General features: G+C 37.8%; 3 protein-coding genes across 5 annotated transcripts; 2 read left to right on the plus strand and 1 right to left on the minus strand.

Annotated features, from left to right (window-relative positions):
• Nucleotides 1–1,698: 1,698 nt before the first annotated feature.
• On the plus strand, nucleotides 1,699–4,142 carry LOC148855327 (putative xyloglucan endotransglucosylase/hydrolase protein 27). Its single transcript, XM_088985784.1, has 4 exons — nucleotides 1,699–2,217; nucleotides 2,367–2,467; nucleotides 2,560–2,768; nucleotides 3,280–4,142. Exons 1-4 carry the CDS (start codon nucleotides 2,037–2,039, stop codon nucleotides 3,794–3,796), a joined length of 1,008 nt encoding a protein of 335 aa, XP_088841910.1. The 5' UTR covers nucleotides 1,699–2,036; the 3' UTR covers nucleotides 3,797–4,142.
• A 1,841-nt stretch (nucleotides 4,143–5,983) lies between these two features.
• On the minus strand, nucleotides 5,984–27,556 carry LOC148855328 (anthranilate synthase beta subunit 2, chloroplastic-like). 2 transcript variants are annotated; one of them, XM_088985785.1, is made up of 8 exons: nucleotides 27,380–27,556; nucleotides 27,092–27,258; nucleotides 26,265–26,335; nucleotides 26,056–26,093; nucleotides 25,866–25,976; nucleotides 25,547–25,646; nucleotides 21,552–21,687; nucleotides 5,984–6,196 (listed from the first exon to the last, which is right to left on the minus strand). In XM_088985785.1, exons 1-8 carry the CDS (start codon nucleotides 27,507–27,509, stop codon nucleotides 6,074–6,076), a joined length of 876 nt encoding a protein of 291 aa, XP_088841911.1. In that variant the 5' UTR covers nucleotides 27,510–27,556; the 3' UTR covers nucleotides 5,984–6,073. The 2 variants fall into 2 exon arrangements, with proteins under 2 accessions (XP_088841911.1, XP_088841912.1); XM_088985786.1 differs by having other exon boundaries at nucleotides 27,365–27,548.
• A 28,227-nt stretch (nucleotides 27,557–55,783) lies between these two features.
• LOC148855329 (hydroxyproline-rich glycoprotein family protein) lies at nucleotides 55,784–65,765 on the plus strand. 2 transcript variants are annotated; one of them, XM_088983825.1, is made up of 8 exons: nucleotides 55,784–57,236; nucleotides 58,327–58,446; nucleotides 58,686–58,780; nucleotides 58,937–59,054; nucleotides 63,029–63,151; nucleotides 63,261–63,373; nucleotides 63,463–63,617; nucleotides 64,686–65,765. In XM_088983825.1, the coding sequence occupies exons 1-8, from the start codon at nucleotides 56,618–56,620 to the stop codon at nucleotides 65,440–65,442; spliced, it is 2,100 nt and encodes a 699-aa protein (XP_088839951.1). In that variant the 5' UTR covers nucleotides 55,784–56,617; the 3' UTR covers nucleotides 65,443–65,765. The 2 variants fall into 2 exon arrangements, with proteins under 2 accessions (XP_088839951.1, XP_088839952.1); XM_088983826.1 differs by having other exon boundaries at nucleotides 63,032–63,151.
• The last annotated feature ends 6,324 nt before the right edge of the window (nucleotides 65,766–72,089 follow it).

A 72,089-nucleotide genomic window follows, 5' to 3' on the forward strand; every position in this document is an offset into this window, starting at 1 on the left:
GCCGCATGGGACGAGATTGGACACGTGGGTGGGGATTATTTGGTGGACACCACCAAATGAATAAGCTCTATTTCTTAGACGGCGGGCAAAGGCAGCATCGCAAAAGTACTCTGTTGCTGCTTTTTTTCCTTCTTTTGCTTAATTTCTTTTTCAGCTTTCTTTAATTAATATAAATCTTTGGCTTTAGAGAGGGAAAGGCAGCATCGCAAAAGTACTCTGTTGCTGCTTTTTTTCCTTCTTTTGCTTAATTTTTTTTTCAGCTTTCTTTAATTAATATAAATCTTTGGCTTTAGAGAGGGAAAGGCAGCATCCTTTGTCACATCTCATGATAATCTGCCTCGTTGACGAGATTCACAACCTTTTGGGTTTCAACTTTTCGGGGGCGTTATAGTCTTTTCCTGTTTCCATCACCAATTCCAACCCGACTAAATTAATCCTTCGGGATTATCTCCAAATTAAGAGGATTAATTAAACAAGAAGATTGATCATGGCTAATAATGGCCACCTCGATTATGGGCTCACACCACACCCTAATCAAGGATACAATTGGCAACCCGTGCCTTGATCTGCCACGTTCAATTGGTATCTCAGTTCATAGGACATCGAGCGATACCCATCACACTTCGCACTCGATGCAGGTGATGCTACGCAGTTCAATGCAAAGAATCGCATCGGACGGTGGAGATTACCTGGGAGGCATAAGTTTAGGGATGTGCCACCATTTGTCTACGGGCGATGCGTGATGACCATGAAACTGACGTGGCGTAGGGAGCATCGTCCTCAATGTACCTAGAGATCAACTCATCAATGCACAAGGCCATGAGTGGACCCCTCACGCATACGTTAGACTATCCAACTAGCCTAGGCTAACCTACGCACATAGGAGGGGAGCTCACTAAAGAGCAGCAAAATTTTCCGAGCCCAATTCCCGAGAGAGGTAAGAAACGTTCTTTGTTTTAGGCGCGTGAGAGGTGGGGCCCATCCGTGGGGGGTCACGGGTACAGAAGAAAAATGACGGACGTTAGAAGCGAGGGATTTCTCTGCTTTAATTCACGTCAACGGCATTGACTGCACAATTAACGCCGTTACCATCGCAGTAAAGACGAAAATCAGCCCCTTGAATTACGCTGTAAGCAAGTATATGACTCCTCTGCTGCTGGTGCTGCTGTTTTCTCTCTCTCTAGCTGTAGGCAACGGCTAGTTTCTGTTGACGTGGAGGGACACGCTGTCACATCTCCGCTGATAAATATTCCGAGACCCGACTGCGACACTCCTCTTCCTCGGCGATGAATTCCCGATTCTTTGGTCCTCGTGCAGAACTTGTCCAGGTGCCCGCCACGTTTCACTACCATACGCGCCGCTTAATTAAATTACGGCCTTATCGTTTCTTTTCTCGTGGTCGAACCGGCCGCGTGCGCGTCGTCCATTTAATCTCCTAGTTCCTCCATGTTATTCACGAAAATGCCGCTCCTCCATTTTCGTAAGAAAGGATGGGCTTAAGATAAGGTTAAGCACTAAACCAAAATGGGCCGGCGCCTTGGGCGGTTGCCTTATCATAAATGCAACGAAGCTGCCCCTCTTCTTTCTAAATATTAATTAAATATAAATTAATTATTGAAAATGAGTAAGAAACAAAAAGGTTAGTTAACGCTAATGCAGTGATTAGCAATAGATAATTAATTTAATCAGTTTAAATTTGTCCATAAATGAACAATGCTAATCTCTCTCTCTCTCTCTCTCTCTCTCTTCAAAGGCTCCAACCCAATAAAATGACCTTCCCGTGTCTCTCTTTCTTCCTATCTCTCTCTTGCTGCTTCTTTTCTTTCTTTCTTTGTCTCTCTGCCTTTTCGGCTTCCTCCATCGCCATTTATGTAGAGATTCGAGCTCCTCTTCCAGAAGAAAGGAGGAGAAAAAACACTGTATAATTATAAATACATAGAGAGAGAGATACAGAGTTTGTGAAAATATATACACAAGGATTCGTTTTTTTTTTTTTTTTTTTTGAAGGGAAAGAAAGAGAAGGAAGGAAAACGATAATGGGTTCTTATTTTCTGGGTTGGTTGATGGTTTTCTCTGCTTTGGTTCTTGCTTCTGCTACTCCAAAGAATCTGCCGGTCCTGTCGTTCGATGAAGGTTATTCTCAGCTATTCGGGGAAGACAATCTGATGCTCCTTAGAGATGGAAAAACGGTTCATCTCTCTCTTGACGAAAGAACAGGTACTTAACTTTCTTGCTCTGTTTTCTATCATTCTTTAACTTTTCTTCTTTGCTCGGTTTGCTTTTCTTTTCTTTGTTTTCTCTTTTGTGGAGCTCTTTTTGGGGTTTTGACAGAGTTTCTTTTTTTTTTTTTTCTTTGGAATACCCAGGTGCTGGATTTGTATCCCAGGACCTTTACCTGCATGGGTTCTTCAGCGCTTCGATCAAGCTTCCGGCTGATTACACCGCCGGAGTGGTTGTAGCCTTCTACGTGAGTGCTTCGATCAGAAAAGCTAAGAAAATCAATCAAACCCAGAACTCGTTTTATTTTTCATTTTCTTTTAATAATCTGGTCTTCTGCAGATGTCGAATGGGGATATATTCGAGAGGAACCACGATGAGATAGATTTTGAGTTCCTGGGGAATATTCGAGGGAAGGAATGGAGGATTCAAACTAATATATACGGCAATGGAAGCACGACCGTCGGGAGGGAAGAGAGATACAGTTTCTGGTTCGACCCTTCCGAAGACTTCCATCAGTACAGCATTCTCTGGACTGAGAATCACATCATGTAAAGATCAAACCACCTCACCCACTTGGGGATTCTCTTAGATTTTTCTATTTTTAAATAACCACTACTGCGTTGCAGCTTTTTAATCCTAATCGAATGGCTTATAGCCGTTCTTTCCGTATCTTCTTTAATCTCTCTCGCATGGAGTCGACTTCTTTGGCTTTGGCTCTTCGATGACGTGATGTGCTTGTTAGCATAAGAAGAAAGATACTTTTTCTGGAAATCTTCAGAGAGCTTCACTTTTGCTCCTCCATTTTTGCTCATCCCCTGTTCTATTCATAATTGATCATATTCAAGTTTCAAACTGTTCTCTCAAAAGACTCAATAATCTGTCTAAAAAAAATTCTTTTCTTACTCTGTTCATCTCTTTGTTTTTTCTGTATTAGGCTTGGCCGCAAAAGGAGCTTCTTTATTTGCTTCTTCTTGCTTAATTTTTCTACAACTTGAAAAGATTGCTGTTTTTGCTTAATTTCTCTGCTAATCCAACCATTTTTTTTGTTGAATTCTGCAGATTTTACGTTGACGAAACTCCAATTAGAGAGATACAGAGGACTAAAGAAATGGGTGGAGATTTCCCCTCCAAACCGATGTCTCTGTATGCAACAATATGGGATGGGTCCAACTGGGCTACAAACGGGGGCAGGTACAAAGTAAATTACAAGTATGCCCCCTACATTGCCGAATTCTCCGATTTAGTCCTCCACGGCTGCGCAGTCGACCCAATTGAGCAGTCCCCGAAGTGCGACCAGGCTGTTCTCGATACCCTCTTCGCCGGGCCGTTGTCGGTGGCCGGAATCACGCCGAAGCAGCGAGTCGAAATGGTGAACTTCAGGAAGAAGTACATGACATATTCGTACTGTTACGACCGCCTGCGGTACGTAATTCCGCCGTCGGAGTGCGTGATTGATTCACGGGAAGCCGAGAGGCTTAGAGGGTTCGACCCGGTGACATTCGGCGGAGGGCGGCGCCACCGTGGGAAGCGGCATCATCGGAGCCGGATGAGCGGGGATGAGGGCATCACAATATGAGTGGGAGGGGAGAGGGTGTAATGTAATTGATGTGATTCGATTTGGGCTCTTTTGTCAATTCCATTTGGTTGGGTCTGTGTTCTTTTGTGAATAGAGAGTGGAAGATTTATTTGAGAATTGAGGGTGGTGGGTAGGTCAATGGACTTTTCTTTCCTTTCTTTTATGTTGGTATATATATATTCATAGCTAGTCTCCAGTGATTTTCTATTCTGATAGTTTTGAATTTTGATTTCTGTTGTCTTCCTTACCCCCCCCCCCCTGTTTATAGTGGATGATTTTTGTACTTCCCACCCCACCAGCTACTTAAATAATAAATAAATATATGAACTATGAAGGTGGGCATTTATTTTCTTCTTGGCCATTGATGTTGCTGTTCTTGTTGTTCTTTGCTTTGTTTTGTGTTTTTGAGGAAATGGGGTGGGGCCATAAGGGCATTTTTGGAACTGTGGGAGGGACAATCAAGTAGGGGTTTGGAGCTTGGGACTTGCAAATGAGTAGGGCATAGGTGGAGGGACCTAGGCCCTTGGATTGTAGTGGGGGGTATGTATGGATTTGATGGGGTTGCCAAATGCCAATCACTGGAGCTATTGAAGAGAAGAAAAATAAGAAATCCTGTGATGTGAACTTGTCGTTAATGAGAGGGAAAGGATGGTTCCAAGAGTTGTTTTTGCTAGTGGGTGGCAGTTGGGAATCTCTTGGAAGTACTTTGGGGTGGAGGTTAGGTTTAATGGTTTCTGTTTTGTTTTGATTTGTCTTTGTTTTTGTTCTGTTTTGATTTTTAAGATTTCTCTCTCAATTCCTTTCATTCATGGGGAGGAAAAGGAGAAGATGGAAAAAGCCAGTTAATACAAACCCTTGTGAACGAGGACATCGTTTGGGGGTCCCACCCACATACTAGAATTTTGCAGTTTGTACAAACTATGAAAGACAGCTCTATCTCATCAGTGGGCCCTTTGTCTAACAGTGCAATAAAGTAAGGAAATTAAAATCAAACGTCGGTTGCTTTTGTATTTGGTCAAGATTCCACAAGTGTGATTTGAAAGCTCAAGGCAGGATGCGGCTTCAGATATAGTGGAATGGCAGAACAGGAGGATTCTTATGGATGTGGGTTTTTCATTTTCGAGCACTAACGCAACAACCCAGGTGCTTTCACTCATCCTGTTATTTTGTCTGGGTAATTTCCACGTTCCACCCATTTGTTACGTGGGATTAGGTTAAAGCTTTATAGATAGGATTCCCATCCAAAGGCTTGATTGCTTTGGAGGACAACCCTGACTATACACTACAGCTGCATAGTGTTAGCTTCAGGGCTTACTTTTTCTTCACGTTTCTGACTGCATGCATGTTCTTTTATGGCCGTATTTTTATTAAATCCCAACCGGTCCGCTGAGACATCAAGACCAGCAACAGGGGCCCTCATCACAGAGACTGTCTGAAGAAAAAGGTCAGATATTGTCTGAAAAAACAGGCCAACTTGTCTGAACGAGTAAAAGCCAACTCAAACACGGACAAATTAAACCATTGTAGGCTTGTAGCCGTTGCCCCATCCACAGAGAGTGTTTAGGGTTAGGGCCCTGGATCCTGAACATGCTATGGTGCTAAATTCTTGATCTTAAAGATTGGAGTCGGGGGGCAGAAATTCTGATAATGCAAAACCCAAACACAAGAAAACTGGGCAATAGGAGTTTTATGACGTCCACATTTCTAACTGGATGGACTCGATTCATTTCTTTGGCCTTCTGGCTAGCTCCTATGAGTGTCATACTGGAAAAAAAATAGCAGTTTCTTTGTTTGCACTAGAAAACCAGTTCGTTGTTCAAAACAAGTATCATGGCCTAGGACTAGAGTATCCTCAGTCAAGTGAGGCCTAACACCAGTGACTATCTCAGTTCTCTACACCAGTCACTCTACCTAAGGTTACAAGGGCTCGGGGGTATCTGCTGGAGCTGGACCCATGATTTGTTCATTTGAATACCATCTTGACATGATTCAAGATGTGGTCCCTGGGGTCATAACAAAATGGGTCATGGCCTGCAGTATCAGACAATTCCTTCAAGCTCTGGTATACTAGCACATTTGTGTGGGGTTAATTTCCACAAGTTTTCAGAGGAGATGATAACGGCAATCAATCACTGCTTGAAAAAATTGAAAGAAAAATAGCAGAGAAGAATGGAGCATAAGAACAGATTACTGGGTAAAAAATTAATCTTATTTCTTTCAAGAAAGATAATGTTTACAACAATTTTCTTGTTGCTTCTACAGATTATTTTAGACCTGTTAAAAAGTTTTATACGCCTCATTGTCCAATTTGGCCTCCATTCTCTCGATCATTTTGATGAAATTGCGGACAATGGTTTTTCCTTCTTTAGTTATAATGCTTTCAGGATGGAATTGGACCCCCTGCAATTATCACAAATACTAGTCAACTCAGGTGAAAACAACAAAGTAAGATGAACTTGTCAACAAATTGGACCCCCTGCATTTATCACAAATACTAGTCAATTCAGGACAAAACGACAATGTAATATGAATTTATCAACAAGGTGGTAAGGAAAGGGGTAAAAGCAAAGCTTTCAGAATAAAGCAGGAAGCTGATTAACAGCATCCAAAAGACTAGTAAGTGAAAAAGAATGACAATAGACGAAGCTTAATCCACGTGAATGTGCATAGATGTGTTACTAGGATTTTAGACTAATATGAGAGAACCAGATGCAGGAAAACCATTTCTGTTCCACAAACCTTTTTTACTTGTCCCTTTTTCTGGGCTGTGGTCTTAAACCACATGTCCAAAAATCTAGCTTGGTATCAATGAAGGGGGGAATAAAGCCATCAAAAGATGTATCATTGACATGAACATTCCACCCCTTCATAGGTCACATGTGATGAGCACTGGCCCTGCATTTTGATTTCAAACAAGTATATTTATGAGACCTGGTCCACTATAGTTCGGATGTTTATGTCCTTTCATCCAGTTGGTCCTGTTAAATTCTGTAAAAACTTCCAAGATTGATTGATTTGTCCAGACTGCCTGACTACTTTCTTTGGTCCCACATGCCTAGGTGCAAAAACAAATCCCTAGAGACCACTCACGAATCACTACCATGCCAAAGCATGGGATAGAAAAGTTCAACCTTATTCTAATCTACAACAGGGAATTTCCACCCTTTCAAGGAAGCCTGAGTGAGGAAAGAGTGCTGCAGCCATATAGGCAAGGAGGCACCAAACCCTTCTTTAGTTCTTTATCTCCCTTTGCCTAGGGGGAGGGGGGACTTAAATGTGATACACCTGTATTTTAATGGTTTTTATTAGTAACATTCAAAATTTCGTTATAGTTCATGTCTATAATACCACGATTCCCCACTATCATTTATAATCCAGCCTACAAGCAAGTTCTAAAGTTTAGGACCTTAGCCAACCTCAAATCCTTGTTGAACTGCCAAAAGTTCTACATTTATGGAATCACCATTGACCATCCTCAATAGGGCCAGAAAACACTGCCAAGATATGTCCTCCATAGTTTCTAAAGACTCCACCCACTCCTGACTCACCTGGATTACCAACCAAGGCTGCACCCATCGAAATTCATCTTAATCAGATTGAGAGAAGGAAACCACAATATGGTCAATAATCTCCTACGATAGAGGATATACAACCATGTACCAATTATTGATGATGTCATGATAAGTGTAAACAAGGTTCCAAATGTATCTTTGGGTGTGAAACCACGAGAGCAAGGCTTAAAGCAATTCTTTGTAATGAACAAGCTCAAGAAAAACACTTTGACGATGATTGCAGAGTTTTTATCTGTGAAAGGAGTGGCTGGTACAAACGAGGCATTCCAAATGATGGACACTGGTAACAATGGCAAGATCAACCTTGAGTAACTGAGAGCTGATATGCAAAAGTTTGTCCAGCATATCAGTGAACCTCACCTTCAGATTTCTAATGGAAGCTGCTGACATAGATGGGGATGGAGCTTTGGACTATGGGGAGTTTGTCGTAGTTTCAGTTCACCTAAGAGAGTTGGGCAATGATAAAAACTTGCGGAAAGCCTTTCTTTTGAACTGAAGAACTATGGGAAGCATTGGCTGATGAAGAGGGCTCCAACAATGAGGAAGTCATTAATGCCATTACCCATGACATTGACACAAACAAGATGGGCACATTAGTTAGGAGTTTGCCACAATGATGAAGGCCAGTACAGATTGGAGGAAAGCATCAGGCAGTATTCCAGAGAAGAGTTCAATAGTCTCAGCTCAAAGTTGACAAAGGACAGGTCTTTGCAAGGAGCAAATGATGGAAATGATGGTAGATAGGGAAGCAGAACTAATTGTGGCCCCCAAAAAAAAAAAAAAAAAAAACAGAAGCACAGAAAAATTTCTTTATTTTTGTAGACTCTACAAATCATTTCTTCATTTCATTTTGTTATTATCATCTTGAATGACGATTCTTTTCTTCTTACATAGTTCCAGGTTTTTTAGAGCGTTTGCTGGAGGAGAAAAATGGGTCATAGAAAATTTTAAGGCATGGGAAGGTTGTTATTAACATTGAAAATATGTCAATTTGGCTGATACACTCCCCTTTGATTAAAAATCATTGTCTGGATGCTGCTTATCTGCCACCCACCTGTCTTGTAGGCTTAAAGAGAGACCACATGAAATTGTTTGGTTAGTGTTCTTATGGTTTTATTAAATACTGCTTTTCTTGGCCTTGTATGTAGGTTTTATTAAATACACTCAGTCTAATATTCAACTTCGGAAAAAAAAACAAAGGGTAAAAGACTTAAACATACCCTGAATTTTCATAAATTGACTTAAACATACCCTGAGTTTTGTAAATAGACCTAAATATACCTTGTGGGCTGTCCCATTGAACTTAAACATACCCTCATTTCTTCTCCCCTTTCATGAACCCGTTTAGTATTCTAAAATCCTATTTTACCATTTGAAAATATTGACTGTTCCAAAACAATATTTCTTACTCTTTCCGACTTTCTGCAAGTGCAATTGCAACAGTTTTCAGATTAAAATAGGGGGCCTGTGGATGGATAACGTAGTAGAGAGGTTAAAATAGGGAGACTGGTGCTTGAGCATAACAGCAGAAAAAAGAGAGGGGGAGAGAAATAGGGAAGATAAGCAAGAAGAGGGAAGAGAAGAAGACGAAGACGAAGAGAGAAAAAAGAGAGGGGGAGATAATAAAGATGGAGGGAGAGAATGGGGAAGATGAGCCAGCTGAGATCTCTATATTTGAATGGTGATGTTTGGGAGAATAGGAGATGATGAAGAGTATCTGGGTCTTTTTGGTTCTTTTTGAAAATTTAGAGTATGATTTAGGGTAAAAACGTCATTTTTTAGCCAAAATGTATATTTAAGTCTATTTTAAAAACACAAGGTATGTTCAAATCTTTTACCCAAAAACAAAAAATAGTGTAAGGGGAGAAAGCATCCAATAACCCAAGGAGCCACATTAACAGATTTTTTTTTTTTTGATAAAAGATTGAATTTTATTCAATAAAATCAATAAGATATTACAATACAGCCTTCCCAAAGGAGGGGCACGAGCTGGCACCTCACCACAATAGCAACAATGTACTACCTCAGACTAGTAACAAAAAATTTACAAAGCTGCCCAGAATAACTGTTCCCTTGATACCCCTTGTTTAGCTAACCCATCCGCTATGGTGTTAGCTGTTCTACCCACCCACTGAAAAATAACATTCATGTTCCTTGAGAACCATTTAGCTTTCCTCATAATACCCCTGTAGCACCAGATCACTGAATCTGGATTTTTTAGCCAACCCCCAACAAGTTTGGAGTCTCCTTCAATAATCAAATTTTGAACTCCTAACTGATCCGCAACCTGAATGCCTTGTACTGCCGCTAGAAGCTCAGCTCTAACTGATCTGCAACCCTAACAGAAATGTTTTCTATAATAACTTATTATGTTTGTGTTTTCTCTCTGAATATTTTGGCATTCCTTTCTTACCACACACACTAAAGGATGGATGCTCTACTGCATCTTATAGCAACTTGCCCCTCATCTTAGATAGAGAGAGAAAAGAAGAGCTGAAAACGGCTTTGACGTCCCCAAGAGCATTTCACCTATAACCAAATAAAGAAATAAATACTCCGAAATGCTTGAAGTGAGTGAACGGGAAGATAGCAGGTGGTGCATGGTCTCACAACTTGCTGTAAAAAGAAAACTGTTATGATCCCGAATAGGATGTAACATAAATTTCGTCTTCTTCAAGGGAGACGAGAGGCCTCCGATAAAAACCAAATGGTTTTAGGTAAAATTCTTTAATTCATATCCTCAAAACGGTACTTACAAGAATATATATAGACTCCAATTAATTACCATGACTTTCTGAACTAACTAACCCCCCTACAAATAAGGCATTAAACACTAAACTCAGCCATGTACTAACACAAGCACCATAGACATGTTTCACATACAATTACAAAAAATCAAATTAATCCCTACACGTCACTAACAATGTGTCCCACTTAATTTGTCCTACTTCTACTCACCCGATTTTACTTACCCACTAACCACCTTCAAATCTTATCCCATTATCTAATATCTTGACACGTGGACTCCCCTTAATAGACATGTGACATTCCCAACCCCTTAAGATTGACCTTGTCCTCAAGGTCAAAGCTTTCGTTAGTGACCCTTATTTGTTCCTCAGATGAAGTTCTTCAATCTCTGAAAGTAGATGGCAGATCAACACTCTTTGGTCCATAGAACAATCACAACTGTTGGATGTTGCAAATTTCCAAAAGATATATTTTACCAAGGTAAGATTCTTAGTTGGTGCTTTCGAGCAGCGTAGGATAGCCCATGATGCATCTACAAGAGCAGCAGTGTGGGTCCTAATGGTGATTCCATGTGGTGGTAGCATATCTAGTCCATCCACTGAGAGAACAGGTGGCTTTAAATTCTCTCCACAAGTCATCCATTTGGCTTGCTTTGCATAAAAAACTAATTTGTTGTTATTTACCTTCATTGCAGCTTCCCCATGGTACATTTTCCTGCTTGGATGAAGAGCCGTATTTTGATCCATGTCCTTACACCCCTTTATCATGGACACCAGTGAATCATCATCCACATCAATGATGGCTGATGAAATAACAAGGACTGACCACAAGTCAATGAAAGTAACCAAATATACAGAAGCCTCAGTATAGCCACCCCTTCTCAAAAATCCATTTCTGTACTTAAGGTGAAGCATATGACCTAACTTCTTGAAATCCTCTGGATTAGAATTAGGAGATGAAAAGGTAGCAATTATCTTTGTTCCTTCAGTTCCTGATACTCTAGTAATCTCCACAGAATGGGCATTAACAGTAACCATAAAAGCTGAACCTTTATCTCTGTTTTCTAGTGACATCAATGGTAGCATCCGCCTCCCTAGATTTTCTTCTATACCTATGGATGCAATTCTTGACCCATACTTCACACAAGTAAAAAGCTCAGGACTTGAAACAACCAAGATACAACCTCTAAGCTGTAAATAAGCCATATATGGACTTGAGTTTATGATTCTCAATTCCCTGTATAACCCAAACGGGTCTGCAATTGCTTGGAATGGATAATTGTCACCACTGTATACTTCCCTTGGAGTCTTTTCATGTGACAAGAGATAGTGAAGCAATTTTATTCCATTCACCGTCTCAGGCATCCCTGATGTGTTCTTGTTTTCATCGCTAATAATTAGAAAGTCACGAGAGGCAGAGACTGAGATAGAACCTCATGAACAAACTATTTGCAATGGAAGAATCTCCATAAGTTTTATACTGGGATTTCAATGGAGTTGTCGAGATCTTACCAATTTGTAACTGATTCATAGATGTGACCACATCATTGACAGTAGGAATCCAAAAGTCTGAGTGATGAGATGTTAAGCGACAGGGGTGCCAAGTGGGAATCCAAAAGTTTGAGTGATGAGATGTTAAGCAACATGGGTGCCAAGTTCGATGGTGGGGACATGGATATCAGCCCAATCTTCTGGAAGGAAGAATTCCAGTTTTGACAGAGTGGTGATTGGTCATACAACTCAAGCAGCAGACGTCTTTGGACTTTGTCGGGGTGGCACTCGTAGCTACTCCAGTGTGTGAGGGAACTCCACCCCTCGTGAAGTATCACCAAAGAGGGTCCAAGGAGGGACATGGGCCATCGGATTTTCTTGGATTCCTTCTCCGATCAACCTCCTCGTAATTGTCTTTTTCCCAACGTACTCAGTGAGCCACCTGGTGCATTGAGGGCTCATAATATTAACATTCATGGAAAAACTCATTGCAGGAAGTGGATGAATAAAGGATGATGCAACCGAAGGACCACACTGTACTGCTTGACTAGCTTTGACAATGGCATGGACCGATCTTCATCTAGGTTGCCAGAAGGCCCAGAATTGGTTGTCGAAACTTCAAGGACAGAACTAGAATAGGTGATGATTGCAGCTTTATCCTTCACTGTGTGTTCCTCGCTGTCAACATCTTCGATGGCATGCTCTTTCTAATCATTGTAAGTGGCTTCTAGTCGACCGAAACGAGCCATGAAAGATTTGAACATTTGTGTAAGTCGTTCCATCATCTGCTCTTGGTCGGCTACCAATGATCAAACCTTTCGTTGCAGTTGAGCTAATCGGTGTTCAAAACCGGAATTCATTGCCGGTTCTGATACCAATTGTTATGATCCCGAATAGGACGTAACGTAAATTTCGTCTACTTTGAGGGAGACGAGAGACCTCCAATAGAAACCAAATGGTTTTAGGTAAAATTTTTTAATTCATATCCTCAAAACGATACTTACAAGAATATACATAGACTCCAATTAACTCTCAAATTACCATGACTCTCTGAACTAACTAACCCCCCACAAATAAGGCATTAAACACTAAACTCAGCCATGTACTAACACAAGCACTATAGACATGTTTCACATACAATTACAAAAAGTCGAATTAATCCCTACATGTCACTAACAACATGTCCCACTTAATTTGTCCTACTTCTACTCACCCGATTTTACTTACCCACTAACCACCTTCAAATCTTATCCCATCATCTAATATCTTGACACGTGGACTCCCTTTAATAGACATGTGACAAAAACACATATCAGGTAAGAGATAAAGGCCTTCTTTGGAAATTCTCATAAGTGTTGATCTTCATGTGTATGGCTTCTCAGAAAAAGGCACCTAACTGTAGGACGCACCAGACCACACCAAACAACACTCACAGGAAAGGGTGATAGGGAAGAGGGGAAAGAAGGCAACGCCCTAAAGAGAGAAGAACAGGTAAAAGAGCCAAATAAATTGATAGTCCAAACTCTACTGTAAGAACAGTTTTTACCGATACAACTGTTAATGCTACAATCTATGAAAAGAACCAACTGCTAGAAACTGTCAAACCCAATTTATGGAAGGAAGCTGCTCCAGGCTTAGGAAATTCAGAAAACCTGGTTGCTTTGCAGATTATGTTGAATGGTTACTGAGAAATTCAAGCAATACAATAGCTACTGAGAATCCCAACTACTAGAGATAAAAAGGCAACATTTACACTGAAATTTATTCCTATCAAGTTCTCCAATGCTATAAACTCACTCTAGCATGTCTTTTCCTGTCGAGAGCTAACAAAGTTCTGGGATTTGCATATCTTGAAGATCGAACTTTCCCCATGATTATACAACTTAACAAGGTAATAGTTCAATTTAATCACTAAAGCTAAAAGCAACATTGTGAGAGACAAGCATTAGGAAAACCCAAACCATCATTAATTAAGACCAGTGTTTCCCAACATAGATATAAATTCTTCAGCTTCACCCGTATAACAAAGGAAAATGTCAAAACTCAACATTAATTAGGGCTTTAACAGATAGACACCAGCACAAGAGAACACTTATCTTGGAATCCTATGTCGAATTTATAGGCACATGATTCAAAAGGCCACACCTCTTAATTCATGAAGTAAACTAAGGAACCTCAAATGCTTTGGAATCTGATTCCAATATCAGAGTTCTACTAGGCTATTGGCACGATTCCATTTGCTTTTAAATAGGTATAGTCTGCCAATACCGATAGTATTAATTACATGATTTATTCTGAAAAATTTTGCCCAAAATTAATTTGAACAACTTATATCTTTATCCAGATATATGTTTTAACTTTTTAAAAAATTTTCAATTTTTCTATTTCTGTTACTGAAATTATATTTTTTCCTTCCTGCTTAATTACTGAATTTTTCTTGCAAAATTGCATGTTCACCAGGTAAAAAGAAAGCCGAAAAGTATCCAACATATTTCAGAACAAAAAAAAAAGTGTTTTCCCTTGTTTCAGCTTCCAATCCTGAATTCCATCTTTCCCCCATTATATTACACTTTGTTAGGAGCATTTTTTAAGTATTTATATCCTAAAAACATATTGTTCAAAATACCAGTGTTTTCGGATTTTTAAGAGGCATAAACCTCACAACGTATTCAGTGTAAGGTATTCCTAAAAAAACTCCCCCAAAGAAGATATGGTATTCCCACATTCTACCTAGAGCCTGCCTCTTTGTTTGGGAAGCTTGTCTAAAGAGAATAAACACATATGATATCATTCAAAAGAAAATTTGCGGTAGGCTTTTTATCTCCCCCATTCTTGCATCTTTTGCCTCGGGAATAAAAATCTGCAGATCACCTCCTGATCCATTGTCAGGAAACAAGGAAAATTTGGAACCATTTCTTAAATCTCATCAGAGTTAATTGGACAGCTCCAGAGTTTGCCTTAGATTTTCTCCAGCAGTGGCAGGGTGGAGGTTTCAGCAAGAGGAAAAATTTAGGGTAAATCAGATAGGTACCCTGTACTTTGGGGGTAGTGACAGATAGGTACCCTGAACTTTCAATTGCAACGCTTGAGTACCCTGAAATCTCAAAAAATAGACACTTGGGTCCATCCGTTAGTATGAGCAAAATTATCACCAGAGAATGCCATCATCGGAAAAATTTGTATCTGTTATTTGTTGTCCATGTGAGAATGTCATCATGGAGAGACATTCGGTTACTTGAGAATGATCTCAGAAATACATGAGAAGGGTATTTTTGGCATTATGTAATGTTTAACTGACGGAATATTAATGGATGGACCCAAGTGTCCATTTTTGAAAGTTCAGGGTACTCGTGTTGCAATTGAAAGTTCAAGTACCTATCTGTCACTACCCCCAAAGTACAGGATACCTATCTGTAATTTAACAAAAAATTTATTGGGCAGCAGTAGTTCATGCTTTATGTGGGGTGTTTGGGAAGAGATAAACAGTTGTATATTTTATAACAATGACAGAGCAGTTGAAGCCCTGATTTCCCACATAACCCACCTTTGCAACATGTGGGCTGTAAACTCTGAGGTGTTTGAAGGATTCTCTGAAAGTGACCTGTAGAAAAATGTTATCCATTTCTTGAAATCCCCTAGATCCTTGACCATCCCCTGCCCAGGGTCCTGTTCAGCAGGAGGTAGTAAAATTAAATTTTGATGGCAGTGCACTAAGGAATCCTGGTCATGCTGGTATTGGAGGAGCGATCAGGGGGAGAGATGGTAATATCTCTTGAGCTTACAGCAGCTCTATTAGGATTGCTAACTCTACAAAAGCTGAGGTGCTGGCGGTTCTTGCTAAGATTCTAATTGCTAGAGGCTTGGGTTTTATGATCATAACCATTGAAGGCAATTCTTCTAATGCAATCAAATGGTTAGGGGGAAAGGATGGCAGTCCTTGGAAGCTGGCACATTACCTGACTGAGGCTAGAGATTTGATGGGTCCCATCGATGTAAACTTTGTTTGAATCCCTAGAGAATTGAATACAATAGCAGATAGTCTTGCATAACACCAGGGTTAACAGGGAAAATCTATATAGTGACAGTAAATTACCCTTGTAAGTGAAGTGTGTTTCCTCTGTTTTCCCTTTTGTACATCTTCTCATGTACATGACTTTCCCCAATGAAATTTCAGTTAACTTGTCTAAAAAATTTGGTATTAGTAAAAAACCCTCAGGCTCCTAAATAACCCAGAGGCAAGTTTCAGGATGGCCTTTGAATTATTTAGGGTTGCCATTGGGTGATAACGCAAAGAAAGAGAGTTTCTGGAATCTGGTGGTGGAAAGATTTGAAAAGAGACTTGTCTATTGGAAAAATAATTACCTTTCCCTAGGAGGGAGGATTACACTGATTAGGGATACTCTAGCCAACTTACCCATTTATTTCCTATTGGTGTTTAAAATCCCAGCAAAGGTATCTAATAGATTAGAGAAGATGATGAGAGACTTTTTTTGGGAGCCGGGAGAGGAGAAGAGGGACCATAGGGTGAGCTGGGAGGTGGTAATTAGGAGCAAAAACCAAGGTGGGTTGGTGCTTGGGAATATTAGGAAAAGGAATTTGGCCCTTTTGGGGAAATGGTTATGGAGGTTCCCACTAGAAAAGGAGAAATTACGAGCTGAAGTAGTGGTAAGCATCCATGGGCTGGAGCAAAATGGATAGGATGTTGGAATCCGAGCTAGGACTACAAGCACGTCACCTTGGAAAGCCATTCATGATCTGTTACCAGTCTTCTCCCCTCTTATCAGGTATGATTTGAATTCAGTTAACTTCATAAAATTCTAGGAACAAACCTGGGCGGGGAATGCCCCTCGAAAGGACCAATTTCCTTCTTTGTATGCCCTATCTGATTTGAAAAATGAGCCAGTTTCTTCTTTCTTTACCCCTTCCTCTTCCAATTCTGGGTTTGGGTGGAATTTGGGTTTGAGGAGGGCTGTGAGAGACTCAGACCTTGACAGTATTTTGAATCTCCTTGGACTTCTTGATAGTGTTTTTTTAGACCCTTCTAAGTTGGACACTAGAATTTGGACCCCCACCCCCACTAGCTCATTCTCTTGTGCCTCTTTCTTCAAAGTCTTAAGCCAGTCCACCAGCCCTGTAGCCCTCCCCTTCCCCGTTAAAGAGGTTTGGTGCAGACCAATTCCTCCTAGGGTTGGTAGTTTTTGCTGGGAAGCTTTTCTGGAAAGAATCAACATTGGTGATCTGCTCCAAAAGAAGAGACCCAAGACATGTTTATCCCCTCACAGGTGTGTTCTCTCATCTCTGTAAAGCTGATGGGGAGACTGGTTTTCACCTATTAGTGTCATGCCAGTTTGCAAAGTCTATTTGGGAGTGGGCTTTCTCCCTCTTTGGGTGTATTTGGAACCCTCCATCAAACTTGTAAAGTCTTTTTCCCCTTTCTTTAGGTGGCGTATGAAAAGGGGTAAGACCATGTGGAGATGCCTGAGGGCTGTAGTATGCTGGTCTTTATGGGAAGAAAGAAACTCCAGGATCTTCTCTGAAGTAGAGAGAGGTGCTTAAGAACTGGGAGAAATGATCCATATAAGGGTTGTACAATGGCTGAAATCCTCAGAGCTATTCACAGATTACACAGTGGATGACATGTTGAGGAAGTGGGGTGAGATTGCTAGTTGCTCCCAGACTAAAACAGTAATGAGTGTGTCTTGGACCTCTCCACCAGCTGGTTTCTTAAAACTAAACTTTGATGGGAGTAGTAGATGGAATCCTAGACACTCGGGGATTGGGGGGTGTTTAGGGATGAGAATGGGATTGTTTCAGCCCTGTTCTCAGGCACAATTGGAGTGGATGACTCTGTCAAAGCCGAGATCTATGCAGTTATGGAAGGAGTCCAGAGAGCTAAGAAGATGAATATAAGAAAACTTATAATTGAAGGGGACTCAGAGGTGGTGGTGGTAAGGTGGCTGAATAAAGACAACAGTGGGTTATGGAACTACAGCAATGAGAGGAGGAATTTTAGGTGGCTGGTTCAAGAGATGGAAGTCAAGATCAGTTGGGTGAAAAGATCAGCTAACTCTTTTGCTGATGGGTTAGCTAAACAAGGGGTGGAGAGGGAGTCTATGCTTTGGGCTCAGGTGTAATTCATTTTTTCCTTTCTTGGGGGCTCAAGCCTCAGCTGGAAGATAAGAAAGTTCATCTTCCCCTTTGTAATTATTTCTATGATTAATTAATGAAATGTGTTATTGATAAAAAAAACAAATAACCCAGAGGCATATGGAGCATAGCCTCAAATGTGAAGCTTTTACAAGGCATACATTTATCTGCTTCTACACCATCATGGATCCTTGATTCCAGTGCCTTAAATACTAATGGATATTTCATCGATTTTTCTAGTTGCTCCATGTGTTCTGGTAAAACAACTTGGGTAGCTGATGGATTGCCCTCTTTTATTGCTAAAAAGGGTGTGATTCTTGTCATCAGAATTTCTCTATGCATTGTATTGGCATGTTTCCGTATCTGACTAGTGAGTACTATCTTGTTATATATTAGTAGTATTACCGAACCATTGAATTGTAGCATTATTTTTTTCCTTGACATTATGTTCTTTAGGACCTGTACTTGAAGAAGGTAACTAAGGGTGGTTGTGAAACTGAAAGCTTGTATCTCTTGGAGACTTCAGCTAGATCTACAACAGTTCATCAGCCTAGTAAACTTAGCATCTCTTCTAGTCAAGGTTCAAAATTTTGAACCGATACACAATGTATCTGGCAGATCGTATTGTATATCACCTGTGGTGCCTATTTTAAGGCTAATCCCAAAAATAACTGTTTTAAATGTTAAACAAGGTTAAACCTACCTCCTCCCTATTTTTGGAAAAGAAAAACTAAATAAACTGGGATGTATGTGGTACAAAATACTGATACACCCCTTCTGTCTTATTGGGGCATCTTTGAACCTTGTTTCTAGTAGTAATAAAGACCAACTAATACGTTGGGATTTTAGACTTGGTCAAGGTTTAAACCTACCTCCTCCCTATTTTTGGGAAAAAAAAACCTACACAAACTGGATGTGTGTGGTACAAAATACTGATACACCCCTTCTGTCGTATTCGGGTATCTTTGAACCTTGTTTCTAGTAGCAATAAAGATCAACTAATATGTTGAGATTTTAGACTTGGTCATGTGTCTTTTTCATATTTAAAGCAATTGTTTCCTATTTTGTTTGAGTGTGATCCTTTGATTTTTCAGTGTGAAATCTGTAAGTCTACTAAACATTATCAAAAATCCCATATCGGCATATCCATTAAATAATAATAATAGTTCAATTCTATTTGCAATTGTTTATTCTAATGCTTGAGGCTCTATCTTTGCTTACTTGTTTGTAGGGGTGGAGACAAAAACCGAGCTTTTCAAGCTATTAAAGCTTGGCTTGTGAAAAGCTCGATTCCTGTTCGATCTAAACCTGAGCTTCAAGCCTAGCTCAAGCCCAATGAAGCTCAATTCGTGAAGCTTGTATACCTAATTGAGCTTATATTATATATAATGTTTTTTAATTTTTACATGTGGATATAGTTCTTTACATGTTTAATTTTTTATTTTATATGAAGCTTGGCTCACTGTCAAGCTCGAGCTGAGTCGAGGTCAAACATATCAGCTTTTGAGTCGAGCTGAATTTGAGCTTGTGTTTATAGCTTGACTCAAGCTTGATCTAGAACCTGAGCCTCACATTTTTCTTTCGGGCCGAGCTTGAATAACCAGATATTTGGCTCAGCTCAGTTTGAATAAACCCCTACTTGTTTGGATATCGCACTTTTATCACATTTGTTGATGATTATACTTGATGTATTTGGGTTTATTTGATGAAATTTAAGGTTGAAGTTTCTTCCCCACTTCAACTAAGGATGAAGTTTATAATATCTTTAGAAACCTTCACAAAATAGGTGCATAGTCTGAGCAACCCTTGAAAATTTTTCATTTCGATAATGTGGAAGATATATGCATTCAATGCCTTAATTATATATTTCTGAGCATGGGATACAGCACAAACCAGTTGTTATAGATAATGTAAAACCTCAATTGTCAAATGCAAAAACAATTCAACATGATTTGCTAAAGCACATCTCAGTAGTTCAGAGTACAAAATCAGATGTTAATCATATTCAATTTCATCCATTCGCAGATAATCCTGCAAATGTTACCATTCAAAAAAATTGCAGTTGATTTTCAGTGTTCTCCATTTTAAAATTTGAGGGTGGACTTTCTTTTGACTGATGGAGAATTTTGCAGAACCTAGGGATGAAAAAGGGAAGAAACAGTAACATTTTTGTCTAAGTTTGTGTAGATCTTATAGGCCTTTCATGGGTCTCATGATGGGCCAACTATCAAGTTTCAATAGGCTCAATACAAAATGAGCCAAATACATTGGGCATTAGCTACCTATCCAACCACCAAGAACAGCAATGGTCCCCATAGGCCTCACAAATAACTCTTTAAATTTAATATGAAAACCTACAAAAGTATTCTATAGATTTACTTTCTGAGTTTTGATCATTGTAGAGATTTGCTTTCTAACTGAGTTTTGGTCATTATAGAGAGATTTTATTTGCTTGGACCATCGTTGGATAATGGCCTTTTTTATCTAGAGATTTTATTTGCTGTCAAGTTAGGAGATCTTAGGAAATAATTAGAGATCTTCAAAAGGTCCTACAATATATTTTTGTTTCTTTTTAGTTTTAGATGTCAATATTCTCTTTTTTTTTTTTTTGCTAAGGTAAGTAAACAGTACGAGAAGTGGTTCCTTTGGCCATTTTCTGGGCTATATGGAGTGAGAGGAACTTGCATATTTTTGAAAATAAGGAAGGGGAAGAGATGGCGGCAAGGAAGATACAAGGAATGCTATACTCATGGTTAGGGGGATAAACATCTAAAAGAAGTCAATATTCTCTTGTAATATGTAAGGATTTCACTTCATTAATAAATTTTATGAGAAATTCTGCTTCTTTTGTTTGTTGCAAGGTCCAAACATTCTTGAAGGCATAGACTCCTTCAAATAGACCCTCTAGACACCAACTCCTACAGAAGCCTAGAGCCCTAGATGTGGCTCCTTGGTCATTCTATCCTTGTTCTCCATTATTATTATACAAAAAATAAAAAAAAAAAAAGATTTTGATTTGACATTTGACATTTACAGTCCTACATGTTGCTGCTACCCACACAATAGAAATCATAATGGCAGCGGCCACTGGTAGCACAGATCATACATATGGATATTGCATCAATGATAAACTATTTTTACTGAGATATGGCAAGGACATGGCATGGAGAAGATGTCAAATATGGAGTATAAATAAAATTTAAATATCAACATCACAGCATGGAATTTGGACCCATTTTCAAGTGGTGGTTTAACATGGGCTGGCATAGCAGATGGCAAAAGATGTAATGTACCTGAAGTGAACTATTACCAAAAACATCCCGAAGTGAGGATAGCTACTCTAGAAGTAGTTAATGCAGCCGAATCCACCCCAAGCTTAATTACAAACCATATAATCAACAATATCCACTGTTCCTTCTCCCATTTGTACACCAACAATACACATTCAACTCCATAATATGTTAGAACTAATAATTCACTCAGGAGTTCATTTCATTACTAGAATGCATATCTGGCACAATACATCTTTGGAAACCTTAAAGAACTAATTGCACAAGCCCTGACCAACTGCTCCAACTTCAATATCGAAAGATTCATGATAAAAAATCAAGCAATTGTTACAGTATGAAATAATTAGTAAAACAACAAATAATAACTATTGACTAGGTACTGACTGATGAAACATGAGACCATGAGCAACATGTAATGAGTTATGAGTTTTATATATAGCTTCCCAGGCTAAAATGTTACTGAAACAGAACCACTCTGCAAATAGAAAAGAAAAAAGCAGTATCTTACCTGGAGATGCTTATATTTTTTATGACGGGCAGCCATTATCAACCCATCCTCTGTCCATGCTGTAACTTCAAGTTCATCACTAGGAAAACTTTCATTTTCAATAACAAGGCTATGATATCTACCAGCTGTAAAAGGGCTGCAACATCATTACACAAATGATCACTTATATTATCTATCAAGAAAAAAAAATTATCATCCATAATGACAGCCAGTTTAGTCTAAAAGAAAGCACATATAGTTTTTTTTTATTTTTTGAAAATGTTTACAGAGAAAAACCGGTTAACATTACTAAGATAAAGTACTCAACCAATCATATATGAAATATTTCACAAGAATTAATTATATAAGCCTAAAACAAACTTCTAAATAATTCATCAAATTAAAAATGAAACGGGTGAAGAAATCAGACACGAAAGCCTACATAACTAGACCATGGTTTTAAAAGGCATTGGCGTGCTGTGGAGCCAAATTGACTAAATTCAACCACCTTAAATACCGTGAAGTCTGTGCCTCGATGCCTTACCTCAAATTGGTTAGGCACATGCCTCATCTAACCAACCTACCAAATAAATATATATGATGGTTTCCAAAATTTAAAGGAACTTTATTATTTACTTAGCAGTAAAATCAAACTATCGCTCAAGAATCCTTTCTAATATCTTTCTTAAACCACAAATATCCCTTTGTTTATCTCTTATTTACCAAATAAAAGAGTCCTAATATGGTGCTCCACATCTCAATCTACTATACATGAGAACAGCACCAATAACACATGGTAGTGGGACTCCCCAATCTAAAAATTAAAATTAATAATTTAAATAAATAAAATTACTAATAAAATAAAAATTAAAGAAAATTCCCAATCTCATTTACAAGACATCTTACACTAAAAAAGAAATGTTATATAGTGAAGAATATTATTTGAAGATATTTATAAATCAGTTTATAGCTTATATTAAAAAATAAACTAGAATATACATATATATACATATGAAGATTAAATAAACAGATTATTTCATTTAAATAGATAATGTTATAAATACAATAAAGAAAGAAAAAATAAAATTAAGAAATAAATTTTATCTAAAAATGCAAAAAAATAAATTATAAATAAATTTAATTTGATGAATAAGCTAAAATGCATGTAAATTAAGTAAATAGATTATTTCATTTAGATAGAAAAGATTATAAATGAAAACAAAATACAGAATAAAGTTTACCTTTCTTCAGAAAAAGGATGCATTATACTTTAACTTTCTAAAAAAAAATCAGAATAAAATTTCAAACCCATAGGGTTCATATTAAATAAAAATAAATATACATGCTATAAAAAGGAAATGTATAAATTGGCTATTAAAAAAGAAACTATACTAAAAAATATATAAAATTATAGGGTCTGTTTGGTTCCCTGGAATAGGTGCTTGGAATCGAAATCGGAATGGCCCATTCCAATTCCAACTGTTTGTTTGGTTGAAATGGGATTCCCCCCTATGGGGGAATGGCCATTCCAAGCTCCCCCCTTGGGAATGGGATTCCCATTCCAAAGTCTGTCAAGAAGTAAAGAACTCTCAACAAAACCCTCCTAAACCCTAATATTAATAAAATATTAGCAAAATAATAGATATTAATAAACTAATAATAAAATAATAAGTTATTAATAAATTAAGAATAAAAACAAAAATATTAATTAATAAATAATAACAATAATTAAGTACAATATTAATTAACTATAAACTTTATAATAATAAAACACTAATAATTAAATAATAAAATATTATTAAAGTAATAATAATAATGATAAAGTATTAGTAAAAAACTAATATAAATTTGAAAATCTTCAATTGATTCTGATTCCAACTCCAAATGAACCAAACAACAATTATTGGAATCCAATTCTGGTTCGTCTAAACCAAAAAGGCATTGAGAATAGGCGATTTCAATTCCGATTCCAATTCCAATTCCGTTCCTGATGGCGAACCAAACGGAAATAGTAAATAAATGCATACATACATGCAACCATACATATATATTGAAATTTTTGAGGCTTATGTTTCTCATCTCTGAGACCTAACCACCTTGCCTCTGTCTTTAGCCTTTTAATACCTTGAACTAGACTACAAACATTATGAGAATATAGTTAATATATGCAGATCAACAATAAACTAGAGATGTTATATGGTGAATAAGAAGACGGAGATTCAAATTTCAAGGGTGAAAATAGAAAAGATGTGATAAGAACCAACATCATACAATAAAGAAACAGTTGGTTTACGACATCACAGTTTATGACTTGACTAAAATTTTGCAGCCCTTAAATTTGGAAATGCTCAAAGTGAAAAAAGAGAGCAACTCAACCATAACAACAGCAATACCAAAAAAACTAAAAAAAAAAAAAAAAAACTTTAGCAACAACAATAACAACATTTGACACATGTCCATGGAAAATAAATTCGTTATTAATAGCAGTAAGTTAAGCTTTCACCCCAAATAAGAGCAAAGCTCCTAGCATTTTTTTTATTGGTAAAGAAAGGCTCCTAGCCTAAACTAATATCTCCTGCTATCACTAGAATTTTGATGTCACAGCTCAACTAATCCCTTCATTTGATAGATATCCCACCCTGAAACACTTTTGAATGTGCCTGAAAAATCCTTGGTGAGCATGAGAATGAGCCAACTGCTTGAAATTTTAGGGATTTCTTCTTTCAAGGAAACTTGCTCCCATGATAGAAAATGAGCATGTGAATGAGGTGATAGAAATTCCCTTTTTTGTAGGAAACAGTTGCTTTCGTTGAAGTTAAATTTAAACACAAATAAACTGTCAACCACCCAATTACATGGGTGCTGACCCCATCGATACAATCTTGAGTTACAATACTGCCCAAAACAAATTCTCTCTAAAAGTCCTTTGCTTTGCATCTCCCTTGCTAGCCAATTTATTTCCCTCATGAACTGTCTACAGACCCAGACTCCCAGACTTTGTGACTGCATCCACCCAATACCCACATGAACTGTCTATAGACCCTTAATTTAATGAAGACCCATCTACTTAGCCAGCCTTAAACCTTGAAGAGCCAAAACTTCTGCTCTCGGTGAATCTCCCTCTCCTATTGGCACAGAGAACATAGTTAGTCTGCCCTCTTCATCCCTTAGAACTCCACCTATACCAGAAGGTCCCAGGTTGCCTAAAGAGCTCCCATCAAAATTCAGCTTTACCCTTTGGAAAATAGAAGTCCATAAATCCTGAGTTCTAGCCTTGAAAGAAGTAGAAGATGCCACTACACTCCATCCTCTTAATATGTCATCTAAAGATCCTGTTATTTCTTTCTTCCCAAATTGACCAGAGGGCAGCTGCCCTTGTGGCTCTCCACATTATTTTACCCCTCTTCTTCAGTTGCCTAAAGAAACTTGAATCAAAAAGGCCCACCACATCTTAGGGACTGGGGAGGGTCCCACCTACAGCCAAAGAGAGAAGAGAACTAATTCCAAATATAAGACACAAAGGGACAAGATATTAACAAGTGTAGTCATCTCACCACATCCCAAGCAAAGGCTACAAACATGGGGTGAAAGGCACCATTGTGGCCTTCTTCTTTGAAGCAAACCCAAGGTGTTGACTTTTGGTGATAATTCCCTTATGAGAACAAGAAAAGGATATCTATTTATTCTCTAAGAAACATGTATGGAGTTGCATCGCTTCACCACCGGTATGTCATAAGGATGTCACCTATCGACTTGAGAGGGAATAATCAGCATAGAAACCAGACAAACTAATCTAGCCTGCCTTCTCAAAATAAACTGTGCATTTTACCTTCTACGCTTAACTTTATAGAAAAATAGGTAGAACCAACAAGATTAAATTGATCAAGAAGGTACCCTGCAGTGTCATCCAATTCTCAAAATAATAAATTGTACAAACTCTAGAAGTGCAGCCATAAGCAATACAACCATTTTATGAGAAAAAGCTCATAACCAGAAATGGTGAACAGAAGACCTACTTTGGTAATCCTGAAAACAATCCATCCTCCCCCTTTTCATCATAATACACAAGAGAACTTTTTCCATGCATAACACCAAAAGGAGAGCGAACAATCTTTCCTGTAAAAGAGTAAAGGTAGAATTAAAGCACGTGATTATTCATTCTATAAATAAAAATTTGTGACTTTTCCAAGATCAACAAATAAGTGCATCATAGGTTTTTGTAAATATTTGATGCAAAATCAGAGAAAGACAATATTTGTTTGCAATGGTTTTTTTTTTTTATTTTGTGTTCGCAAAGGATTGAAAGCCATGAAAATAACAACTGGGCATACTCACCACCAAAAGCTTCTCCAATGCACTGCAACCCCATACAAACACCAAACAGAGGTATAACAGGTCCAAGTTCTAGAACAGTTTGTAATGATATACCTGAATCTTGAGGTGCACCTGTTAAAGGAGAATGCTCAACAAATCAGGAGTCTGCACCATGAAATAATCACATTCACGTGATAACAAAATACCTCACCTGGCCCAGGAGATATAAGTACTCCTCTTGGATTTTTCCTACATATATGGAAAAACAATATTTTATATCAAGTAAGTGATTAAAAAAAAGCTAATAACAGTCACTTTTTACAGTGAAAAAAGATCAAACAGCCATAACGTGTGGTCATACAAAATCATACTTGTGAAATATTCACGGTCATCTTAGTAACTAGACAGAAAAATCCTTACCTTCTCAATTCCTCAACAGTGAGCTCATCATTCCGGTAGACCTCAAAGTTACAACCCAGCTCTCCCATATACTGTAGAACAAAAAAAGTGTAGAGAAATAATAATTATTAAAGATTTTTCTTCAACGGATACACATGATCAATGAACTAAACCTTCATAGGTAAACAATTTTGACTTTCTTAATAATAGAAAGCACAGTATGAATAATTATCAAAGGGATAAAAGTTTCGCTTTAGATTTAATCATCTAATCTAACACCTTAATAGTTGGACCAGATTAACACTTTATACAAAAGGCATGGATCCAGATACTCATTTTTAACCAGGAAAAAGGAATTGATCAATAAGGATACAAAGTTAAAGAGGGCATTATCATCATCATCTAAGCCTTGTCCCAACAATATTGGGTCGGCTACATAAATCCTGTCTCTCCGTTCCGTTCTTTTTAGTGATCTATGAGAACGTGATAGAGAGAAAACAATAGTTGATCCTAAAAGAAAATCTATAATTTGAACAAAGCAGATTACGGAACTATAAATGTAGCTAAGGAAGTATTGACTCAACTCAAGAGAGAACCAATGCTGTCAAAAACACTCCAGCAATAAAAGCATTTCTTTTTGGCAAATGAAATGTTTCAAAATTAACAACCAGGACCAACGCAGAAACAATAGTAAATTAAAAATTAAATATAATATTTGCCCAAAAAAACATGTTCGAGAAAACCCATAACTTGGAACAGGAAACCAGCCGAATTAACAGAAAGTAAAACAAGGAAAAATAGATCATGCAGAACAATAATCAAATGGAGGGAGAAAAGGGAAAGTAAACCTGGCAAAGATTGTAAGTGAAACTGTCGTAATTATCGATGACAACGATCGGATTGTCGGCCTTCTTAACACTAACCGAAAACCCAGAATTCTCCACTCCAGACAGAACTGTTGCCCTGGGGGTGAAGAGAGAATCCTTTGGAAACATGCAAGATCCATAACGGATTTCTGAACAAGCCAAAAGACAGAGAAGAGAGACAGAAGACAAAAAGAGATTGAAATCATCAGAAGGCAATGAGAAAACAAGGTGTTGATAGAGGAAAATTCATCTTACACGCAGGAGGAGTACCAGTTCTTCGATCAGGAAAGCGAGCGAATGCTAAGTGCGTAGAAGACGGTGAAGGCTTCTTCACTTGAGCAATAGCGCCCATGCATTGAGAGAAAATCGCAGTACCAGCGGAGGCAGCAGCTGAAGCCATGGCTTGAGATTCGGAGATTCTACTGACGCACTTCACTAGAATCGCTACGAACGCTGATGGGGTAAAAGTAGGAATCGCAACTGGGCGGGGCGGGGCGGTCCGGGTTTTGCCTGCTCCATACTCGAACCCGAATTCAAATTCCCCGCCCCGAACCCCGGCGGGGCTAAAAATCCTAATCCCATCCCCGACTTTGCCCCTCGCCCCGGTATACTCATTAATTTATTTTTTTATTTTTTCAAAATTTACCTAAAATTATTTTATATTGTGTAATATGGTAATTTTATATATATTTTACGATATACTCAGAACGGGGTGGGCAAATACCGTCCCTACCCCAGAGTTTTGGGTTTTCCCCGAACCTACCCTGAAACTCGATCAGTAGTCACAAAAACCTGCCTGATCAGGGTGGGAGGAGGCACCACGGGATAGGTCAATTTGTCATCTCTACCCTTAATTAATTTTCAAATGTTTAAAAGAGAACCATCTAAACTATAGCAATCATTAACTCAAATTTCCCTCACCATCACCCTCTCCCTCTCACTTTCTCTCTCCCCTTGTCTTCCCGTCATTGTCGCAACAACTCTCAACAGTAGCATTCGGGTTCCCTCTCCCTCTCCCTCTCTCTCTCTCTCCCCCTGTCTTCCCACCACCGTTGCTACAACTCTCATCAACGGTGTTCAAATTTTATTCTTAATAATTTATTTTTAATTTATAAATTCATACATATTTTCATTTTTGTTCTTATTTTAATAAATTATTTTTATAACTTTTATTTGTATTAATTATTAATTACTTGAACTTTTTAATTATTAAATAGTTTAATAGGTTTAACTTAATAATTTGATAATTATTAAATATTTTTTCATTGCTTCATGGACTTTATTAAGATTTTTGTTATTATTTTAATTTTTAATCATTTATTTTTAATTTATAAATTTATATATATATATATTCAATTTTATTCTTATTTTAATAATTTTTTATTTTTTTATAATTTGTTCATATTTTTCAATATTATTTTGAATTTAATAAATTATATTTTACGAAATAGTACAAATTGAGCTCAAAATTACCAAATAGTGAGTTTTAGGGGTAAAATAGTAAAATTAAGGAATTTCAAATGCTAGAGGTTTGATCCAACACAAACAACCTTCTCTGTTCAGAGCCTCTAAAAAGTCGAAAAGCATCTATGTCTCTTGTTAGATTTCAGATGCCATTAATATTTTCTTAACTTTTCATATTTCAGATTTATCAAATGCCACCTTAGTCTTATTCCACAAAGGGAAAAAGTACCATTTATGCTAGAAGAAACCTTACTGTAATTGAGTTGTAGAGCTATAAAGCTATTGTAGGCTTCACCTCATCATTGTTGATCATGATGTTGTTGTTGTCTTTTACTTATTTGCTGCTTTACCAATATTAAAAGAGGTTGTTTTGGGTTAGAAGACTGAAGGACACTATAAATTTATTTCCTTCAGTTTTCTACTTGCATCTCTTCTTTATTGTCTTTTTTCTTTTTTCTTTTTTGAAGATTGTTTTTTGTTCATAGTATGATTGACATGAATCACACACTTTCTGATTTTTGTGGATGAGCACCAATTGCTATCTCAGTTGAGTAAAATTGATTAAAAGGGCTCAGGGTAAAATTCGATTTAAAAAAAATTAGTGGCATGTATGTCATATTTTAAAGGATCTTGATAGATTAGTAATAGAAGGGAGGCCTTAGTCCAATGACATTAGTAAGTAAGGGATGTCTTAGTCTATTTTGAAAAAAGAGGGGATGTTTTAGTCTTTTACCCGCGCTAATGTAATGTTTTGATCTTTGAAACTCGACCATCTAGATCGACCCGACCTGATGGGTTCGTCCCAAGCTTCTTTAGTATATCCATACTATATTCTTAGATATGCTTATAACCAATGGGGCTTATTCATTTCTTTTTCCTAAGAAAACACACGTGTTGTTGCCCCCTTAAATGTCCCTTTTGCATGCATATCGACACGCATTCAATAGTTTCCTCTCTACCCTCCCATTTTATGTCTATCACTTTCATTTTCTCTCCCTCTTTTTGGCAAAATAAAAGGAACCACTACAAACATCACGGGTACATTAGGAGCCCCCTTTTACAATGATCCAAAAAACAAACATGAAGGGACGAAGGGGGATTAGTTTTGCTAATAAAAGTTTTTCTAAGCCTGGCCTGTCTTGCAAGATCATGGGTAGGCTTAACAATCAACCTAATTACATACAATAATTTGATATCATAAAAAAAAGATAGAAGATCAAAGATGTGATCGTATAGAGCTACTTCCTAGGTGATGTTTTTATCAGTTCCTTTTAGCTTCAACAAAGAATCTTGGGCATCCAATAGCAGAAAAGCATTGTTGTAGCCCATACAAAAAAGCTTACGAAGACCTCTTATGATTGACCAGAGCTCAGCTGGTGTTGATGATCCTGCCATGCAAGGTTGTCCTTTTGCAAGGAGAAGAGGAGATTGAAGTGAGAACATAAAGAGTCCAGTTGAAGCACTATGTGTGATAGTGTCCCATGACCCATCCACCATAATGATTGGTTGCTCTGAGTGCAGGACATCTTGCAGGTCCAATTCATTATTTGGATAAGAAGGAGATGGCCGTAGGGACACAAATGTTTTGAAGTTATGATAGTTACTAGCTTTCCTTAATATTATTAGTGGATTTGGTTTTTCATTATTGAAAATGATTTCATTTCTTACGTCCCATAGACTTTTGAATATTGCAAGGATTTTTGCAAGGTAATTATACTTTAGTGCTTTGTCCTTGATATGGTTATTATACTTCCACCACCACCAGTCCAACAAATTGCTTTGACCAAAGTTTAGAAAAGCCCTTGGCATGAGCCCAGCTTAGCTTGCATCCAAATAGCCCGAGTTAGAGGGCATTCCAACAGAAGATGATTTTGAGTTTCAGGAGATGACTTGTAGAAAGTGCACCAGATATCTTGTTTTCTTCTGCAGCTCTAGATAGATGTTTTGGTTCAGACTACATTATGTAGAAATTTCCACATTAAAATTTAGCATCTGTGGGAGCAAGGAGTTGCCCATATTCTAGACCATTTATTGGCACTGGCCTGGTCTGGGAGCAGGGACTGGATGAGGGCATGATAGGTAGAGTTCACTGAGGATTCCCCATTCTTAGAGCATTTCCAAAGCAACTTGTCACTTTGTGGAGAAGACCTGAGGGGGATACTGAGAATGGCTTCTACACTACTATCATCAAATAGTTGGTGTAGGTGATCAGTGTTCCAGGAATGCCTGTCAGTGATTAGTTCATATACCTTTATTTGTGAAGGCTCTCTGTCTACAGTCCTTCCAATGGGGGTGTTATTCTCCATTAGAGGAATCCAAGGGTCCAGGAAAGCTGAGATTTTTTTCCCATCCACTAATTTCCAGAAGAAGTTTGATTTCATCTCACTCTTTATCTTGATGATACATTTCCACCACCATGAGTCTGAAGCCTTAGCTTTCAAGTCAAAGAAACATTTACCCTTCACATACCTATCTTCTATTTGCTGAGCCCAGAAACTGTCACTGTGGTTAAGGAGTCTCCATACAGACTTTAGAAAGAGAGCTTTATTCAAAAGATAGAATCTTCTTAGCCCTAGACCGCCAATGGCTTTGAGAGAGCAAATAATACTCCATTTTAAATTGTGGCCATTTACCTTATTCTTCCATGCCACTAGAAATTCTTTTGAAGCATATCCAACTTATTGTAGAGACCAACTAGTAGAGAGCTTGTTTACATAGTATACAGAGGGATACTTTGGGTAACTGCTTTGATAAGGGTAGTACGACTAGCTTGAGAAAGAGTTTTCACTTGCCATAGGTTCATCCTGTTTGACATGTTCTCTACAAGATGCTTGTGGGTGCTCATCTTACCACCTTCTCCATCTACCAGCCAAGTCCATAGGTATCTGGCACTGTAATAGATGATTTTTGTTCCCAGGGATCTATCTGCTCAATAATTTTTGGTGAATTCTATGGGTGTTCTTGCTGAATGACTTAGAAAAGTTGGTATGTTGACTTGAGATATCTTCAAACATCCGGAGGGTGGATTTGATGTTGAGGAAAGACTTTGGATCCACCTTATAGAAGATGAATCAGTCATCGACAAATAAGAGGTGAGTGATTGGGTTTGCATCCTTTGCAAGCTTGATTCCTTAAAGTCTTTTAGAGTTTTCCTCTATGTACAATAAAGCCAAAAGAGTTTGCATACCGATAATGAAGAGGTAGGGCGAGAGAGGATCTCCTTGCCTTAAACCTCTATGTACACTTTGAGCAGGTAATGAATTGACTTTGCACAAAAGAAAAAAAAAAAAAAAAAAGATGTTTTCTAAACCTCAATCAGTCTATATTGCCGCACTTATCTAGAAATTAAGGTTTGTTTACAAGGAAATATTAACACTAAAAAATTTCAATGATCTTATTTTTGCTAATTAATCTATGTTAGCATTGGACCCAAGCCAGGCCATCTGAATGTTAACTCATCTATTAGGGGCCAAATGTGCAATATATAGATCACATGAGCCTAGGTTGTTTAACTGTGCCCCTAATAGATTGTGGTCAAACTTTGGGTGGATTAAATATCAAGCTATTGTTAAAACCCAAATCATTGTAAGGTGGTATGGGAAATTCTTTTTTGATATAACATCTATTACTATTCACTATTGCAAGGGTGATCAATTTATGTTTTATTTTTTTTAGTTTTATATAGAATCAATGATGCAACTTAATATTTTGGATTTTTTTATTATATTTATTTTTTTGTGTATTAATTTTTTTTTATATTTTTTACCAAACGTTTAATGCCTTTACTTTTTATTTAGTTTCTTTGTGTTCAATACCTTTAATTTTTTATGGCAACATGTTATATTTATTTATACAATGTTAATAACAATTCATATCTCATGAATATTTCTATTGTTAAAATATGCACATCTTGATTATTTGCTTTATAGCTTAATTACCATAATCTACTATAAATATGATACATTTTCTATTCTATATTGCCCTTATATGTAAATGTTGGTATTGTTTACGAAGTACACACATAAACACTTTGCTAAAGTGTTTGAATTTATATTTTCATTCTCTATTCATCCATTCACATCTTAAATGGCACAAATTATTGGCAAAAGAATATATAAGGGTTATTTTTATCTTGTTATAAACAAAGAATATGATATGCCTTTGAACTTTTCTCAAGCGAGTGCTTATTCTTAAGTCTTTTTTATCTCTATTTTAGATGTCCATTTTAGTAAACATATAATTTATCTTTAGGGTTATTTTTATCTTGTTATAAACAAAGAATATGATATGCCCATTCACAATAGAAATTACTGTGTCACGATCATTGTGAATGCCAAGCAAATGAATAGGTTTACCAAGGTCATTGTTTTTTAATAACCCAAACTTCATTGTCATTCTCTCTTATGGAGAAGATGGCTAGTGTTTCCTCTTGTGTGTTTGAGAGAGGGAGAAAGAGATGCATGTGATATCACATGCGAATTTTCTTGCCACTTAACTGACCGGGATGCTAACGGTTGAATTGAAATGTAGGAATTTGAAAGTACAAGGCCCTCCATTGTTGCAAGTGAAAGTTTAGGCCCTTGTTTGTCGCTACCCCTAAAGTACATGGTAGTTCTTTGTAAGTTCCCCAGATTGAACATCCTTGTTTGTAGCGAACTCTAATCTCCTTAGCATGAAGTTTCTAAAATGTAATCAGATTTTGTCCTTTCAACACCTTGCAGCCATGCATTGGGAATATCTCCTCATGAATAAAAACATAAAAGTATTGAGATGTTCCCAATACACATCTGCAAAAGGCTGTGAGGACAGAATCGAAAAATTGATTCCATATAGAACATTGTTTGTATGTCTTTTCTTTTCTAGTAGGGGACCTCATCTTCACCCATTAGGATCTTGACATGATAAATGCAAAGAGACAATATTTTCCTCCCACTATCAAGAGAAAATTTCTTAGTAAGAGGTTCCTATAGATATGTGAATGGGCATGATCTATTCAATATGACTGAATTAATCAAATCAATATTACCTTGGTTTTGGTTCTATACTTTATGTCTTGACTAATAATTGGCTTGAGACTGGTTCTTACTATTCCAAACATTATATAACTAATAAGATATTAAGGTTTCCTGATTTTCTTGTAATTTTTGTTATATTTTATGTTTAAAAGAGTAAATGATATATATAGTATACAAGATAATTTTGGTTAAAAATACTTATTTTATCAACATATAAGTAGATTAATTTTAAGTTATTCCATTTTTATTAAGGTTATATTATTGAAAAAGAAGTTCAAAGTTGTTACAATGATAGGTAAATAATTATGGCTATCAAGAGTAATCAAGTATAGTCAAGTTAGAACTGATTATCCTGATTAATATTTGGTCTAATTCTGAGTCCATTTTATAGAATGGATTAACAATCGGTTCAAGACTAGTCCACCCTATTTAGAACAATACCTAACCCATTGATAGCTCTAAGTTCTTTAAGGGTGCAAATTGGGCAGACTTGGATTGGCTTTTTTGTCAAAATTTGAATAAGCCCAACCTGAAGGCTCGAGCTTAGAGTCGTATAGAATGTCAACTCAGACCAACCTAAGTTGCACACTTGGACTCCTAAAGTTCCTATACACTCTAGAGCCTTTTGCTTTAATTTCTTTGTAATTAACCATAATTTGTATTTATGAAATATAAAATTTTTCGTGTTCATGATTTGACTAATTTCATATCATGTAAGTGCCTTGGCTAATTAAGCTGATTAACACATGGATTAACTAATTCAGATTCCCAACTCACCATATTTGGTCAACTTTCCCAAGTTTTCAAAGTAGCACGAGAACATGATGAAAACAATGGTCCGTTTGGTTGTAGAGAGGGAATGAGATGAAGGGATATGATGAGGAAGGAAAATTTATTTTTCCAATTTTATATTGTCTATTTGATTGAAAATACCAAATAAGTGAGAAAATTCATATTCTAGTATTTGATTGCTAGAATCGAAATCTTAACATAGGAATGCTCTGAAAATTTTGACATCATCTGAAGATCCAAAATAGAAATCAGATCCAACTTAATTTCCCTTCTTTTAGTAAAACCCAACACCCAAATGCAATTCCAAACATTTCTAAATGCTCTTGACTTAAAAACAAAGATCTAAATGCATATTCAAGCATACTATCAAAGAAATAGAAATAAACAATATATTAATATAATACCAATACATAAACAAAAAATTTAACTAACACACTAACAGAGAATTAGATTGGAACAATAAAGGTACAATCTATAATGAGAGACCATTGTTGTGTGAAGTTTCCATATCTAGTCTTACCTTGGTTGGCAATGACATGAAGATGGTCGGAGCTCCAACCATTGGTGGCATTGAATTGTAATAGATGAAGATGAACAAAGAATGTCAACCTTTTTTTTTTACACTTGAGCGATGAGGTTTTCTTTTCCCAATGGGGGTCTCATTAATCACATCCTTATATTTTTTGAGAACTCATATCCTATTGTTTTTCATACCATTCTACCAAATAAATATGAGATTCAAGGAATCTAAACTAGATATTCCCTATTTTCACCTATAACCAAATGAACTGTAAAGGAATTAGAAATCCATACTCTCTAGTCCTTATACTTGACCTTGATCCCTATTGGGAGTAAAAATTAGCCTCCATCCCCGGTCCTCAATGGAGATCGGTTTCCTAGTGGGGGCCTAACTCTCCATATTCTTTTAATTAAAAACTTTCTTTTAAAAAATGAATCACTTCAAATAAAGACAAATTTTAAAATATAAATGATATTTTAAATATATTTTAATACATGTTAATAATATAAATAACATTTAATATATACAATCAGAATTGGGGCAAGCCATCCCGGATTGGATCAACTTGGGGAGGTCGGGTACCTTATCCCTACAAGGATAGAAAATTCTTATTAAGGTTGTTCATGAGTCGATTTGGTTCAGTTTTACTCATTCACATCAGCTGAACAGAAACTCTTGGGTTAACCAATAAACCAACCAAAACAGATCGAAAAGAAAGGAAAATCGTCTTAAAAGTTTGTTTACCTTCCGTTCAGTTTAGTTAATTAACTAAAGAGACTGCATTCAATTTTCCAACTTTTTTAAACATCAACCTGTTTTACTTTTGCATGTATGTTTTTACTTTTAAACGTTAAACGTGAAGCTACTTTTAAATATTAAATGTGTTTTTTTTAAAACTTGTTTGAACAATTTAATAGTAGAGTCCCATCAACTTTTGTCTCTTGTCCTTTGTCTTTTTTTTTTTAACTTTTGTCTTTTGTATCTTGGACTTCAAGTCTTAGCTTATGGGAGAGGTTTCTCATTAAATAATATTGAAAATAACTGAACAAAAGTTGAGGGGAGAGCGACACGATTAGAAAAATGACACTACAGAAACTATTTTAATGATGCATCTAACGAAATAACCTTGAAAATCTAGAAGGGTCAAAAATAAAAATGTTGTAGCCTCATAGGTTCTCATTGAAGCATGGATATCAGTTCGATTGTGGGTTTATATGCATATAACCTGCAAATCGAATCAACCCATTAGTTTTTAATGCTTATTAAACCAAAACCAACCAATTACTTCTTAAAACCAACCATCTTGGGTCGAGTCAGCTTGGTTTGGTCAGTTTGAAAAAACATTATGAATAACCCTAATTCTTATCCTGACGAAGACGTGATTTCCCACAAGCAAAAAGCTTTTACACTCTGAAAGTATGAACATTCCACTATGCATTGGGAACATTTCCTCAATTTAAAATAAATGTAATATGAGATATTCCCAATGTGTGAACAGATAGTTCCCAAAACACAAATGGGATTTGCTATGGGGCACGCATGAGGCATGTTTCAATTCATACTTCATTTGACCGAAACTTGTGATAAATACATAACTAATGTCTTATCCTTTTAAGTTAACATGTGACAATTAGTAATTGTGACATAGAATTCATCACAGTCACGTATAAGATTGTAAATGGTCAATTCAGTCTGGCCTAGACTGGTCTATGGTCATATGGCATGACATATTGACATGCACATGACATGGCCTCTTTTGTACCACTAGAGTTGTAAATTGGGTCCTGCTGCCCATGGCTCGGTACGGCTTGACACAACGGAACATTAGACGTGCCAAGCAACATATGATGGGATGGGTCGTGCTGGGCTTGGGTTTCTAGGCCCATGGGTTGACATGGCATGACCGAGTGGGTCATGCTGCCTGTGGCCCGCATACCGACCTGACCTAGCATGCAACCCAACCTATATATATTATATAATAATATATAATATATTAATATATAAAATTTTATTTTCAATTTTATTATACTATTTCATTTTATTAGTACATATATAAACAATTGTATACATCAAAATTCATATAAAATACAATTTTAAGTTTTTAAAATTTTTGTCTATTTTGTTAATTTATTTTAATTTTTAAAATTTTCAATTTCTTTTTACAAATATACTTGCCCTGTCTGTGGTCCAACCTGGCCTAAGGCTCAGCCCATGGCACAGTATGGGCCTGCTTGGGCTCAAACCATGGGCCCTGTTGGGCCAACCCTTTGAAGTATCCCAGAGGAGGGAAGCATGGCCCAACCTGACCCACCAAAAGCACGTGCTGCCCATGGGCTGTGTTGTGTCAGCATAGCACAACCCGATTTACACCTCTATGTACCACTTGTGTGCTTTCTATGCCATTTGTAAGCCCTTTGACTAAGCCTAGGCCCATGATTAAGGGCCTTTGGACCTATATTAGGGCTTTTTAACTCCTAATTCCCTATCTTAGGCTTGGCCCGTTGCTTTCCAAGTAGCTTAAGAGCAAATAAGATGAGCAAGCTAACAACTGAGCAAGCACTTTGGAAAATTTGTTACATTTGTCCTTTACAATATCCTCGGCCTACCCATAAAATGATTTAAACAAAATTCCAAAGCAGATGTCAGAATATTTATTTGAGTGCTTAGTGAATGTGTTCACTGTTGAGATTGTTTGGATACAAGGGTATTCTTGTCTTTTTGTTGTTTTGTATTTTGGTGTTCTTTTGTATTTAGGCACCTATATGAGGGCTTTCTTATAATTTCTTTCAATAGTATAAAATTCCAAGTTTGAGAGAGTGAACAATAACTCTCTCTTCTCCATTCAAACATTTCTTTCTTCTTTCTTCTTTTCTTTCTCAATAAAACCTAGATATTGTAACTTGGTATCAGAGCAACTAGAAGGTCGTGGGAGAGTCTTTATCTACTTGTTTTTGCTCAAGAGGGGGAGCTATTGGTGTCAAATCACTGCCAGATCACATCAGCAGTCCATACAAGTGGTGGCGGCAATCTCTAAAAATTGTATGGTTGGATTCACCCTAATTTTATATGAACTTTGGTATATGTCTCGTTGTAGTTTGATGCTTCAATGATTTTTTTTAATGGATTTTTCAAGTGAAAATTTGTAAAAATTCCAGATCTGGTTTAGAGGATTGTTTCTCTTGTTTGATGGGTTTTTATTCTACAAAACCTGGTTCTTCTAGGTAATTTTGTATTTTGGGAATGACGGGAAGTGGTCACGTATTTTGAACCATAACAAATTTTTGGGAGTTTTTCTTCTCCCCCTATTTTGCTGACAACCATCTTTTTGGCCCCTTTTCTAGCCTTTAACCGAGTTTGACCCTTCCTTTTAAGTTTATTTGTATTTCGGTTAGGCGTTGGGTGCTTCTTGGTTTCTGAAATAGTTGTTTGTAGGGGTGGCCACGAGTCGAGCTTCTCATGAGCTATTCGAGCTTGACTTGTGAAAAGCTCGGCTCGGCTCGATTTAAACCGAGCTTCGAGTCGAGCTCAAGCCTGATATATGGGCTCGTTAGCTAATTGAGCCAAACTCAAGCTCAATGAATCTCAACTCGTGAGTACTACTTAAGTGTGCAACCCGTGACTTAGTCACAAGGTCGAATGGTTGTTGACCAAGTCAATGGTTTTTTACCATCTGATGGGTCTTGATTGAACCAGACTCAGAATCTTGGCCATGAGTGATGGTCAGAACAATTCGACCCCGCGTCAATGGTAGGTTGAAAACATTGCTTACTACTGTAAGCATATGGTTTTCATATTTTTATCAAGAAAGTATAGTGAATTTAAAAACATTTAGGGATGACAACAAGGCGGGCTCAAGGTTTTGTAAATTCTAGATCCTCCCTGCCTCCCCAAACCTCCCAACTGTACCCTCCCAAAACTGGCATGAGTTGTACCCAACCCTACCCACATTTGAGGGTGGATGGGTATGATTGGCGGGTTGGGTCCATAATCTACATCTAATTTCCCGTTGTTTGTTGTTATATATAAGTGATAAACAAGCAAAACAACATAAATATACATCAAAATTACAATTATTTGATTGAAACATATAGGAAACACAAACTATCAATTACACTTCTCATAAGCTTCAGAGCATTATTGAATTCAACACATAATGCATAAGTTCATATGCCTTACGATAACAAAGTATGGATAGGTGAGGGTCAGGTTTAACCTAATATTATTCCTTACACATACCCATATGGGTTGTAAAATCCCAAAACCCATCTTACCCCAAAGTTTGCTTTTCAAACAAAAGAATCTCACAGAGTTTGAAAGGGTACCGGCCGATTAAGGTGAAAACTGTTCTTCCTAAAAATCTAGATCCAGCCAAGCCCCTTGCTAGGCCAGGCTAGTCAGAATGAACTACTTAAAATAAAAATAAATCATAATTTGCATTAAAATCATTTACACTATCATAATTTTGCATCTTATTTTACTTCAATTAAGGTAAAATTTGAAACAAAAGTAAATCTGAATTCGCACCTAAATTATTTCCACTTACCATAAATTATATCAGTGCAAATTTATTTGGATTTTAACCAAATACAGCCCATGTGGCAGAAGGATCCATTCAATCAGCACGTGTTCTAGGACAAGCGCAAAGCACGAGATCACGCTCTGCGCCCACGTCAGGAAAACAAAAGAAGTAAATAAAAGGGTTTTAACTGTTCAGTCCTCGTTTGGATCTCCGAGGACCTAAAAAGCATCACCGGGATGATTTTGACCATCGGACAGTTTGAACTTTGTCAATCATAATTTTTCAATCGTACCAAGGATTAAGATATGGTCCAACGGCTAAGATCATTAGGTTGTAACATTTCCTTTTCCCGATTGCAGACTGCCTAATGCGGGACCTACTGTAAAGAGTAAAGACTGGGACTACCATCTATGCATTTCCAGGTTTCCAAAAAAGACGTACGATTTACTCAAACTCGAAATAGTATTGGATCATTTTATAAACCACGTCACTTTTCGTACACGTGGATATTAAAGCTTACGCGACATATCGTAATTAGTCAATATTCCCAGATTTCCATGGAGGGTCTAGAGTCGTGGATTCAGATTATGGTTTTACATCAAAAGATCTTATTTGATTGTCGTCCTTGGGATGGCCACGTAAGTGATTCATTCGATAGAAACGTGTCCTATTTTGTGGCTCTCGGAGCAAACGTGACGTACGTACGACCATTGCGGTGGTGCGTGGCGTATCCGGAAGGAATGTGAATGTCCCATTCATCCATATTTGGCACGTGCTCGTACAATCAAAGTAGACCTCCCATCCGATAAGGATAGGACGATTAATTTCGGCCGTTCGGTGGTAAGTGGCTAGATTGAATGACTTAAAGTCTTGTCTTTTACCGACTAAGGTTAATAAATGCTCAAGCGGAAGTTCAGTTTATCCGGGGACTGTTTGGTAACGGCGGGGCTGAACTAGAGGACGAAGCAGTAAGTCATCCGGTTCAGTCACTGCAGCTGTTATCTGTTATCAAAATGTCATTAAGGCTGTGTTTGGTTTTGTTTGCACTAGTACAAATGCATGGAAGTGCAAATGTAAAAAAGGTGCAAATTCTTATTTAATTTTGTTTTGGATTTTACTCTGCCTCATGTCTTAATTATTTCATTTAAGGACTAGTGTCACTTTAGCCCTTAAAATTTTAAAACACGACAATTTTGTACTTGAACTTTTAAAACGTGCCAATCTAATACCGGTCTATTAATCAACCGTTAAGTGGCATTTGAAAAGACACAATATAATTTTCTTTATCAACCATCTAAATGTTGATAAAAAATGAACAATCTCAAATCTTATCTCTTCTATTCAAGAAAATTGGGGTTAATGTACGAATGGACATTCTAGTGATCCTAACTTTCTTGAATAGAAGAGATAAGGATTTGAGACTATTCTTTTTTTTTTCAACGCTTGGATAGTTGATAAAGAAAATTAGATAACACTTAAAGGACATTTGTGTCTTTTCAAGTGCCACTTACTGGCTGGTTAATAGGTTGGTACGGGATTGGCACGTTTTGAAAGCCTGGGTATTGAATTGTCGCATTTTAAAGTTTAGGGACCAAAGTGGCACTAGATCCAAAGTATAGGATACTGATTAAGTGTGATTTTAAATTAATGATATGCATATTATAAATAATTAATGATAATTGAGTATGTAATATAGTATAAATATGTAATATATATATTGTAAATACATAACACAATATACACATATTGTGTATAAGCTTGACCTACCCCAGTCTTCAACCCAAGCCCGATCCAAATTTAGGTAGCTTCATCCAAGCCTAATCTGAAGCCCAAAAATTCAAGCCCAATCCACACAAAAACTTTTGGTTAGCCCAAGTCTATAACTTGGGTTAGGCCTCCCAAGTATTGAAATTGGAGTTAGGCATATTATTGTACCCTTTAAATATTTGATATATAATTTTTTTATCTAGTAAAATATAAAGTGATAAGTCATTTAGTTCAGCAATTTTAGCTATTATTATCAAACGGTGGTGTTTGGAGAGTTAAAATACAATTTTACTTAAATATAATAAATAAGATATGTACAAGTGGCTATATAACTTAATAAAGAGTGAAAATGAAGTAAAGGGGTTTTAATTGATTCCTCCACCTCATAAATTTGTAATTTTTGATGGGTTTGTACATAATAGACAAAGGTGGGAACCTATCACAATTAAAGAACGTACTATAGCATAAGTGGGGGTTTGGGACAAAACATTCAAAAAACTAATGAAAATTTATGATAGTGATCAAATCAAGAATTTTCTTAAAGCCTCATCCTCATGAATTTTTACGAGTTTGTACAGTTGGAAACAATGAAAGGTGGGAAACCTATCACCATATAAGGGGTACTGTAGCATAAGGTGAGGGTTTGATACAATACATTCAGAAAAGTAACGAGAATTTTTGACAAGCGTCAAACGATAAATTTCCCTAAAGTGGCACAAGGTACTCATGTGTTTACTCTTAATTGGGTTACTAGCCCAGTGTACATGCCCAATTTGTAGCAGATCTAAAGTGAAGAGAAGGGATCATGGTCAAATTGTGTTCTTTCTAATCAAAAAGCAAAATTTTAAAACAAGGGGCCCTCAAATGAATGAAAAGAGAATGTAGGTTGGTAGCCTTTAGTCCAAATCTCCTCAAAGCAAAGTCGCACATCAAATCAAAGTCGTACAATGGGAATATCTTTCATACATGTATCTTAAGTTCATGAGCAAATGTTCTCAATGCGTGGTTGGATGCCTTCTTTTATATTGTTAGTAGACTTTTTGCCTTTAGGAGATCATGTCTAGTCACGAACGGACCCAACGGTGGGTGGCAAAGGGGAGGCTGTGGCCCCCCATGCCTTGAAAATCCCCACTATACCCATTTTAACCTCACCTAAATTTTGTTCTTTCTACCCATGTTTACTAATTTTTCGCCCCTTATCCATGTTTATTACTCCCCCCGCCCCAAAGAGAAACTCCTAGATCCGCCTCTATGTGTATCTTTATCTGTATATTTTAGCTATCTCAATCAATATTAAACCAATTAACATCTCTTTTTTACAAATAGTTAGTGTGAGGGAAAGTATTTACCCACATGCATGCGTAAAGTTAAAGACATAAGTTAATAATATGTTATCAAATTTAACTTTTATGACCTATACCAAAATCCAAACAATTGTCTAGTTTGATGATGATGATGATGCTTGGATAGATGACTCTTTGCCTACAATTGACTTAAGCATTCAAGAATTCTCCTTTTGAACAAACCTCGTGGCTTTCTGTCTTTCTTGTAGGTGCCTTTCAGAGTAGCTTGGTTCATAACCCTTTTCTTGATTCGTTTGGTTTTCAACTCTCTCTTCTCCCTCATTTATTGATGATAATGATGATGATGATGATAATAGCAGCCTCCTTTGCTTGGATAGATGACTCTTTGCCTACAATTGACTTAAGCATTCAAGAATTCTCCTTTGGAGCACACCTCGCGGCTCTCTGTCCTTCTTGTAGGTGCCTTCAGAGTAGCTCGGTTCATAACCCCTCTCCTTGATTTGTTCGGTTTTCAACTCTCTCTCTTCTCTCTCATTTATTGCTCGATTTCAAACTACAAAAAATTGACACCATTGGTGGGAATCAAACAAAAATGTTTGATGATTATGCTTCCGAAGACCTATACCAACACCAACAAGGATTCACAAAACCTATTAGCCTCCCAATAGGTCTCCCTAGGTATGAAAAATCAACCACATCCAAACTCCACACAATAAAACAACCAGCTTGTCCCCACATAGGAATATGTCCAGGACCTCTTTGTTTTATTAATCGCGATTGTGGAATGCCCTAATAACACTTGGGACCTAGAGCCCTTGACTAAACAAAGCCATCACTTCAGAGACGGAGCAAAAATAGTTGAACTTCTAAGTGTTAACCAAACCTAAATAGTTGGGCTCATGGGTGACAACAAGACCAATAATAATGTTCACATTTAAAGACATAGATTACAGCAAGATAATTTCAATATAAAGCTCAAAATGCAGCAAATACCTCTTAGTAGGATGATTGAAACTGATAAAAACAAAACTACATCAAATACATATGTATATACAAGACTATAGGCTCAAACACATGAAGAGATTGAAGAAATCTCAGTGAGAAACAAATAAAATCCAAGGCTACTCAGTTTTTCTCACTATATGAACTTATTAAGCTCATAAATCTCTTCTTTAAAAACACTTATTCACAATGCTCTCTTTATACTTAGTAGATATTTATTGATTGAGTTCTTTATGTTTTCTAATCCAAAACCACTAATTTATAGTGGTAGAGAGCAAGTGACAATTATAGATCCATTGAGAATAGATTAAACCATAGTATGAAATGTTTAGAACAAGTTCTCCACAAGATTAAAGGCTTACCAGAAGAGGAAATAGGTGTTATGCCTTCTAATAGTTAGATTTTTCACCTAGTAATCTAACACAAGCTAGAAGTAACTATTATGCATAGTGAGGAATCTCTTTTCTTTGCTAGTTGACTACTTCCTCCCAATAGTTGACTAGTAACAATTTCCCCACTTTGGTTATGAGACATAGTCGACTATCGAGCAATGTCTAGGTGATACCATCCTCAACTGTCATAGGTAGTCAACTATAGGTTCATGGGGAGTGGACTAATGAGTGACTCAAATCTTTGTTATCAAGGTTAAGTCCATTTAAGTCCAAAGGTCCAGAAAGCAATTCTTTGAGATATTAATTTGTTAAATTTCAACATTTAAGTTCATTTAAGAGTCTAGGAACACCTAAGAACCAGACTTAATTCTATCCATTAGTCTCTAAGGTTAGGTTAACTAAATTTGGTTATACAAATGATTTACATCAAGTCCAAAAACAAGACACGTAATTCAAAGCACTTAAACTTGATGCTTCTTTACTTTTATCTCTTGGTACAAAATATTTACTTTGGATAGTCACTTGATGATTGACAACTTCCCAATGGATTTCATTCTATGCTTGATTCTTCATTGTAGCTTGTCAAACATTTTAGCTCAATTGGAGTTACTTGGAATGGCTGGACACTTAATACATTCATTAGTATTCTGAATGAGTTTGTTAGCATCAAAACACAGGGCCAACACAGGTTGGGTTAGGGTTAAAGTCATGACCAACACAACTCAAGAAAAACTCTTGATGCCAAAAAGATATGATACCGGAAGAGCATTGACCAATCACCCCCTGCATGAATTTTGATGAAATCCACTTGATTGGCTACCGCTTTAATGATACTAGTTTATTGTTTTAAAGTTTTTTGGTAACATGTCTTTCCATCATCATAGTCAAACCCCAAGGGGGGGTTAGGATGGGCTTAAGCATTGGTTGAGTTGCTTTGCCTAAACTGATTTGGAGAAGCAGTAAAATCAGCTTTAGCGGAAAGTCATGTGTTTGGTTTTTGAACAATCATTTTGGGCTTGTTGAAATATCTACCAAACATGGCTTATAGGTTGTCTAGGTGGGACCCACCTTGCAAGGCTAGAAGTTGCTACATGCCTTCCAAAATAGATGTTTGGACAAACAATTTATTGTAATAAGTCTAGGGTTTATTTTACTGGGACTGTTAGTCATGAAGGGGAGAAACTTTCAAGAAAGAATTGAGAATAGGTAATTTGGACTGCCAAACTAATCTAAAGGAGGTGGGAATAGTTCTCGAATCTTTCATTGGGCAAGTTAAGACTCTTTATGTTCTCCTAAATCTGAAAGAGGTTTTGGTCTCAAAAAAGATGTTGAAATTAACAAAATCTTCCAGTGAAAAGTTGATTGGATGTAGGGGTGAGCAAAAAAAACCGAAAAACTGAACCGACTGAAAAAATCAACTGAAACCAAACCAAAAAATCAGTTAACCGAATCGTTTGGTCCAAACCAAAAGGCTGATATACATATATTTCTATATATTTATGTATATTATATATTATATATTATTTAAAATATAATATTATATATATATTTATATTTTTTATTATATTTATAATATATATTGTAAAAATTAAATAACCAAAAAACTAACGAATCGAACCGAACGTTAACTAAACTAGTCAATCATTTAATCGATTGGCTTCAATTCGGTTTTGGTTACCGGTTTTCCAAAACCAATAGTAGTAGTTCGATTCCAAAAAATGCCCCATAGTTTTCAAAATGTGTCAATCCAGTACCTACCATTAACCAGCCAATAAGTGACATTTAAAAATACACAAATTCCTTTCAAATGTCATTTAATTCTCTTTATTAACCATCCAAACATTGAAAAAAATATGAATAGTCCGAAATCCTTGCCTCTTCTATTCAAGAAAGTTAGAGGCACGTCTCAGTGAGCATTTTGGTGACATCAACTTTCTGGAAAAGAAGAGACAAGGATTTGAGTGTTTGAGTATTGAATTGTCGCATTTTAAAATTTAGGAACCAAAATGGCACTAGGCCCAAGGTTCCAATAGAGAATTTTCCCTAAAACTTAATAGCCTCAGTCATTCAGCCTTGGAACTAAAAATACTTGACAAAAAGAAATATAAAACCAATGCAAATTAACCCAGTAACGTAAGATGAACATGTTTCTTTTTCAATGAAAGTTGACCTCAACCCTACCTACCCCTGCCCAACTTGTACCCCAACCGAAGATGTGACTTTGTATAGTTTTTTATATTTATTTCTATCTTTTTATATAACCTTTGTATATGTTATTCATTTCTCTAAATCCTTTATGCACTCTCTACTTCATGGGTGATTTACAACCAAAATACCTTTCATGTGGCACAACTATACAACACTTAAGCATTTATTAATAAAAGGGATGTAGAGTTTAATGGCTAGTAAGACTTAAAGGACGAACAAAATAAATGAATGTGGGTGGAGAATACTGTAACTAGTGCAAATTGCATCCATTCATGCATCTCCACTGAATTTTTGCATTGATCCATGTGGGCCCACATGACTCATTTATTGTTCTAGTTGATGACACTAATAAAAAAATGCATTAGATACTTAGTTGGAGGTAACATGCATTAATTAACACTTTGCCTTGCCATTATCCAAATGAAGAGTTTTTATAGGGTTGACGTGAAGTAAGAGTGGAGATATGCATGGTTGAAGTAGAGCAAGCCAGTCATTATTCAGTACTTTAACTTGGCAAAATAGAAGACATGTAGACAAATCTAGGGTCTAGACCCATCAGAAATTATGTGTACCCCAATTTTTAAAATACAGGGACTGACCAAGCAATTGGGCAGGTCATAAAACTCAACATGATTAGATGTCTCTTAGGGGCTGCTTGGTAATAGCCAAAGTGGCTGAATGGAAAGACTTATTGCTTTTTCGTTTTAGTAATTAAGTAGGCTGTGAGAGCTTCTTAATTGCTGAATTATATGTTGGTTGATTTTCTATATCCCTAAACATTTTATCCACTTATAACAACCAAATTGAGCAATATGTCATTCAGTTCAGCCCTATCAAATGGCTCTTGAAAAAAGTCATCCTTTCAATCCTATTAGGCTCTGCTTATGTTATGCCTTAATAAAAGTATAATCAAGTCCTATTTCTCATTGTGTACTTGAAAATTGTGAAGGCACACGATTGGGAATTGGGATCATCTTTTTAAGCTAACATTTTTGGTCGTAGAACTCATTTGACAATCACTCTTGCGTGGTTTCATTCGACAATGACAAATGTTCTGTGCAGAGAAATTGTTTTGGGTGCGTTTGGAATTTAATTTGGCTATATTTGCTTAGAAATTGGATACAAAATTTGCATTCATTAGGTATGATTTCCACTCTTAACTGATACAAATTTTATGCTTTTTATGATCACATTTGCATTCATTGCCAACACAAATTTTATATCCCAAAAACTGACGTAAAATTTACACCACCTTCCTCGTATACTCAGTTCTCTCTCCTATAAAGTGGGAATGGCACCATATTGCTTTCTACTTTATTCCTAAAACAAATAACATTTCTCCTAGCTTCCTTATCTTTCACACAAAATGGGGACTTCACTTTACTTCTCACATATAAATAAGACGGTGAAATATAAAGTAAAAGTAAAATAAAAGTTTACGTTCAGCCTATATATATATATATATATATATATATATATACACACACATCAATGCAAATGAAATTCACATTGCAAACAAATTAAGCCAAATTTCTAGGAGAGTAGAACAAAAGGTTGTACTGATGGGTCATCTAGATCCGTGTTCATCTTGTCTATTTTTAGCCAGGTGTGCAAATTGTGTAGAGTTCTACTCAACCAAGTTGAACGCCATAGAATACAAGTGCTGGATTTCCAACACCAACCGTTCTTTATTGGCAAGCCATGTGACAATAGAAGGCTATCTTAAGCAAGCAAATAGTTTATCATCATCGTCATCATCATCATCACCATTATCATTATCATCATCATCTTCTTATTCTTTTTTGTCTTCGTTTCTATTTTCAAATTAAGAACCAAGTTTATTGACTAGAAAAGTCAAAATACCTACAGTAGAGGAAACATTAGGTGAACACGCTACAAAGACATATGCCCGATCTATACGGTTGTCACGGATGCATGGTTTTGATCGGCTATCCCATTTCTACAAATTTGGGCTGGGATACAGTTTACTGTGTTGGATACTTAGGTGATTCACCATACCTTTCCAAAGACTATGCATTAGGTTTGCTATAGAGAAGTGACTTTGCTATTGATATCAACTGGCCATCTGTAGAAAAGTAAATTTATAGAAAAACATTGATAAGTAAACTTAAGTAAATGAAGAAAAGAAATTATGACTGTTTTTGGTAACTTAATTATAAATCTATTAATGAACCAAACACCACCTTATTTTTTTGATGATGCAATTATGAATTGGAGCCAATCTCATCTTTAATTTTCATAGTTATTAATAAATTAACTAGCATTTATCTTCATTGCAAGTAGTATATATTATCAAAATGAACTAATTAGTATGATTACTATATTAGTGAATTCTTTGACTTAAAGAAAATTATAAGGACTGCCAAAACAATAATAATAAAGAAAAAAAGAAATTAAGGGCCCATTTGGGAGGTCTGAAGCATTGGTTGTTGATGAGGGCAGATTTAGCCCTCCAGTGAAATTGCGACACATGGCACCTCGTGACAACTAGGCGACACCCTGGCAACAATTTACCAAGTTGGTGTCCCAACAGGGCACAGGTCTGGCGGTTCTGGCGCAGCCTGGCACATGGCTTGCACATGGCTTGCACGCTGCCTGGCGCGCAACCTGCACATGTTCTGCGCTTTGCCTGGCGGCTTGCGCGACCTGGCCGACTTGGATCAGCCTAGCATATGATACGACCTGGCCGACCTAGCCGACATGGATCAGCCCGGCACATGATCCGACCGACCCAACCTGGCCGACCTGGCAACCCATAAGACGCCCACCGATGGACTAGTGGCATGCATACCCCACGAGCTCGGTAGCTCACCAAAGAGCTCACCAAGGAGCTAGGCAGCTCTAAGGAGCTCACCACCAAAGAGCCAGGTAGCTCGGCAGAGCTCGCCACAAGCAGCTCGGTAGAGCTCGACATAGCTCCCTGGGCAGCTCACTACTTGTAGGGTAGCTCAGTACAGAAGAGTAGTTTGGCGTATCGCAGGAAGATCGCTTGCCTGACAACCTGGCCCAAGTGCCGACCTGGCCGCCTGACATAAGTGCCAACCTAACAACCTCGAGGAGTTCACCACCGTACCCCGGTTCTGACGGGATGTGACGAGTCTTACTGTTTGAAGGCCTTTCACCCACCTAACCCGCGAGGACACCACTATATAAGGACTCCAACCCCCAAAGCCAAAGGGAGGATGAAAAAGGATGGTAACCCCTACTCTCTAGTTCTCTCATTTCTCTCCAAACTCTCTATAATCAGAATGCTAACTTAGGCATCGGAGAGTCCCCGCCGGGAAAATACCCCTGAGTCCTTTGATTTAGTTCTCGCAGGTCCCTCAGCTCCCACCGCCTACAAAGAGGAGGAAAAGATGGAGTTCTTGCAGGTCCCTAGTCGGGTTGCGCTGCACCAGAGAGCTTCACCACACTTTGAGTCACAAGCCGCATAGTAGGGAGCTCGCCACCAAGGAGCTCATCACCAGGCAGCTCACCACCAGGGAGCTCGTCACCAAGCAGCTCACCACCTCATAGGCAGCTTGCCACTAGGTAGCTCGCCACTAGGCAGCTCGCCACCAAGCAGCTCAGTACCTCACAGGTAGCTTGCCACCAGGCAGTTCTCCACCAGGGAGTTCGCCACCAAGTAGCTCGTCACCAAGTAGCTCTCCACCAGGAAGCTCGCCACTAGGCAGTTCTCCACCAGGGAGTTTGCCACCAAGTAGCTCATCACCAAGGCACTTCACCACCAGGTCAAATAATGAGGTACTTAGCTAAAAAAAATTTATACATCACAAAAAAATTGGTACGTGACCAGAAATAGTTACATCAATTGACACCATTTGTGGGAACACGCTACAAAAAGCTAAGTTCTCATCCTACAAAAGCTAAGTTCTCATCTTACAAAAGCTAAGTCCTCTTCCCCCAGAAAGCTAAGTCCTCACTTTTTAGAAATTGAGGCTCTCGCTTTATAGTTTACATTTTTTTATGAACTCAAAGACTACGCAGGTAGCTAACAAACTAAGTTTGCTTTCAATTTAGTTAAAGCCTCATCAACCCTCTTTGCAAGGTCCCCCCCTACAAAGATGAGCTCTTCGTGGCTTCTGTGGGAGTTGGCGGCCAACAGACTACATGGGCACCCTTACTGGTCGAGCCTTCTAAGGCTCCCGTGTGAGCTGGCGACCTAAAGTTAGTAGTGCTGCCCCCGAAGGTCGAGCTCCTAATAGCTTCTTGTAGGAGTGGGTGACCGGCATTATGAAACTGATGCAGCGCAATCATAGCTCTAAGGCACCCACCTGGTCAGCTCAGCACCTTGCAGGTAGCTCGGCGCCTGGTCAGCCTGACACCTCACTGGTTAACTCGACACCTCACAGGCAGATCAGCACCTAGTCAGTCTGGCACTTCACAGGTAGCTCGGCACCTGGTCAGCTCGACACCTCAGGTAGCTCGGCACCTCACAAGCAAAGCCTACGGGCCACATTACTGCTTAAAGACCCAGTCGCCTCTTCGGCATGGGCAAAGTCAAGAAGAGTGGACTACGAGTCGCTCCCAAAGCCTATGGGCCACATTACTGCTTAAGACCCAGTCGCCTCTTCGGCATTGGCAAAGTCAAGAAGAGTGGATTATGAGTCGCTCCCAAAGCGTACGGGCCACACTATTACTAAATACCCAGTCGCTTCCTCGGCATAAGCAAAATCAACAAAAGTGAACTATAAGTTGCCCCCAGAGCCTAAGGGCTACACTACTGAACTGGCGGAGACCTCCTCACCTTACAGGCAACTCGCCACATACAGGCAGCTCCCAAAGCCTAAGGAATTGGATCAGCACTTACTAGCTCATCGACTTACGGGCCAAAAGAAGAAATCTACTCCCTTCGCTGAGTTACTCTCAGCTCAGGAGTGGGGGGAAAATGATGAGGGCAGATTTGGCCCTCTAGTAAAATTGTGACACGTGGCACCTTGTGACAACTAGGCGACACCTAGGCAACAACTTACCAAGTTGGTGTCCCACCGGGGCACCGGCCTTGCCGGCCTGGCGCGCAGCCTGCACGCGGTCTACAGGCGGCCTCCACGCGGCCTGTGCGCTGCCTACACGCGGCCTGCGCACTGCCTGGTGCAGCTTGGCACGGCCTACGCGACCTGGCCGACTTGGATCTGCCTGGCGCAGCTTGGCACGGCCTACGTGACCTGGCCGACTTGTATCAGCCTGGCACATGATCCGACATGGCCGACCTAGTCGACATGGATCAGCCCATCACATGATTGTACCGACCCGACCTGGCCGACCTGGTAACCCATAAGACGCCCATCGATGGACTAACGACATGCATACCCCACGAGCTCGGTAGCTCACCAAAGAGCTCTCCAAGGAGCTAGGCAGCTCCAAGGAGCTCGCCACCAAAGAGCCAGGCAGGTCAGCAGAGCTTGCCACAAGCAGCTCGGCATAGCCCAAGGAGCTCGGCATAGCTCCCCCGGGCAGCTCGCCACTTGTAGGGTAGCTCAATACAGAAGAGTAGTTTGGCGTATTGCAGGAAGATCTCCTGCCTGACAACCTGGCCCAAACACCGACCCGTCGACTGACACAGGTGCCAACTTGACAACCTGGCCCAAGCGCCGACCTGGCCGCCTGACATAAGCGCCAGCCTGACAACCTCGAGGAGTTCACCACCGTACCCCAGTTCTGACGGGATGTGACGAGTCTTACCGTTTGAAGGACTTTCACCCACCTAACCCGTGAGGACACCACTATATAAGGACTCCGACCCCCAAAGCCAAAGGGACGATGAAAAAGGATGGTAACCCCTGCTCTCTAGCTCTCTCATTTCTCTCCAAGCTCTCTGTAATCAGAATGCTAACTTAGGCATCGGAGAGTCCCTGCCAGGAAAATACCCCCAGGTCCTTTGGTTCAATTTTCGCAGGTCCCTCAACTCCCATTGCCTACAAAGAGGAGGAAAAGATGGAGTTCTCGCAGGTCCCTCAGCTCCCACTGCCTACAAAGGAAAGAAGGTCACCTCATGCAGAGGGCAGTCGGGTTGCGCTGCACCAGGGAGTTCCACTACTCTCTGAGTAACAGGCCACATAGTAGGGAGCTCGCCACCGGGGAGCTCGTCACCAAGCAGCTCGCCACCTTACAGGCAGCTCACCACTAGGTAGCTCGCCACTAGGCAGCTCGCCACCAAGCAGCTCAGTACCTCACAGGTAGCTCACTACCAGGCAGTTCCCCACCAGGAAGTTCTCTAGCAGGGAGTTTGCCACCAAGTAGCTCATCACCAAGGCACTTCACCAATAGGTCAAATAACGAGGTACTTAACCAAAAAAAAAAGTATACATCATAAAAAATTGGTACGTGACCAAAAACGGTTACATCAGTTGTGATACTTTTGCTGAATTGCTTTAAAGAAGCCACTAAAAAGAAGCTTCTGTGGAAAGTCATGTTTGTGGCTCTCAAAAAGTCATTTTAGTCTCTCCAAGGTATTCACCAAAGATGACTTATAAGTTGTCTGTACCTTGCAAAACCAGAAGTCATGTCATTAAGTGCCCATTTGGGAAGGATTTTAGAGGTGGGCCACATCTTGATAGCTGATACGTTATGTTTGGCGAAGACCCAAAAGCCCAAAATAGCTGTCTTTTGGCCAAAAATAGGGTTTTTCATTGATGCTTCTCCAAAGCAGCTCAATCAAAGCTTGAGCTCTTTCAAATAGGTAGTAAACCCCACAAAAGAAAGAAAGAAAGAAAAAAAGAATGAAAGAAAGAAAGAAAGAAAGAAAGAAAAGTTTTCAAATTTCAATATATTTGGGTAGATTACTTTATACTTCGGTTTTATTGGAATACTTATACCACCCTTGGTTTAACCTAATAACTCATACCTTCCTTGACTATGAGACTGTACTGGGCTTGTTAGCAGAGGAGACAATCAAGATAGACATGGTAATTTTACTAAAGTTAAGTTTTAACAAATGTGAAAAAAAAATATTAGTTTTCCCACTAAAAAATATATTTGTATTTCAAAATTTGCAAAAGGCACCCTATTTATATATAAAGCTCAAACTTTTATTTATTATATTTTTCTTAAACCCATGGAGGAGTTCTAAGAAATATGGACTACTCTTGTCTAAAGAATATGTAAGGTGTCAAAAAGGATAAAATGGATGTTTAAACAAAAATTAAATGAATATATCAATACACCAAATGACATGTTAGTGGAGGGGAAGCTTTGAGTTTTGAGTTTTGGGTGGCTCGATCAAGTTATAAATAAAAAATATATTTAAATTTTGATTATAAATTTATTTATTTATTTATATTAATTTTATATTTATTGTATTATCAAAATATATTAAAAATAATATTTTATTAAAAGCTCAATTAAGCTTATTTGCTAATCGAGTTGGGTATTATATAAGCTTGAATTTAACTCGAGTCAAGCTTGACTCTAGATTATCTTTGAGTTGAGTTTCAGTATTTAGCAAGCGAGCCTGGATAGCTCACAAGTTATTTCGGTTCACTTACAACCCTAGTAAATTTATAAAAAAAAAAAAAGAATAAAATGGGCTATATAGGATTGGGGCAGGCACACCTAAGGGGTTAGTAATTAGTATTGGCCTAAAAGGTTAAAACAAAAGATATTAGAAGTTTTATTTGGATAAGATTTTGCTTTTCAGCCAACAAGTGTTTTGAACATTTGGTAAACGTTGCTTTTATAAACATCTATACTATATAGTGAGATAGGTTTTTTGGTTTGGGTGTAGGCTATAAAAATTAAATATGATCATATAATGTTAACTTATATATTTATCCTATAGTTTTCATTTGGAAAAGTGCAAATACAAATATGCACTGTTAATGAAAAATGAGTTAATGACAACATATGGGTATTTGCACTGATCATATTTGTATTTGTACTCTTCTCAAGTGGAGTCTTACTTGCACGTGTGCATAACATGTACCCTTACACTAGTTATAATATTATAATTTGAAGCCAAACAAGCTTTTGAACCCAAAATAAAAAGCCTTAAATTAGGGCTTTATGCATTAAAAGAGATCAAATCTTAAAACTTATCCAAACACTACTTTACTACTGCTGTTGCTATTGCTATTACTACTCCTTCTTTCTTTTATTTGACCAAGCAAATTGGGTTATAAAATAGGAGTCTAGATCTGCTGATCGAAACACACTACTGGCCCCATTCATCCACTATATATAAGCCTTGGTAAAGGAAATAATCAATCCTCTGTCTTGATTGTAGCTACTTAGAGAACTTACAGGCTGAATTAACTAACAGCTTTTGAAAGCCCATTGGGGAGGGTTTTTTGTGTAGTAGATTTTGGCATTATGGGAGTAGAGAAAATCGGAAATACATGAAGCCATATTTGAAAAAGAAAAATGGAAAGCCAAAAATAGGCCAAAAAATCAACTTTGTAGTGTATGCTTGGTTTTGTGGGTGTTTCTTGATAGGCATTTTGATAAATGCCACTATGTCATTGTTAAATCAACATTTTTCTCATCATGTCCTTCTGTATAGATATTCACAAAAGTTTATTTTAATTTATATGCACATCAACTGTTGGGGAAAACTTTATTTTAACATTTCTTAGTTGAATATTTATTCAATGTTCTGCCAATGTGGCATTTAATTATTAATAAATTATTTATTAAATAATTTTCTCGATTTTGAAAACAAATCAAATACAAACGTTTGTTTAATAAACATAATCTATACCAAATACATACCCAATGAAGCTATATTGCCTAACTTCTCTAAAGCGACTCAATTAACATAAAAAAACCCTTTGAAACGGGGCCTAAAACAAGTTACTCAAGAAAATCTATCTTTTGGATGAATAATAACAATAAAATAAATTCTGGGATTTTCACGAAACATATTTTATAAGCTATCATTATGGGGCCCACTCACAAAACAATTGACACTAATACTGATTTCAATTCCCATTCCCATGTTTAAACTATATGAACCATTCCGATTTTAATTCAGATTCCTACAAACCAAATGAATGTATCCCAATTCAAATCTTATCTGACATATTTGCATCCCTAATTCCCCTATTAGTGCTTCAACTTGTAAAATGCCTTATTTGTGATTTGACATTTTATACTCAATGAGTTGGTGCTCTGAATTGATCAAACCATGGATCACGTACTCCCAGCATAAACCAGCGGAATATTGAACCCGGCCATACAAACAATCTATCAAACGGGGGATTTCCAATCTCTTCTTTCATTCCCGTAACCGTATGATTAGCGCATCCTCAATCAAATCAATTCAGTTGGCCCCTAGGAATTGAAAATCCGTAACATATTCCATCTTACACCACCCATCTTGAACTTTTTTCCAGGGGCCCACTGTGTCTGATGTGTGTTGTATGATGTGCCTGTTGCAAGGAGAACAAAGGAAACAGGGAAGGCGTGAAACACGTGGGGTCCCATCAGATCGCCACGTCAGATTCTGTGTATAACATTCGTGGGTCACGCAGAGGAGCCTGCCGGACCTGATTAACTGTCCCCTTCAATTTATTATAATTACTGATAAACTTGCGCCAGCATCATTGTGATTTGACCCGACTCTGTTGCCAAACACTCCTTTGTGGCGCGTGGTAAGTAAGTTTTGACCGGCAACCGGCTGCTAACCGCCTATCACCGATCACCCATCAAAATCCAGATCGTAAATCGCAATCCCGTAGCTGAAGCTCTACGTACGAGACAATGAAGACATCGTTACTCGGGAGCTCGTCGGAATACCAAAACTGCCCCTGTAACTAGAAGAATCTTCCCTCTTGGTTCGATTCGATCCACAGTGCCACACTGCTCCTGAACAACGAGCGCGTCCATTTAAGTCCAGATGCGTGCCTGACAAGCGAGTCTCTCTTCCTCCTCCTCCTCCCTCTCATCTCCTCCTGAAAACCCTAGATCTTCCACGAGCTCCCATTCCTACACTCGAATTGTCGATATCTGCATAAATTCAATCTCGCAATCGCCATTGCGGTCGGTTCAGATCTGGTGAATTCACCTCCGAACCGACGGTTTATTGGCGCTGCATTCTCGTCTTTCAATGAGGAAATCTCGGGATTCCTGCTTGTTTCTTACTAGATCTTCGGCTGAGTCTCGTCTCTGAAACTTTTAATGCAGATCAGTTAATGAAACAGCCGGATTTTTCGGATTATCTTGACTTTGGTTTTAATTATTGTAGCTTTAGTTTAATTTGAGTAATTTATCGCGGTGATCGGTAATTATAATTGTTTAAGGAGGCTTAGATTGTACTGTACTGTAGGTCGGAGGTGCTGTTTCTTGGTTTCCTTGAAGGTTAAGTTGTGTTGTTACGGTATAATTTGCAGACGGCTGTGTTTGTAAATAGTTTGATCTTTGTTGGTTTATGTACGGATTCTGTTATATTGTTGATCTGGTGATCATCGAATACTGTGCTGGTTTTTGAGCTGATTGTGTATAGGAGTGGATAGATCTAAAATTTGAACTGTTTGAGTATGTTTTGATGGGATCAAGATAGTAGAATTTCATGGCAATGCCATCGGGAAATGTGGTGATCTCAGATAAAATGCAGTTTCCGAGCGGCAGTGATGGTGCTGGCAGCGGTGAGGTGCACCACCGACAGTGGTTCCCGGACGAGCGCGATGGGTTTATCTCGTGGTTAAGAGGGGAATTTGCAGCTGCGAATGCCATTATTGATTCTCTATGCCATCATCTGAGGTTTATCGGCGAGCCGGGAGAGTATGATGTTGTTATTAGTTGCATCCAGCAGCGGCGGTGTAACTGGAATCCAGTGCTTCATATGCAACAGTACTTCTCGATCGCTGAAGTCATGTACGCATTACAACAGGTGGCATGGAGGAAACAACAGCGACATTTCGATCAAATGAAAATCACGGAGAAGGATTTTAAGAAAAATGGTCCACAGGGTATTGGATCCAGACAGGGGCATAGGGCTGAGAATGTAAAGGAAAATCATAAATCGAATTCGGAGACCCATTATCTTGATGCTAACACTTCTCCTCAACCAGTCATTATGGAGTCAGAGAAAACCGAAGAAGAACCAGAAAAAGGTGAAGCAGTGAAGCAGGGGGCGAAGGTTGAAAGATCAGATGATAAAGGATCTGCTCTTGGTGAGGAGAGAGAAGGTAAAAGTTATTTGCATAAATCTGTTGTCCATCTCGGTAGGATGTTTATCCCAAATATAAACGGATCCACCTTTGAACTCTTGTATGTGATTACTTAAGTTTGCAGGGAAGCCGTTCAATTATGAAAAGATTGATACTTTAATGCCATGGTCCAGCAAATTAACTTCTTGCATATATTCGTTAATTGTCTTTAGCTTTTCTGCATGTTCGAATCTTGCATCATGACCATAAAATTACTATAAAGAGCTGATTGGTAGGATTGGAAGATAACAGGGATGCTTAGCTTGCTGTGGTGTTTTTTTAGATTAAGGGGCTTACCTGTTATTAATTTTGGAAATTTTGTCATAGTGACAATAAATTTTATGTTGAATAAGAGGTCAGAGCTTGTCATATACAGTAAAATCATGTGAAGTCTATGTAAAATGATGGATACTTTCTTATAATTATTAGTTGATGGATGTTTCACTTTAACTAATAGGAGTGAAAAAGGAAAAAAAAATATTGGAACAGCTTATAGTTTTACTCAACAGAGCTGTAACTTCAGTTAATTATTAGTTGCTAATAATCCAGTAGAATTTCTACATCTATGTTATGTTCTATAAAATTGACACTAAGCAAAAGAATGCTGCTTGTACATTTTTTATTGGCAATAGGATCAAACAAGTTCATTACATATGATGCAAAAGTAGTTTATACGCCTTATCTTATCAAAGCTGCGGAGACAGGTCCCGAACATGCCACTTTTACAGTACACCATGCCTATGAGGGTTTTAGCATCTAGATTTTTTTAAGCTCCTTTGTCTTGCACTATTTGTCTGACTATGACCAAGGCCTAAATTTATGTTTGCATCTTTATCACACATGAGATCCCCCTTATAAATCGTTAGTTTCTATCCTGTAAAATCCTTATGCAAGCATGATTAACTTTGATTCAATTCACATTCAATCAGACAACTAAAAATGATTAAGCAGACTAACAGTGTGTGATATTTCTATAAATGGGGATGACATGTTGTCAAGAAAATGTATATGCATCAACACTCTGAGCAAAAAGTTGACTTAATCACTGATTGGTTTTCCTTGGGTGCAGGAGGGGATAGTGTTGAAAAATCTCATTCTGGTAGTGGCTTAAAGAATTCAGAAAATCCAGAAAGAAGTGAACATGAGAACTTGGAAATTGAGGTAGTGGATGATGGATGTATCTCGAAAGGTATGCTTGCCAACATTTACAAATGTTTTCTGAACCAGGACAAGGATCACTTTACTGATAAAGAGAGTATTTCATGACTTCATATTATTTCCCATATTGGAGAAATTACTTTCTAGTTTGGGCATTAGACTGTGAAAATATATAAAAACCTGTGCCCTTTTAGAAGGTTTACCTAAACTCTCATGAAAAACATGAAGGCATGTGGTTTTAATACCTGATTTGTTTTTCATTTACATCAGGTACTTCTAATGCCCTTCAAGAGGGTGCTACAGATACCATCCAGGTTCCCATTTCAAAAACTTTTGTGGGTACTGAGATATTTGATGGAAATGTGGTATGAATTCTTTTACTGCTACTAGTGAATTCTTGTAGTTTCAAATCTGGTGATAATTGTTTTGAAAGAAATCATGAATGTTTTATTTGATTTTATTTAATTTATTTTTTCTTTTGTGTAATCTAATCTCAGAATGCATGAAAATTTCCTGTATAGGTTAATGTTGTTGAGGGGCTAAAATTGTATGAAGACCTTTTTGATGGATCAGAGATTTCAAAGCTTTTGTTATTAGTCAATGAGTTGAGGACTGTCGGGCGAAAAGGACAGTTTCAAGGCAAGTCCATTTGGTTATTTCCCTTTTATTTCTAAGTTATTCTTCTTTCGATGTCATTTAATAAAATTAACAGAGGCTCCCCACCACTGGGAGTAAATTTAGGGGGTAAAAAAAGTATTCTTCTTTTGTGTCACAAATAACTTCTATTCTGTTGCATAATTTTATGTTCCAAGAAAATTCCTGCTTATCCATTTTTTTTATGAGTAACAGCACTGAAAATTCCTGCTTATCCTTGGGAAGTATAAGACTTTTATCTCTTCACCATTATACTACTATAGGCCTTAAGCTAGAGCATCTCTAGGGTGAAACACACAAATGAGACAAATGACAACTAATACAATGATACGGATGGTCTATGTTCACAACCAAGGATCCAACAACAGCAGAACTTTTAGTGCTTTAATATGAGAAATATGAGTTGAGGAAGATCAATTCAGTCTTTGTCATATTTGATTACTTACATTAGAATTGATTGCCATTTTAAAGATGCCACCAACTAATAATTGACATACAAATAAATGCTCTATGATTGAGACTGGACGGATAGGCACCTCAACAGTCATATATCAAGTAGCATATGGAAAGAAATTGTTAATAGCGGGCATGTATTGTACGTTTGAAGTTATTTAACCTTTTTACTATATTCCTCCTAGATTTCTCATTATCTAGCTTCCTAGGAGGGAATGAGGCTGGATGTGGTTTAGCATGTTCAACCCTATTTTTTTTTTCTTTTGTCTGTATTCTAAAATATTCTATTCTGCATTTGTCTCTTAAGGCATAAAGTATAAAACCCATTATATGCATTTTTTGGCTCCTGTTTTTTTTTATCAATAATTTTTTGGCTCCTGTTCTTTGCGTTTGATTTACTATTCTTTGGTTTGATTTCTAAAGGAAATATGAGTTATGTAAATTTCTCTTGGCTGTGTATCTATTGCTAAGGCTCTGTTTGTTTCAAGTGTAAACTTCATATATACCAGGTAAAATTTTTAGGAGGTAAAATGAAGAGGAGTAAAATCTTCATTTTTTTTTTATCAATGAAGATAAGTAAAATCTTTGTTCACATCGCTTCAGATTTCACTTTGTTTGTTTGGAGAGAAGTAAAATGGAAATAAAATGATGTGCCCCTGATTTTTCCAAACCATCAGCTAACTGGTTAGCTGTGTCCTTGGAATCCACCTGAATTGAACTACTATCTCTAATAATGTCATTGCAATTCCCTCTTCATATGATTATATTTCAATGAGCCCACTTTGTTGATCTTACTTAGCCCATGCCACTGTGACCTTTGTAACATTTCCATCATTGGTAAAGGAAAAAATCTAGAATATGGGAATTAAAAAACAAAGAAAAAAGATAATTCAATGGCAAGACATACGGAGCTAAGGTGATTAACACTTAGATACTGCCTATTTTCCCTGGAAACAAGGTTCCTCTTTTACCAGGTACAACATGAATGCAACTGGGTTGGTACATTTCTACCTTAAGTGAAGTGCTGGTCATAGATGTTTAATGTTTTGTGGTCAAGCAAACAGAGACAGTTCATGACATATTTTCATAATTCATTCCTTATTTGATGAAGGAAAACTCATATGGGAATGGAGTTAGATCTGCTGACCACAACACAACCGATGTTCCATATGTGTGGCTGGGTGAGCGTGGCCAGCAATGTGTTGTGGTCAGCAGATCTGAACACATGGGAATGGCCCATTCAAAATAAAAGGATCTTACTGGATAGTGTTGATTAACATTTCACTGATCAATGCCAAACCGTATTATCTCAGTTGAGTTCGTAGCAATTAGCATTGCAGGCAACCTTTTTAAATCACTTGCAGAATGAAGATCTCCATGGAAAGAAGTTTAGTTGACTATGAAGATCTCTTTCTTTGTACATACTTCCTTTTCATAGACTTTTTACATATTATTAGACTTAAATTTCAAGTAAATGGATCAGTCTTTATGATTTTGTATAAATAAATCTCATACAAGATGATAGTTCTAAAAGAGATAGGTGCAAGCCAAAAAGGAAATGTATTGAGGTGGTGGGAATAATTTGAAGGCTCACAGGTTAATAGAGGATATGTCCATTGATACAGTGGAATGGTGAAGTGGATTTGTATAACTGCTCAAGAAGTTATTCCAAGTTCACAGATGATCATGAAAATGTTGCTGAAATAACCCTAATTGTTCTCTTGTCCAGATGTTGTATAATTAACATAGTGCCAAGAGGACACCTCTTTCTGCATAGGCTAGCAGAATCTGACTGTTTTTGTCGTGATCACTAAAGGTACAAACATTATTTCCAGTTTAGATGCTTGCCCTTGATAAAGTGGAATGGTGAAATTGGATTTGTGTGGTTGTATGGCCAAGCCCATGTAGTTGGGAATTTGGGATAAGAGTCTGTTGAGTCGAGTATACTTGGCAATTTTTCCTGATAATAAATTGAGATGAGTAGGGAAACATGATGCATTGGATATAAAAAATACTATTAAAACATTAAATTATTAATTACTTTGATAGAATCTAGAAAATATTTCTGTCAATTAGATTATTAACAAAGCAATTTTCAGCCACAAGGAGCAACTTTCTGCAAATGCTTTTAGCCTTTTACAGAAAGTAAGGAAGATGAGTGGTGTTGATATTCAGTTTGGTGAAGTTTTGGAGTTGCTGAGCCTTTTACAGAGGCAGGAAATTGATATCAGTAAGGAAGATGAGTGGTGTTGGAAGTGGAGTGGTGATGGGTGTTTACAAGTGAGGTCCTTTCAAAGCTAAGCAGATCTGGTCTTTCGGATTTCCCTAGCAAGAAGATTTGGAATCCCATATCTCCTTCAAAAATGAATTTTCTGGTTTGGACTATGGGCTATGGCTTTAGATGAGTGTCTCACTAGAACAAGTTTGGAGAGAACAAGCCTGCAGCTCTTGGATCTGTCTTGTGGCCTCTGTGGCCTAGTGCCTGAAGCTACAGATCATCTGAGTATCCACTGTTCTATCACTTCCAAGGTGTGGGCTCACTTCTTTAAAGATGTTGGGATCAGTTGGGTAATGCTGAGCTCAGTCAAAGACTTGCTGTGCTGCTGGAAAATCCAAGGGCTGAAGAAAAGAGGAAAGCTAGTCTAGAGATCTGTTCCTGCAGCTGTCCTTTGGTCAATCTGGACTGAAAGAAACAATAGAATCTTCTGTAACAAAGAGAAATGCCCAGAGGACTTAATACATTGTGCAGTTAGTAAATTGATATCCTGGGTCTCTGTAAAATCTGAATTCAAAAACCTGAATGTGCCTGAGTTGTTAAGATCCCAATCCTTTTGGAGTTTGTAACTTGATCTGCTTTCCTAGCCAATCTCAGTGTGGCTAGGGAGCTGTTGTACTATTTGCTTGCTGTTTCTAATAAAATTTTATCTTACCTTTCCAAAAACAAAACTTTTTGCAAATGCTTAGAATCTGTTGTTGGCGTTAGTTTTGTTGACTTGGTGTTCAGCCTTTGGCTGTTTAATTGTACTGATTCCCTTTCTGTTTGGTATGTGAGGACTTTAATATTCATAATAGAAAGAATGGGGGGGGGGTTCTTTTATGTATCATGTAGAATTTAATAAATATCTCTTTTTTGTGCCAAAGGGAAGGTGGCTTAGGCCCAATGTGGTGTTTTGCTCATTAAGAACTATATGCACAAGGTGCTTTATCCCAGTCAACCCCTCTCAAGACCCCAGATTTCTGGGACCAACATTGGCAATGGCTTTATCTGATTGTGTTATTGGTTTGTTTCTTTCAATTCAGCTTTTATGTTAAAGTTATTCTTATTGTTACTGTAATGTTTGACATTTTTTCACATGGGTGCATATCTTATTTTTTTCTGACTCTCCCATTAGCATTATATTGGAACATCCTTGACATTGTTTTTTGTAGATATCTTGTACTTCAAATAAAATTTTCTTTTTGGTAATTTACAAATTAGTATTGAGTAATCTTAATGATATGAAAAGCAGGACAGACATTTGTGGTCTTGAAGAGACCAATGAAAGGGCATGGAAGAGAAATGATTCAATTGGGTCTCCCCACTGCTGATGCACCTCCAGAAGATGAAAGTACGGCTGGGTCCTCCAAAGGCATGTTATGCTTCAATTAGCTGTTTCTGTAATTATTTTTAATCTACAAATTCTTGATGATTTCCCCTTTTAAATACCAATGTTTTGGGCCATAAATAAATTTGTTCAGATAAGAAGATGGAACCCATCCCTGGGTTGCTTCAAGATGTTATAGATAACCTGGTTCACTTGCAAGTTATGACTACAAAAGCAGATTCTTGCATTATTGATTTCTTTAACGAGGTTAGATCCTGTTTCTACCACAATAAGGTAGTAGAGGGGAAAATCTATTTGCCATGGCAAGCCTAATTTTGTGGCATTTTTTTGTGTAGGGGGATCACTCGCAACCTCACACATTTCCACCTTGGTTTGGAAGGCCTGTTTCTGTTCTGTTCTTAACAGAATGCAACATGACTTTCGGCAGAGTAATTGGAGTGGACCACCCTGGGGATTACAGAGGCTCTCTCAACCTTTCCCTTGCAGCAGGGTAAGTACTTCTAAGCTTTCTTTATTTATTAGCTGCTTTGCATTGGTTATAGGTTATGGTTGCTTGATCAACTTGGAAGAGGTAATGGTACTTACTAGATTTTCCATTTACCTGCATCATGCTTGATCAATAGGATTTTAATTGTGATGCCATTGCTGCTTGAGATTTAACCACATATAAAATTGAACCTAAGCATGGTTTCTCTGCTTCTAATCTTTGTTTAAAAGTTTGAGAGCTTGATATCCTTTACCATTCATGCCTTATAATATCTACATAGCCACATTAATTACGGGGATTTGAATGCACTTTTCATTGGAGCATGATGCACGATGTGTTGAATTAATTCACACGCTTTCATTTTGGAGAGTAGGAGTTCCAGCATCCAACAATTATTGCTGGGGAGCATTAAGAACAGCTAATTTAGGATTATTAGAACTTTCAGTGTCCTATAGAAAGTATAATAAGATTTGTATACCAAATATATTTCTCCCTCCCTCAACATCTCCAGGTGCTTGTTCAAATGTGTGGATAAAATAGGTTTAGTTAAAACTCACTGCATCTTGAGCCTTTTGACTTTTGACCATAGTTATCGGCTGCATGATTTCAGGCTTTTGTATTTGCTGAAAAGAGTCAAACAACCTAGGAGTATCGGGTTATACATTCAAATGAATTTGTGTGCTACGTTTGTTCAATCCTGTAATTCGTTGGAAAGGATATTGCGAATGATGTACTTTTTTTTTTCTCCTTGATGGAAATATACCTGGTAAGCAAAACCAGTAAGGCCACTTTGAAGCCTATTTGGTTCAAAATGTCTCTGCAGAAGCTGGTCCAAATACTAGAACTTTTTTCTTTTTCTTATGAATGTAGAGTGGCTTTCAAACAGGGTTTAATGTTGCATATGAGAATGATTTGGCAAGTCGGTGATTTATTAACTCGAGTTTCTTTTCTTTAAGCTGTATGACTAATTTTATTTTCGGCTGAATGAATGTGGTGCATGTAATCCAGATATATGTTCGATGGTCTTCTGCTACTTATCTGATATGATATTTTCTCATTGCACATACACAGATCTGTGCTAACGATGCAAGGTAAAAGTGCGGATTTTGCCAAGCATGCAATCCCTTCCATCCGAAAGCAGCGCATACTTGTAACCTTCACAAAGTCACAACCAAAGAAAAGCACGTCCAATGAAAGCTTGCGTGCACCGTCAACCGCAGGACCACCCTCTCCCTGGGGCCCACCACCTAGTAGGCCATTGGGTCATCATGTTCGGCATCCTGCGGGTCCTAAGCATTATGGAGCAGTCCCCACAACCGGAGTATTGCCAGCACCACCCATCCGTGCTCAACACCTACCCCCTCCCAATGGTATGCAGCCACTGTTTGTGACTGCTCCAGTGGCAGCACCGGTGCCTTATCCAACAGCACCAGTTCCACTTCCACCAGCCTCAGCGGGATGGCCAGCCGTTCCTCCACCGAGGCATCCTCCACCTCGACTCCCTGTTCCTGGCACTGGAGTTTTCCTTCCTCCCCCAGGTTCTGGCCCTTCTCCACCCCCACAAGCACAACAGCCGGCAACTGCAACTGAATCCAGCATTGCAATGGAGACACCAACCCAGGTAGAGAATGAAAACGGGTTGGAGAAGTCCAATGGCAACATCAATGCCTCACCCAAAAGCAAATTAGATGGAAAAGGCCCAAGGCAGGAATGTAATGGTAACATTAGTAGTAATAGTGGTGCAAGGGTGGTGGGAAAGGAAGAACATCAACAGAGCGCTAACATTAAGAAGAAAGTGGCAAGCAAGCCGACAGGAACAGTAAAGTAGAGAGAGATAGAGAGAGAGAGAGGCTCTGTATTCTTTAAAAAGAAAAGACACTTGCAGAGAGAAAGGAGTGGGCTGCAAACTGCAAGATGAGTTTGGGGCCAAAATGTAAAGAGCGGCGAAAAAGGGGATTGACTTTTGATTGAAGACATTTTACTTGGGGTAAAGGGTAAGAGGGCAGTTCTCTGGATTCCCACTTTTTCTATTTTCTAATTTTCTTCTTTTTTGTTACCTTTTCTTTTTATTGAATTGATAGCACTTGTCTACTTGTTACATGAACTCTTACTCTTATCCGAGGTGACTGGTGAGCTGTCTCTTTTCCTCTCTCTCTCTCTCTCTCTCTCTCTCTCTCTCTCTCTCTCTCTCCTTTTAAACTTCAAAGTATATTATATAGCAATTAGTGAGTAGGTACATAAATTAATGAAAAGGAAACGATACAAGTAGTGACAAAGTAGTTTGACTTCTGTGATTGTGTCAGGGGTGCCCACCCACTCACTCTTTGATAGTAGAGAGTAGTACTATATGGATGGACATAGACTACACTAGAAGCCACATATTATTATGGACGATGGTCCCCAATTGTTTACTGTGACTGTGTTGGGAGTCGATTGAAAGGAGCAGAATTGCCGCATATTCAAAGCATATGATGCTGACTCTAGGGGGGGGGGGGAAAGTAGTACAGAGGATTCTCGATTTTCCATTCAGCCTATTCTTTTAGGCATTTGGTATGTTGATTTATTTCTTCCCCTTTTCTGAGAATGTTTCCTTTATCTGATTGAACCAAAAAATTGGTGTCCTGGGGCCTGGTGGTGGTGGATTGCTTTGCAAAAAAGAAGATAGGAATTCCACGTCCTTCCATCTACCCCATTATCAAATGGGAGGGGGAGTTTAGTTTGGGAGTGGGGACTGTCTGGGGGTCTGGGGCCACACAACCTATAAATGTGGTCCGGGCTCTCTGAGCTACCTGTGGACTGTGCCTGTGCTGTGACTGTGAGTGAGATTAGGAACCACCATTGAAAGGGCCCCACAGCGAAATCATCATGATTACTATATAATTTTCAATCATCTGATTATTTTGATACCCAGACCAAAGTTACCAAACATTGATGGCGAAAGCACACGACACGCTTGGGACTGGGATTATTCTTTGGGTTTGGGATGAATTTTTGTGGTGGCCGTGGGACCTATCTTCTAAATGTGGGACCTGTGGCAAATCATGGGTCCCACGACCAATACAATCGCATTGATCTTCTGTATTGTGGATGGTCAGTGGTCAGCGACTCCTTTGGTTTCCTGGTGCTTCACAAAGGGATTCCACCAGGACCACCAACCATCCACAAGTCAAGTAGCATGAAAATCAAATTGGAGGCTGATGAGCAGTGCAACAGGAGGTAGGAGTTAGAAGGCCCAGAACTGATGCGTGCCACCGTTCAGTTGCCTTTGTTGCTTTAGCTAATATCTCCGCTGCTTTGGAGATGCTACTAATATAGCCACATGGGTAGCTAAAAAATAACCAGTTGGGCTCTTGGAATTTTTTAACAAGCATTGTTTATTAAGATTTTTGGCTTGAGTTTCATCTTGTAAAGCCAAAAGCAGCAACCTGAAAGCCAGGGGACAGGGGTGCAAGTCAGGCCAGGTTAGGTCGAGTTGAACCTTGAATCCTAACTCCATTTTGGGTTGGATTGGGCTTTAATTAGGGTTCAAGTTAGCGGGGTTTCTTCCATTTAATTTTTGCTGCCTATAATGTTTTTTATTTATTGGACTTAAGATTAACTGATTAACGTTCAATGGTTTTGACATTATTATATGCGTAAGGAGAAAGTAATGGCACTTATTAGATTCATTAAAATTTAAAGTTGTTGATGCATTCATATTTATATAATATTTATATATACAAATAAAAAGACATGTCAGGTTCGGATTGGGTCAGATTGTCCAAAACCTCAACCTTAACCCAATCCAAAGTTAAGTTGGGTTCATATTTTTTTACCTTAACTCCATCTTCAACCTGACCTAATTGAAGACCTAAATCGGCACTTATGGCTGCATATACAGGCACGACCGGAGGACACAAACTTCCATTCCTTGGTACGCATTTAAGAACAAAACTTGGAAAATCTATTAATGATGTAAAATTGTCAACCTGAATTAGTGTCCGATCACTTTGTGAAGCATAGTGATGAACTTAGGAAGAGATAGGGAGCAGAGGCCTGGAGCAAGATACACCGTCGGACAAAAGAGAAGAAGAAAATGTCCATCTGATGAAACAGTCCCAAGGAAATTCTTGCCACTTTGATTTGTTCCAGTCATATTCTCTGATTAAAGTAGCTAAGGCTCAGTTTGGATGGAGTACAAATACAAATATATACAGTGCAATTACATATAAAATAATACAAAATGCAAGGTTTTGCACTCTACATATTTGTATCTGTACTCCTAAATGGAGCTTAACAAGTAGTAAATTTATTAAATACAAGAGGGGCAGTTTTAGTAACAAAAGTATAAGCAGCTACGAGATTAACCCAAGAGCCAAACTCAAGAACGTGGGCATGAGTTGGGCTCTTTTTGATGCCACAGCTCACACAGTCAGCTCGATCCAACATAAGTCCAGTGCTGTACTGTAACACACAAGCCTAACATGAGTTGGGCTCAAGAACGTGGGCCTGAGCCAAACTCAATAATCACATTGTTTTCCTTACATTTGTTGTTTTAAGTTTGAACAACATTCCTAATATTAGCCATTGTCTATGACTTGCCATAGTCATTGAGAAGCTCAGAATTCAATTTGCGTTACTAAAGCTGCTTTTAGGCTAAACAATTGAAACCTGAACAAATTAAACCAACATGGGGCTGTGATAACTGCGAAGGTTAAAAATTGCAATATGGGTTGGGCTGAACCTGTAGTATATCATTCGACTTGTAGTGTGGGGATTGGATTTTCTGTAGCCCAGACCTGACCTACCCAAGTTGCACTTTCTACCAAAAAATTGCTTATTCAGTAAGAAAATTTTCTCTCTCTCTCTCTGAGCAGAGGTGCAACTTGGGCGGGAAGATTTGTTAAAATTTGAATGGATCTGGATCCGGCCCAAGGGCCTTATGTTGTGTAAACTCTTCAAATCGGGTGTCCCGTAAACTTAAGTTTGGGATTTTGGTTAAAAAAAAAAAAAATTGCTAGGATATGGTTGAAGTCCCAACATCAATTACGATTTGAATATACATGCCTTGCATTATCAATATGGTTGCTTCCTCTCTAGATGGATGTGGATCACTTGAAAGACCTCAGTTTTGAGAGGAATTCCTTCAAGGTCAATCACTTATTTTTAGCTGATCATATGCCTTTTTTTTTGTTTGAATTCCTTCAAGCTCAATCAGTTTTAAGAGGAATTCCCCCTCCTCAAAGTTCTCATATGCCAAGGAGACTCTTGATCTCCATTGCCTCTGGTCCAAACAAGAAGTATATTATGGCAAGTCCTTCATCCTTTTTAATAAAAATGTCCATTGAATAGCCCTAATCCTAATACTTTAGAATAGTTTTTGATGGGTTTTAGACTTAGGTATTCTTTTCTTTTACAAACTTTTTCCCTTTTTCTTTCTTTATTTCCTTCATCCAAAGTCTAACGTCCATTCAACTTTTACTCCCACAGCGAAGACTCCAAGAGTTGCTGGAAAGAGTTCTTCTTTGTCTAAGCAAAAACCAGTAAACCACTAATGAAATTGTGAATGTGAGATGCTAGACTAAGATTTTTCTTCATCATTCTCCTTCTTCTAATGTCTAGTGGCTGCTATTAGTCTTCACCAACCCAGAAACCACCGGTCCATCGACCATCGTGGTGGTTTTCTTCATGTGTGATTTTGCACTTTTCACTATGATGGATTTGGGATTCTCCTATTGCTAGTTGTTGACTTGTTGCCGCCCAAGCCCAAATGCACAACAGCCACTCAAGATTCAAGAATAAGTTTGGTTCTCTCTCTCTTAGTCCATAATGCATTTATGCAAGGTTTTTTCAAACTTTACATTATTGTGGGATATATTTGACGAATCTCCAATGCTTGGTAGATCAATAGAACATGCATTGGTCATTGTTTCAGCTGGCCATCACAATTCCTTCCAAGATAGATATTGATTCGTTATTTCTTCTTTTTTTTTTCTTTATTTATTGCTCAAAGATATAACATTGGATTGTTTCTCATCATGACTATTAGTCATTATATCCATGGTTTTCAAAATCGGATCGAACCGTCCAATGGTTTGACTGCTTTTTATTTTTTTGTCAAAACAATTCGTCTATTCGGTTTGAATGATCGAACCATTCAACCCGTGAAACAGACGCTCGATCGGTTCATTGTCCAGTTCAATTTTAAAAACCTTGATTATATTGGCCACCTCTATAGAATAGTAGAAGCCATTTCACTAATGAACATACTCAAGAGTTGTAAGGGTAAGCAATTAAACAAAATATAGAGCAATAATAAACGGTAATTATTAGAAATAAATAGTAGCTTATATAAATGAAATAAATGAGCTACTTTAAATATGTTAGTAGTTAAATAGATATGAAACATTATGTGGAAGTAATTGCTTGAATGTAAATAGTAGCTAAAAGTAAATATAATAAGAAAGTAAATGTCTTTCTATGAATGTTATTGGATTTGCAATTAATATAAAGAATGAATTATAAAAGAATGTAACTACAAAATGTAAAGCCAAATGAAAGTAAATAACCAAAAAGTAAATATGGCAACTACACAATATGTGTTTCCTAATTTGGTAGTTGGAAATAAAGGAGGCAATAGGTAAGAAAATGACCAGCTATTGAAACAATAAACTTGAGATTCAAGTAGTACGAGAATTGCTACTGGAACCCCTAAGGACAAATTAATTGCTGAAAAGTAAATAATAAAACTGAATAATAAATAAAACAATAAATGTAAACAACTATAGAAATGTAAATATAAAGTAGCTAATGTGTAAGTATAAGTTAGTGGAGCGAATAGCTCAATAATAACTGCACCAAAATTATCTGTATCATGTAGATCCAAAGAAAATAAACAAAATAAAGTGCAATGACTATAAGATGATCAAATGTTCAAGTTTCAAGAATTAGAGAAAAGTTAATAGATGTTAGTAGCACAATAATTGAAGAAACTTGAAAATAAAGAAAAGATAAAAACAATAAAAGCACTGAGACAAGGCACACAAGATTTCATAAAAGTTAGACAAAAACCCTTACCTACATCCCCCACCTTAGACCACCTCTAAGAATTTCCACTAACTACCTAGGCTTTTAGATGCCAACAAAAGCCTTATAACTAGCAAGACTTTTGGGTGCCTACAATACCTAATTAGTTGAACTTATGGGTGCCAACAAGACATAAACTAGTAGAACCTACAAGTGTCTACTAAACCTATGGTTGGGCTTTCGGGTGTTAATCGAACCTTGATGGCATAAACTAGAACACCCACATGCACTTAAGATATTACAAATGAAGCACAATGGCAAGTTATGGAAAAAGACCTTTAGATATGCAGATATAGCAATATACAACTCAAATATACTCAATTGCTAGACTTTTCTCTCAAGATACTTAGTCCATAAAGGGACCCACAATAAATGGGTGAAGCTGTAGAAACTCAAAAAGCTTCTTAACTTTTCTTTGAAACTATTAAAGCTAAAAAATCTTTTCAACAAAAATGGTTCTTGCTAACTTTCTCTCATAAAAGCAAATATACACTATATACAGTGATAGCACAAGTTATTTTTCACTTGTTTAAAATCAAGCTAGACACCTCTACTTATAAAAATTTTGAGAGTAAGTGACCATAGTCATTGGAGGGATATTACCATCTTTGGAAATGTTTCAAAATGGCTTCAACATGTTAAAATGCTTACCAAGCATAGTAGTGAAGGGATGGGAGATCCATCATATGGATGGTCGAATCATGCATGATGGTTGGGCAAAATTTCAAAAATTTTCTTTCTTCCATCTGGGAATCATATTCCCTATAATTTAGAAAACTGCATTTTCAATGTTTGTTCTTGAATCAAAAGTAGACCGGACCTGAAACCAAAAGGGAAGGAAGGGATATACCTGATACGAAGTAACAATAACTCCCAACGTAGGTGTTCACGCCTAAAGAGAAGACCAAAACCCGCCTCCACTGAAGATGACACAGTGTATGGTGAGGCAAGATCAGTAGGATGGTTTTTCAGCAAGAACTTGAATTCTTCAGTAAGAATCGAATAAGGGCTGGTGAGCACGACTTCAGATTGTTTCTTCTAGCAAGAAACAATATCAAGAACCTTTCTTGATCAACTCCACAGGTCGAAATCGAACTGAGTAGGGGCGGCAAGAACTAGGGAGAATTCTGTAGGTTGCTGAGTGAGTGTAAACTGAAGAATTCACCCCTATTTATAGCTTTCTTTGGATCAGCCTCCTAGTCCAATTAAAAGAGTTTCTTGATCTAAATCTAATATTTGGATTTGGACTCTTAAATGAATAAGACTTATCTTATCCTTCAGTTAATCCTGATCAAGTCATAAATCAGACTTCGCCCCCTTTTAATTAACTGACTTAAGCCCAGTTTGAAATGGGTTTTAGGCCCATTAAGTCACATAGCTCACTTATCTTTTAATATACTGGCTAGCTTG

The sequence above is a fragment of the Nelumbo lutea genome, chromosome 4, assembly GCF_056320005.1.
Source record: "Nelumbo lutea isolate HS-2025 chromosome 4, American lotus-T2T, whole genome shotgun sequence".
NCBI lineage: Eukaryota > Viridiplantae > Streptophyta > Magnoliopsida > Proteales > Nelumbonaceae > Nelumbo > Nelumbo lutea.

Coding starts and splice junctions, on each gene's coding strand:
- LOC148855328 (XM_088985785.1), bottom strand. CDS start 27,509: ATGGCTTCAGCTGCTGCCTCCGCTGGTACTGCGATTTTCTCTCAATGC. Junction 26,336..27,091: donor TCACTTACAATCTTTGCCAG/GTTTACTTTCCC, acceptor TTTGTTCTACAG/TATATGGGAGAGCTGGGTTG. Junction 6,197..21,551: donor AAAAATATAAGCATCTCCAG/GTAAGATACTGC, acceptor TGATAATTGCAG/GGGGTCCAATTCCATCCTGA.
- LOC148855329 (XM_088983825.1), top strand. CDS start 56,618: ATGGCAATGCCATCGGGAAATGTGGTGATCTCAGATAAAATGCAGTTT. Junction 57,237..58,326: donor TCTTGGTGAGGAGAGAGAAG/GTAAAAGTTATT, acceptor CCTTGGGTGCAG/GAGGGGATAGTGTTGAAAAA. Junction 59,055..63,028: donor GCGAAAAGGACAGTTTCAAG/GCAAGTCCATTT, acceptor TGATATGAAAAG/CAGGACAGACATTTGTGGTC.
- LOC148855327 (XM_088985784.1), top strand. CDS start 2,037: ATGGGTTCTTATTTTCTGGGTTGGTTGATGGTTTTCTCTGCTTTGGTT. Junction 2,468..2,559: donor GAGTGGTTGTAGCCTTCTAC/GTGAGTGCTTCG, acceptor GGTCTTCTGCAG/ATGTCGAATGGGGATATATT. Junction 2,769..3,279: donor TGGACTGAGAATCACATCAT/GTAAAGATCAAA, acceptor TGAATTCTGCAG/ATTTTACGTTGACGAAACTC.